The sequence below is a fragment of the Pelobates fuscus genome, chromosome 10 (assembly GCF_036172605.1).
Source record: "Pelobates fuscus isolate aPelFus1 chromosome 10, aPelFus1.pri, whole genome shotgun sequence".
Taxonomy (NCBI): domain Eukaryota; kingdom Metazoa; phylum Chordata; class Amphibia; order Anura; family Pelobatidae; genus Pelobates; species Pelobates fuscus.
In genome coordinates, this window is record NC_086326.1 from 23,827,477 (window position 1) to 23,899,565 (window position 72,089).

The 72,089-nt window shown below is 38.5% G+C and overlaps 2 protein-coding genes across 2 annotated transcripts; both read left to right on the top strand.

Annotated features, from left to right (window-relative positions):
• Positions 1-7,697: 7,697 nt before the first annotated feature.
• On the top strand, positions 7,698-8,657 carry LOC134574667 (olfactory receptor 5AR1-like). The gene has a single exon (XM_063433794.1). The coding sequence runs from the start codon at positions 7,698-7,700 to the stop codon at positions 8,655-8,657; it is 960 nt and encodes a 319-aa protein (XP_063289864.1).
• Positions 8,658-20,141: 11,484 nt separating this feature from the next.
• LOC134574668 (olfactory receptor 5AR1-like) lies at positions 20,142-27,495 on the top strand. The gene is made up of 2 exons (XM_063433795.1): positions 20,142-20,146; positions 26,521-27,495. The coding sequence occupies exon 2, from the start codon at positions 26,536-26,538 to the stop codon at positions 27,493-27,495; it is 960 nt and encodes a 319-aa protein (XP_063289865.1). The 5' UTR covers positions 20,142-20,146; positions 26,521-26,535.
• Positions 27,496-72,089: the final 44,594 nt, after the last annotated feature.

Below are 72,089 nucleotides of genomic sequence, written 5' to 3' on the forward strand. Positions count from 1 at the left end.
GTTAAATATAGGGCTTGCAAACTAAATTTTCTGGACTTCAGAATTCTTTCCTAAGCTGTCCCTCACAGCTGCAGCATCCTGTCCCTACACTAATAAGAGCTCATGTGATGTGCGGCGCTACATGACTCCTGCTTATATATATAGGCTGGATCACATGCTGCACTGGCCAATCACAATCATGCCATTAGTAGGCATGGCTGTGATGGCTTCTAAGAGCAAACGAGTCAAACGCTTATTGATTGGCTGCCCTGCAGCCTTTCAAAACGCGCCATTAAATTGCTGAACACCGAACTCCAACCCGAACATACAATGAAATGTCTGTGTTCGGGTCCGGGGTCCAAAAACCGTAATGTTCGGTACGAACCTGAACTTTGCGGTTCAGGTTCACTCAACTCTAGTTATAGGTCATCTTGGAATTCAGAAAGTTTTATGACGCACATCAAAAATAGGACTACATAATTTTACTTAGTAAAATCTCAAACTTGACCATTCCCGATCGCGTCAAAAGTTCACCTTCATAATGTCACACAATTTATGTTGAGCATTAAATTTGGTACTACTTAAAACATTTTGTCACATTTTTAATTTTAAAATATTGCACATTTTTTGTTGAATGTATATAGTCTACATATTTTTATTTATTTATTTATCATTGGCATTTATAAAGCACCAACATATTCTGCAGTGTGTGTAATTGAAAAAAAAAAAGAGACAAAACAATATAAACAGATTAATACAATAGGTTAGTGTCCTGCCCGTATGCTTACATTTTAAAGATATGTAACACACATCTTCTAATTTTTACACATCTTCTAATTTCAACATTGCCAGTCCTCTAAAATAATACAAGGTTCTGCATCTGATCACACTATCATTTGCTACAACTTTGAGCAGAGGCCTTCTGCTAACTCACTAATTAAATTTCAGTGAAGCTACATGTCATTGATGTTACAAAGTCCAACATTATTCTGGTGAATTTTTGACACATTTCTAACACATCTTGCAATACACTTGCAATTTTTAGCACCACACTTTGATGAGGTTGCACTTATAAAATCAAGATGATGATTCCCGATATATAATCTGCTGTATTTCAATAGTAATTCAAAAATAACCCTTAAATGTAAGAGCCCATGCAATAAAACTTTTTTAATAGTAAATTCTTCACATTTGTGATTCTACATTAAGTGAACAGAGTCACGCAGTGACACATTCACACAGTGGAGCAGGTTGCCTCATGGAAGAGAATAAATAATAATTGGACCCTAAACGCTTTATAGTCCCTATAGTGGACACAGAATGGCTCATACTTGAGAATAAATATGCTCAGAATAATTTGCAGAACCTTCGTGCCGAGAGTTTTGTGACATTCCTTATTAAGCATTACGGAGGCACTTATTTACTCTTTGTAAGTACTGACAGCATTTTATATATTGTAACTATTTTATTTCACCATAATTGATGATACGTTTATTTTGTGCCCTATAATAATATTTCATTCAAATATATGGTGCCTATGAAATGAACATATATTGAAATAAAATACACAGGAACAACGTACTATAGCCTGGCTTCCCAAGCACCCTTAATTATATTATATAATTTTCATTTACATAAAAGGGATCCTCTAACAAGTTGAATAATCAGCTTGTTCGTCTGCTGACAACCTAGTACCACAACTCACAGGTTTTTCTTCTATGACAATTTAGTTGTCAAATTCAGGTCTAATTAACAAGGCTACAAAATTTCTCCAACTAGACTAATTCTAGGCTGTTACACGCAGCTTTAAGGAGTCTCTTCAATATCATGATTTGGAAACCGACTAAATTAAAGCTAAAATAGCAGAGACAAATTAAAAATCCATATAGAAAAAAAACATGGGATTTTACAGCTTTTCATTATAATTTCTTAAGTCACCCCAAACTCACAGGGGGTTATTTACTAAACACTAAATTATAGTGACTTGGAAACCAAATTGCATATATTAAAATAGACAGATACCCAAACTGCAAATATAACTGTCATTTTATTTTCATCATCTCTGCAATTTGTTATATAGTGAATAAAAACAACTGTTTATTAAAATTATGTATTCTCACAGCACCAACCAATTAGACAACCCTGAGTACATTGAGTTAAGAATATACTAACAAAATACAGTTTTAAAGATAAAGTTAAAAAAAATAAAATACATTTTAAAAGCCCTGCTTTGTGAATAAACCACAAAATGTAATGAATAACCTCCTATTTTTTTGTTTATTTCTATATATATATTAAATAATGAATTGTGGAAAATTGAACCATATGTAGGCACCATATTTGGTTGGGAGCTAGGATTGTCACTTTAATTATAATTTCACCTCTAACACAACATTGTATTATTCACTGCAACACAATGAATGAACTGGGATGTGCAAAGCATAGAAAAAAAAACATTTTACATCAAAAGAGAATATCAGCAACTAATAAATAAGTTTGTGTTATATTTATCTAGAGAAGATATTGTGCATAGCACATAAGTTATGGAGAGAATTAACTCGAAAGTCAAATGATACAAGACTGTTGCCATTATACACCCCATTACAGAACAAAATGAAATAAATGTAGAATGGTTTAAAAAGGGCATGTTGTAACTTGATCAACATCATTTAAGTTTAAAAATAGAAGCTATAATATCATAGATAAAGGAAGAAAATATTATAAATTATATTTCATCTTTAGGTTTAATGACATTTTAAAAAAACAAAAAAATATAGGCTTCATAAAGCAATGAGACAAGAAACAGTAATATTCATAGTGCAACATTTTTGGAGGAAATAAAACATAGAATTAAAATACTTCAGGATCTTAAAGGAGATCTATTGGTACTAGACACCATAATACATTCAACATTAAATAATGGTAGGAAGGCTAAAAAAAAGATATTCAAATAGCAGCATATTGTAACTTGATTAATATCTGAACACAATAAAGAAGCAGGAATCTTGTAGATAGACGGAAGGAATGATACATAAACAATATACATGATCTAATTTCAGATTTATGTCTAATGATTTTTTTTGTTTTACGAAGTAGAATTTTGTTAGAGTAGTTAAACAGCTAATAATATGTAAGACATAAATGAACGAATGTAAAGTTATTGGAAGATATATCCATAGCTACCAGTCTCTAGATTAGACCTTTTAAAAAGAAATCAGCATGATTTTGTATAGAGTAGGTATGTGTGAATGCGGGGTGTATTTTTGTGTAATATTGGCATTTAAATGCAGTTGTATGTTTGTATGCAGCTTTGACATTTGAATGTATGGGTGTGTTTGTGTGATATTGCCTTTTTATTGCCAAGTTTTTTTTGTATGTAGTGCTGGTGGTTGGATGCAGTTGAGTGTGTTTGTTTGTGGTGTTACTGTTTTATTGCAGTGGTGTATTTGTAAACAGTATTGGCATTTAGAATGTGGGGGTTTGTTTGTGTATATTGGTGTTTTAATGCTCAAATGCATGCAAATATACGTATACTGTACATTGTCAGACACAAACACATATATATGCACACTCACTTACTGAGACATATACACTGCCCCACAAACACAGATACACACACAGATACACACATACAGATACACACTGACACAAATGCATACATTGATTTTTAGCCACCCACCTGTTTCCATACCTTTTGGGTGCGGGAGGGAAACCATGGGGTCCAATGGGATCTGACTGCTGTCTGAGGCTGTTTGGAGTCTGGGGCTGGTCCTGGTTTCCTCAGTCTACTTTCCTCCATCCTCTCTCTGCCTGCACAGTGCTCACTATACCCTGGGAGAAAAGACCTGTACTCACTTCCTTACACCACTGTTGTCATGACCGTGACCAAGTCAAACTGTAAAACGATTGCAGTGCCTAACTGATCAGAGATGTCTATCAGGTGACCCCAAGTGTGAGGGTCACCCAACGATAACCTTAGATTGAGGGCCACAGTGTGTCCACACTAGCTGCACCAGTCGTTGTTCCCCCGCTGGTGGTCGTTACAAAACAAGAATCTTAATTGCCACTTTGGTATATATACTATATGGACAAGTATTGGGACAATGGACCATTACACCAACAGGGACTTTTATGATATTGCATTCTAAATATATAGAAATAAATATGTAGTTAATCATACCTTTGCAGCTATAACATCTTCCTCTCTTTTGGGAAGACTTTACAAAATATTTTAGAGCATTTCTGTGTGTATTTTTACCCATACAAAACATAGAGCATTTGTGAGGTCAGGCACTGATGTTAGACGAGAAGGCCTGGCTCACAATCTCTGTTCCAGTTCATTGCAAATGTGCTCAATGGTGTTGAGGTCAGGGTTCCGTGTGAGTCAGTCACAGAAAAATACACATAAAATCAGCCAACCATGTCTGGTGCACAGTCGTGCTGTAATAGAAAAAGGCCTTCCCCAAACTATTCCCACAAAGTTGGAAGTATAGCATTGTCTAAAATGTCTTGGTATGCTGAAGCATTAAGATTTCCATTCACTGGAAATAAAGGGCTGAGCCCAACCCCTGAAATACAGCTCCATACCATTATCCCTCCACAACTAAACTTTACAGTTGGCATAATACAGTCATGCAGGTCTTTCTGGCATCCCCCAAACCCAGACTCACCCATCAGAATGCCAAACAGAGAAGCGGGAGTCATCATTCCACAGAACATGTTTCCACTGATTCTGAGTCAAGTGGCAGCATTCTTGACACAGCTTGATCTGACGTGTGGCATTGATGTGAGGCTTGCAAGCAGCTGCTTGGTCATGTAAAACAATTTCATGAAGTCCCCACTGTACAGTTTTTATACTGATAATAAAGCCAGTGGAAGTTTGGAACTCTTCAGCTATGGAATCAACTGAGCATTGGCGACTTTTGCTTATTATGTGGCTAAGCATCAGTGACCCAGCTCTGTGACTTTACGAGGTCTTCCGCTTTATGGCTGAATTTCTGCTGTTGCTAAAAATTTCCAGTTGCCAATACTACTACTTACATTGGATCATGTAATATCTAGCAATGATGACATTTTATGAACTGACTTTTTGCAAAGGTGGCATTCTATCATATCACCGCTTGAATTTACTAAGTTCTTTTTTCACTTGTTTTTTTCACAAATGTTTGTGAATACAAAAAACTTTGTCCATGTTGTGTGTATGTCAAATTTGATACGCTAGGCTGATTAGAAAGTCGGAGAAGCTATGCTAGTGACCAATGTTAGGGTTCCTTTTTACTGAAGGTTTTAATTAGAAAGTAATTTTAATTATAGTTATTGCAAAGAAAATTAGTTTTGGTGTTATGTTTTTCAGTTGGTTACATGTGTATATGTGAAATACATGGAAGGGTTGGGCTGGAAGAAAAATTTAGCCTGGGCATTTAAAGGCAGAGCATCCCAATAGGAGAAGCAATGCCAGAGAGGAGATGTATCATGTCAATACTAAGGACAAACGCAACCCCCCAAATTAGTATGTTTGTTTGATTCCCCTCCCTGGCATTCCACACACCTTGCTGAAGTGCTCAGAGATGGGGAAATGTCCTGTGTTTCTTTTGCACAGCACAAGAGCATTTAATGACACATGTGTGTTGCCTTTGTTGGTGACCTGGTTCTGGTGTCCCCATGGGATACCAGAGGACAAAAGTGAAAAAGGGCTGGTAAAGAGTATAGTGCATATGTGGGAAGGCTGCCTGTGGTGTTTTATGTGTTTGGAAGCTGTATATAGGATTGTGTATGTGTAGAGGGGGATGTATAGTGTAGAGAGAGAGAGAGAGAACGCGAGATAGAGTGTGTGTTTGTGTGTAGGAATTTGTGTGGTGTATTGTGTGGCTAGGGGCTGTATAGTGCATGTATTTATTGTTCATGTAAAAGAGCTGTAGAGATTGTGTGAGTGACTAGAGGGTGTATGCTGTAGCAGAGTTTCCTGTACCCCGGCTGGGTACCTCAGCCATGGATTGCTTCCTAGCTGGAACTGGGGAAAACTGCCACTCCACCTGGAGCCTCTCCGTCCTGGAACAGAACAGGGAACTAGCTCTATTCCCTCCCAGGGACTGGACGACACACAGTCCTGGGAGTTATAGTCCTTACTTTCACTGCTGAATCATCCACAAGCTGGAACACGACACTGAGCAATGAACAGCCATATACCTCCCCAGTAACTGGATGACACAGAGTTCTGGGAGTATAACAGATTTTAATGAGCCAAACTCTGTCTTCCCTCCAAAAAGCGATCTGGCAGGTCGGCAAGTGGTTCAAAACACTGGACCAAGTTGATCGGGAACCGCAAGGTCACATCCTAAAAATAGTTAAATAGTTCCATAGCGGTCACCGGTAAGTACCACTGAAAACCATTTGTGGGTTTGTTCATGCAAACAGCCGCCAGGAAGCGAGCGTTCAATACAATTCATTAGGAGGGAAAGTGCCAAACCAGGGGCACCTAGGGAAAGCTGCTAAGGGCAGCAGGGCAGGGTAACTTCCGAATGGGGTCTCAGACCCAGACCATTGTCAGTGGGCAGGAGGCCAGCTTTCACACTCCTTTTGGAGTTTGTGGCAAATGTTTTTGGAGAAGAGCGTTTGTAACATATGTGTGTAACAATTGGGGCTGTAGTGTGCTTGTCTAGAAGTTGTGGTGAGTGTGTGTGTGTGCATCTAGGTGCTCTAATGTGTGAGTTTGTGTGTTTGTGTGTGTATATGTGTTGCATTGTGTGTGTTTTTCTAAAATCTGTAGTGTATGCATAAATATAGGGGCTGTAGTGTTTGTCTATAAATAGTATAATGGGTTATAGTGTATGTGTATAGTGGTTGTAGTCTGCGTACAGGGACTGTACTGTGTGTAGTGAGTATACGTATAGGAGTGTAGTGTGTGTGCATAGAATGTAATGCACATATAGGTGTTGAATGTTGTATGTACAGGGGTGCATTGTGTGTATAGAGGGTATAATGTGTATATAGAGTGTATTTTTGTGTGTGTACAGGGAATGCTTAGTGTGTACATAGCAGCCTCAGTGTGTGTAGGGAATATAGTGTGTTTATAGGGGTTGCATTGTGTTTATAATAGTATAGTTGTTATTTATTTATTTTTTGTTATTTTTATTTAGCTTCTTTGCAGGGGGCATGGTGGTACCTAGTGGTGCAGTGGACTAGATTTTAGGTTTTCACCTGTGCCAGGTGCAGACCATGAATATCTCTCTTTCAAACGTCTGCACGAACAGTTATTGTCTGATTAGCCAGAGGACACAGACACACATTGCCTGCATCTTGCAAAAGTGTGGATCAGAGGCTTCCAGGTTCACTTTCCCCTGTCATTAGAGTTTGCTGGGCCAGTGACGGAGATCTTTGATCATCCCATGAATCGGCAGAGAGCCCTCTATGATCTGTTGCTGATCCTTTGATCTTCTCTGTTGGCCTTGGCCCATAACAACTGCAGCCCACCCGGTATTTGCTCAGTGTCCCGAGGGAGGTCATCTTGAATTTGTATTTATTGATTTTATCCTATGGTTTGCTATCTATTCTTTGTTTCTGGCTTTTTAATAAATTTGTTAAATGTTTCACTCCAATGCCTTCAAATGTTTGAAACAATAGAACCAAAAAATATAAATAAACAGTTTACAGGTAAATGTAATGGGTGAAAAGTGCCACAAGTGATCTATGTGTCTTGTTTGTAGACAAGAAGATTGAAAATGATGTCAGAAAATGAATCCAATCCAAATGAATTCACTGTACAAGGTTTTTCAGATTTACCATATCTTCAGTTGCCTCTTTTTATAACTTTTTTATCAGCTTATCTCATCATTGTCTTTAGTAATCTTCTCATTTTTACATCTATAGTTTTGTTCTCTCATTTACACACACCCATGTACATCTTCTTGTGTAACCTATCAGCCATTGATATCTCATACACATCAACCATTCTACCCAAACTGTTGGCCATGCTTCTCACTCAGTGTAAGTCCATATCCTTTCTAGACTGCTTTATTCAGATGTATTTTTTCTTGTCCTTTGCTTGTACAGAGGTCTTACTATTGGCCGCCATGGCTTATGATCGCTATGTAGCAATCTGTCACCCTCTTCATTACTCAATTCTTATGAGTCCAAAGCACTGTGCTCGACTTGTACTTGCAGTGTGGGTCATGGGTTTACTCGATCCTGTTGCACATACTATTTTAATTGCTAATTTTTCATATTGTCGTTCACACCATATTGACCACATTTTCTGTGATTTAACTTCATTGCTTAAACTTACCTGTAGTGATACATTTACTATCGAGATATGGAACTACATTGATGGGGCTCTCCTAAGTGTCAGTGCGTTTATACTTACATTGATATCTTATGTGTTTATTATCTCTACTATTCTAAATATACAATCAGCAAGTGGTCGACATAAAGCTTTTTCTACCTGCAGCTCTCACATAACTTGTGTTATTATATTTTATGGAACATTAATCTGTTTGTATATGAGACCAATATCTATGTATTCTCCAAGACAGGACAAGTTTTTTGCTCTTTTATATATCATACTTATTCCAGTGTTGAATCCTCTTCTTTACACCCTGAAGAATAAAGACTTTAAAAATGTTTTTAAAAAGATGAATAAAACATTGTTTGGTTCTGAGCTATATTTTAAAGATGTCCAATAACCCATAACTGCAAGCATTGTTAAGTTCAATGACATTTTTTTTTTTAAATCAGGCGTCGGAGAGTCAAAATGCAACGAGTCAAAAAGATTTAATTATGGTTTGCGATGTTGTGATGTTTAAAATGCTTTCTTTTTCCTATTATTGGATGAATAAAACAAGACCTAGAAGTCATGTCTAGAGCCTGCAGTCTTGAAAGAATACCTGTCATGTAAACAGCCTTGTGGAATTTCATAGCTTTCTTCCAGAATTGTTACTTATTGCCTATTAAAGCATACCATTTTGTTTATTCCTTTATGCTGTTGTCCAATGTATACTATGCTATGGTGGGTAAGGTAGTGTGAGCATATAACCATATAATTCCCATAATGATAAGTGTGGTGTGTGATAGATATGAGATGCCAAGCAGACCACATTATATAAAGATATTTTAACTGCATTTTGTATGGAATTATTTAAGATATCTGTATGAGAATTTGTGTTTGTCCTGCTTTTGAAATGCCTTTTTTATATTTTGGGCTTACACCTGCAAATAGGAATTCTCACTTTATTTTAATTTTATTTCATTGAGCAATAATTTCAAATTGTGTACACTAATAATGTAGATTTGTCTTTGGGACCAAGTTGGGAGTCACATTGGCCATTTTGTTGTGGATTTGCTTCCCCCATATCTAGGCCCCTGTTTGGGCCCTATTTATATTCCCCATCCACCCTAAAAAACTGTCAACACAACACTATATGTTAATAAAATTATCAACTCTGTATATTAATAAAATTATCCTTTCATCAAATTTTGAAAGCAAATGTATTATGTTTTAACCCCTTAAGGACTAAGTCAATTGTACAAGTTCTGATCAAAACAAAACGTAAACAAAACCTTGAATTTGCGCTATATGTATGATCAACTTTAAGTCACATTTTTTATATTAAATGCACCCATACTTATTATATATAATTTTGCTCAGGGGAAACAGGGCTTTCATTTCACCTCAAATATTTGTATAAAAAACATAATGAAATATGAATAAGATGTATAATAAATTTGAGAAATTAAGAAATGTTTTAATTTTGACTTATGCATGGCATTTTAACTGTAAATGTCATAATAATATTTGCTTTGTGATGTACAGGTTTTATGGTGTTTTGGAAAATTACAGGGTCAAATATAGCATGTTAAATTTTTCAGTTTATGCGCATTGGAATTTGCCATACACTAGTCAAATTTAGCGTTCATCTTTTGTTTGTGTGTGAAAAAGGCAAAAAAATTAATATGAACACTATTTTTGACCACTGCTTGTGACTAAGTGGCTACCAATAAAGACTAGACATACCCCATTTGCAAAATACAAAAGAAGGTGTAGCGCTACATACAAATATTAAATCGTCCAGAGTCTGAATGACTGTTACTCCAAAAAAGCCACAGTGTTGATGGTATAGAGACAATGATCTGAAAGAGAGATTACATTCTCATAGTGTAAAACTGTAATCCAGTATACTTAATATTGCTCTATATAAGGAACCACTCACATATTTCTGAGCTATCAACCAAGCTCAGGGATAAACGCTCTCAGGTCCGTAAAGGCGAACTTTCCCCTTCTTCAATGCAAATAATTTCCCTTGATGTGGCTAGAGCTCAAACAAAATAACATATGGTGCAATATAGTCTGGAACCAGTATTTCAATAAATGATAAAAGTATATTATACTCACAAGTATGGAGCCACTCTTAAGGCTCTTTTTCAATATGTTGAGTAGTTAATAACTACACTCCTCTATAGCAGGAACCAATAGCCCAATAATGAAAATCCAAATACTTTATTTAGGTAATCTGAATCTAAAATTCTAATGACCAATTAGAATATACTAAAATCAAATACACTCAAATATATAAAAAAGAAGAAATATATAAAAATATCAAATAAAGGGCATAAAGGTGATAGTTTAAAAGTCCCCAGCACGCGTTTCATCGAACGTCTGTCGGCTTCCTCAGCTGGGTAAAAGTCACAATACATTCCTCCTCCTGTCAGGAGTCCTGCTTTTATACCTTGTCCATGATTTTGAGCATGATGTTCAGCTGTTGTTTGGCGCGCTGATGCTTCTTCTTTCTCAGCGGGCACTGTGTGTATTCCAAGCCTCCCTTTCATTGCGGTTTAATTCTGCATATGACGTCATCCTGATTCCGTTCCATTAACGCTGTAGTCTCCTCTTAAACAAGAACCTCGATCTCACATATTGAGTGTTCATATAGGTGCAGAATACCGTCCAAAGGACAGACAAAAGGAAATACTAAATACAACTATTAAGATAAAAAACATTTATAATAAATACATTCAATCCATAATATTCTTATATTACAAATATTTAAGAAGGGCAATATAGTTTAAAATGCATGTCCCAAATATAACTAATTATAACTAATGTCCTTATATGTAATGTTGTCTCAACCTACGCTTTTCACTCCAAAATCTATTTCATAGCAAAGTCATTTTCATAAATATATATAACAGAGATTCTACAGAGCAATCCTCACTATTTCTCATCATTCTTGCAACTATGTATATATAGAGATACATTTGTGTATTATTGTAAATGTGTCAATTATGTGTCAAAATAATTCTTAAGCTAATATCTATGTATATTCTAAATGTTAGGGAATTTATCTCTTAAAAAAGTGCATTTAACCTTTATTCTATGTCATTTTTTTATTTTATTTATTTATTTTTATTTATTATTTATACATTATTCTATAATTTCTCCTTCCCCATTTAGTTGAGGAACCCCTACTTATGAGAAAAAAAACATAAAAATTACTCCATACAAATAATTAAAAAATGGCATAAGCTTATATCCAGTACAAAAATTAATCTAAAAAGTATTAAATTTCAAATTCGAAATTTAGTCCGTAGGGGCTAAGGGTATTTAGTTCAAAGATCCATTTCATCTCTTCTTTGCTAAGTTTCTGATTAAAATCCCTCCCCTCCACCCCCCCCCCCCCCCCCCAATCTTTTCCCACTCTAATTAGTCCTAAAAAATGACTACCTTGTCTGCTGGCTTTATGACTAACTCTTCATTATTCTTCAGTTCTCTAAGGGCTTTTTTTTCCTGTATACTTAAATTATCATGGAACTTCTCTTTAAGATCTAATTTTTTCCATTCATTTAGGACCATAGTCTCAAACGTAATCATTTTATTGGAAATCATCTGTTTAGGAAAAAAATTAGATTTCCTCTTTAGGTCCGTATGTCTAATTTCATCCAGCTCAGGGATAAACGTTCTCAGGTCCGTAAAGGCGACCTTTCCCCTTCTTCAATTCAAATAATTTCCCACGATGTGGCTAGAGCTCAAACAAAATAACATATGGTGCAATATAGTCTGGAACCAGTATTCCAATAAATGCTAAAAGTAAATTATACTCACAAGTATGGAGCCACTCTTGTTATTATTAGGAGGAGAGAGAACCTTAAAGAGTTAGATGTGGAAATTAATAAATGCCAAGATGAAATACTTAATGCTTTGAACCAGGAAGAATTTGATTGTATAACACAAGACATTAGGAATAATCTAGATAAAGTAGAGAGAGGGGTAGTAGAGATAAAGAGAAATACATATTTAAGAGATATAAAGGATTATAAAAATAAACAAGTAAGATCCTTCTCCAAATATCAAGGACAATCTAGAGATGGCAACTTCAGAGGTATAGAAAGACATAAAAATCCAAGGCAGCATATATCCCAACCCACCCTATACGAATCTAGATATAAGAGAAATCCTACACCCCAAAGACCATATAAAGAGGTTTTTGAGAAAAAACAGACCCATAGGAAGACATATAATGTACATGAAAGAAAAGAACAGGAAAACAGTTATAAGTATAGGCCCAACTTTTGATCCCGGAGAGAAAGCTTTAGGGATAAACGAAGTGATGGGAATGAGGAGAGAAAAGGGAATAGATCCTATGGAGAGAGCGATAGGAATCCTACCTATGAGCCTCCCTACCAAGTTAGATCAACATATAGGAAAGATAGAGAAAGATACCAGCCTCATATTCAAGAACCTATAAAAGTGCAGAATCGGTATCAAGCTTTAGAGGATAGAGAAGGGGAACAGGATTTTTGGAGAAGTCGCCTCATAGAAAGACACAAAGAAGATCAAAGGAGAGATTATCCCTTAAATCACAAGAGACGGAGGTATTCATTCCAAGAGGAAAAAGAGGAGGAAAAACAGTCAAAGAAAGACAGGAGAGAAAGTATAGAGAGCTTAATGGAGATATCAGTAAGATGGGAATCTATAACCTTAGTGAAACAGCAATAACTAAGGAACAGGTGAAGATCCTTAAGAAAGGGTTAAAATTTGCCCCTAGCAAACACATACATCCCTTTGACCTATATATAGATCTGAACAAATTTAAAAGGAATTTCTATCTCAATTTTTTTTTAATTAAAAATCCAATGGAAAGACAGTTACATATGGAGGATGAATTTAGACATACGGACCTAAAGAGGAAATCAAATTTTAAACAGATGATTTCCAATAAAATGATTACGTTTGAGACTATGGTCCTAAATGAATGTAAAAAATTAGATCTTAAAGAGAAGTTCCATGATAATTTAAGTATACAGGAAAAAAAAGCTCTTAGAGAACTGAAGAATAATGAAGAGTTAGTCATAAAGCCAGCAGAGAGGGGGGGGAGGGGGGCATAGTTATTATGACCAAGGAATCCTATAACAAGGAAGTGATAAGGATTCTGACAGACGGAGTGACTTATAAAAAATTGACAGCAAATCCAAGTCTGGAGATCCAAGAAAAATTTAGAGAATTCCTAAAAAAAAGGCCTGGACATAGGAGTGCTCAGCCAAAAGGAATTTGATTTTATAAATATTTTACATCCGAAGGTCCCAGTCTTTTACTTTTTACCTAAAGTGCATAAGAGCATCACCAATCCCCCGGGCAGGCCAATAGTGGCAGGGATAGATGCGATATCTAGCAGTATCCCACTATATAGACTTACAACTTCAACCTATGGTACAGAATACGAGATCATATATAAAAGACACTATAGCGGTATTGAGCATGCTTAATAATTGTGTATGGGAAGAAAACTTTTTGCTAGTTACATGTGATGTTGCATCATTATACAGCAACATACCTCATGAGTATGGGTGCAGAGCAGTAGCCCATTATTTAAGAAATAGTTCTGATCTTTTAGAAACCCAAATTGAGTATATCATGGATGGTATCAGGTTAATCCTAGATAACAACTATTTCTGGTTTGGGGGAGACATTTTTTTCAAGTCAATGGGACGACCATGGGGACTAGGTTCGCCCCCAGCTATGCCAATTTGTTTATGTCATATTGGGAACAACATTTTATATATGATGGGCATGGCTGGGGGGAGAGCTTGGTTAACTATGGCCTTTACATCGATGATATTTTCTTTATTTGGAAAGGAGGAGTTCAACTTTCGGAAGAATTTCTAGCCTTCCTGAATTTTAATACATGGGGGATTAGCCTTACCAGTACCTGGAGTGAGCAAGAAATATATTTCTTAGATCTGACCATTTTTATAGAAGAAGGAAAAATCAAGACAAATAATTTTTTTAAAGCTGTTGATGCTAACAGTTTTATTGAAAGGGTAAGTTGCCATTTTACTCCCTGGTTGGAGAATGCCCCTAGAGGGCAATTTTTACGTATTATGCGGAATTGTACGGATTTGGAGAGTTATAACCATCAATCAATGAAGATTAAACAGGATTTTTTGGATAAGAGATATGAGGATACTAAATTAGAAGAAGCAATGATACAGGTTAAAGAGACAGAACGGAATAACCTCTTGAGATATAAGGACCGTACACAACATAATATGGAAGGAGAGCCATTTATCTGCAATTATAGCACTGAAAATTTTAGAATTATGAAAATTGTAAAAAGGTTCTGGCCCATTCTTCGCCAGGATCCATTGTTAGAAAAAATATTACCGGTATAACCTCAATTTATTCATAGAGGAGTGAGGAATTTACGAAGTATCTTAACGTCGAGTTATATCAGGGAGAAGAAAAAGAAAGACACATTTTTTAAGCAAGAAAAAGTTTTTTTCGGTTGTGGTCAGTGCTTGGCGTGCAGAAGAACAGGCAAAAAAAAAGACAAGTTATGCACTTTATGAGTAAGGAAAAGAAAGAATATGCAATAAGAGAAGTTATCACATGTCATACGAACAATGTGATTTATGTAATGCAATGCCCCTGTGGTTTAAATTATGTGGGTAAAACTACTCAGCCACTCCACATTAGGATTGAGGAGCACAGCAGGAATATAATGAAGGGAGCTGAGAATCATAGTGTACCTCTCCATTACAAACTTCATCATAATCAATCTCCGTTAGGTAGTCATTTTTTAGGACTAATTAGAGTGGAAAGAGATTGGAGTGGGGGGGAGGGGGGATTTTAACCAGAAACTTAGCAAAGAAGAGATGAAATGGATCTTTGAACTAAATACCCTTATCCCCTAAGGACTAAATTCCGAATTCTGAGTAATTTTTATGGTTTGTTTCTCATAAGTAGGGGTTCATCAACTAAATGGGGAAGGAGAAATTATAGAATAACGTATAAATAATAAATAAAAAAAAAATAAAAAAAATAAAAAAATGAAATAGAATAAAGGTTAAATGCACTTTAAGAGATAAATTCCCTAACATTTAGAATATACATAGATATTAGCTTAATAATTATTTTGACACAGAATTGACACATTTGCAATAATACACAAATGTATCTCTATATGTACATTGTTGCAAGAATGATGAGAAATAGCGAGGATTGCTCTGTAGAATCTCTATTATATATATTTATGAAAATTACTTTGCTATGAAATAGATATTGGAGTGAAAAGCGTAGGTTGAGACAACATTTCAAATAAGGACATTAGTTACAATTAGTTATATTTGGGACATGCATTTTTTTAACTATATTGCCCTTCTTATGTATTTGTAATATAAGAATATTATGGATTGAATGTATTTATTATATATGTTTTTATCTTAATAGTTGTAGTTAGTATTTTCTTTTTTTCCGTCCTTTGGACGGTATTCTGCACCTTCATGAACACTCGATATGTGAGATCGAGGTTCTTGTTTAAGAGGAGACTACAGCGTTAATGGAACAGAATCAGGATGACGTCATATGCGGAAGTAAACCGCAATGAGAAGGAGGCTTGGAATACACACAGTGCCCGCCGAGAAAGAAGAAGCATCAGCGCGCCAAACAACAGCTGAACATCGTGCTCAAATCATGGACAGGGTATAATAGCAGGACTTCTGACAGGAGGAGGAATGTATTGTGACTTTTACCCAGCTGAGGAAGCCGACATAAGTTCGACAAAATGCGTCCTGGGGACTTTGATACTATCACCTTTATGCCCTTTATTTGATATTTTTACATATTTCTTCTTTTTTATATTTGAGTGTATTTGATTTTAGTATATTCTAATTGGCCATTAGAATTTTAGATTCAGATTACCTAAATAAAGTATTTGGATTTTCATTATTGGGCTATTGGTTCCTGCTATATAGGAGTGTAGTCCTTAACTACACAACGTGTTGAAAAAGAGCCTTAAAGTGGCTCTATACTTGTGAGTATAATATACTTTTATCATTTATTGAAATTCTGGTTCCAGACTATATTGCACCATATGTTATTTTGTTTGAGCTCTAGCCACATCGTGGCAAATTATTTGAATTGAAGAAGGGGAAAGGTCACCTTTACGGACCTGAGAGCGTTCATCCCTGAGCTTGGTTGATAGCTCAGAAATATGTGAGTGGTTCCTTATGTAGAGCAATATTAAGTATACTGGATGACAGTTTTACACTATGAGAATTTAATCTCTCTTTCAGATCATTGTCTCTATACCATCAACACTGTGGCTTTTTTGGAGTGACAGTCAATCAGACTCTGGACAATTTAATATTTGAATGTAGCGCTTCACCTTCTTTTGCATTTTGTTTTGTGATCAGTGTATGAGGAAAGATTACACTTGGTGTTACAGCAGCTATTATATGTTTAATTGTATAATACTTTGTTAATTTAGTGTTTTAAAAGAGCGCCAGTATATATTTCTATTAATACCCCATTTACAATACCTTGGGTTGTCTACTTTTGAAAATGGTGTGTCATCATGGGGGCAATTCTCATTCCTGGACTATCATAGGTTTCAAAGACACGCAATCTGGCAAATTTCAATGTGAATAAACTGAAATGCAAGCCAAAACACCAAAACTACAAAAAAAAAATGACACTTTCACAGACGATATCATCATTATGATACATTTTACTGTTTTGAAACACTATATTTGTATTCAATAAAGTCTCCCAAGTATAACATTACCCCCATGTACAGGCTGTATGGTCTTTTGGAAAGTTACGGAGTAAAGTTCTAATATCCAAATGTTTATTGCTATGTTGTCTCATGGTGTGTAGCCACATTATTTTTCCCTCTCCCATGTGTGATGTAGCCTATGAGGTTGCCATGCATAAAAGCACTGCAAGCATTATTTCACAGTGCTTGTCCTTAAACGCCAGTCTGAATGGGTTCGTTTAACAGTGTATAGGGCCTTGTTATGATATGGGGCTTGGCACTATACACTGTTAAATTAACCCATTCAGTTCATTTAACAGGGTTAAATATAGGGCTTGCAAACTAAATTCTCTGGACTTCAGAATTCTTTCCTAAGCTGTCCCTCACAGCTGCAGCATCCTGTCCCTACACTAATACAGGGAGTGCAGAATTATTAGGCAAGTTGTATTTTTGAGGATGAATTTTATTATTGAACAACAACGATGTTCTCAATGAACCCAAAAAACTCATTAATATCAAAGCTGAATATTTTTGGAAGTAGTTTTTAGTTTGTTTTTAGTTTTAGCTATTTTAGGGGGATATCTGTGTGTGCAGGTGACTATTACTGTGCATAATTATTAGGCAACTTAACAAAAAACAAATATATACCAATTTCAATTATTTATTTTTACCAGTGAAACCAATATAACATCTCAACATTCACAAATATACATTTCTGACATTCAAAAACAAAACAAAAACAAATCAGTGACCAATATAGCCACCTTTCTTTGCAAGGACACTCAAAAGCCTGCCATCCATGGATTCTGTCAGTGTTTTGATCTGTTCACCATCAACATTGCGTGCAGCAGCAACCACAGCCTCCCACACACTGTTCAGAGAGGTGTACTGTTTTCCCTCCTTGTAAATCTCACATTTGATGATGGACCACAGGTTCTCAATGGGGTTCAGATCAGGTGAACAAGGAGGCCATGTCATTAGATTTTCTTCTTTTATACCCTTTCTTGCCAGCCACGCTGTGGAGTACTTGGACCCGTGTGATGGAGCATTGTCCTGCATGAAAATCATGTTTTTCTTGAAGGATGCAGACTTCTTCCTGTACCACTGCTTGAAGAAGGTGTCTTCCAGAAACTGGCAGTAGGACTGTGAGTTGAGCTTGACTCCATCCTCAACCCGAAAAGGCCCCACAAGCTCATCTTTGATGATACCAGCCCAAACCAGTACTCCACCTCCACCTTGCTGGCGTCTGAGTTGGACTGGAGCTCTCTGCCCTTTACCAATCCAGCCATGGGCCCATCCATCTGGCCTATCAAGACTCACTCTCATTTCATCAGTCCATAAAACCTTAGAAAAATCAGTCTTGAGATATTTCTTGGCCCAGTCTTGACGTTTCAGCTTGTGTGTCTTGTTCAGTGGTGGTCGTCTTTCAGCCTTTCTTACCTTGGCCATGTCTCTGAGTATTGCACACCTTGTGCTTTTGGGCACTCCAGTGATGTTGCAGCTCTGAAATATGGCCAAACTGGTGGCAAGTGGCATCTTGGCAGCTGCACGCTTGACTTTTCTCAGTTCATGGGCAGTTATTTTGCGCCTTGGTTTTTCCACATGCTTCTTGCGACCCTGTTGACTATTTTGAATGAAACGCTTGATTGTTCAATGATCACGCTTCAGAAGCTTTGCAATTTTAAGAGTGCTGCATCCCTCTGCAAGATATCTCACTATTTTTGACTTTTCTGAGCCTGTCAAGTCCTTATTTTGACCCATTTTGCCAAAGGAAAGGAAGCTGCCTAATAATTATGCACACCTGATATAGGGTGTTGATGTCATTAGACCACACCCCTTCTCATTACAGAGATGCACATCACCTAATATGCTTAATTGGTAGTAGGCTTTCGAGCCTATACAGCTTGGAGTAAGACAACATGCATAAAGAGGATGATGTGGTCAAAATACTCATTTGCCTAATAATTCTGCACTCCCTGTAAGAGCTCATGTGACGTGCGGCGATACATGACTCCAGCTTATATATATAGGCTGGATCACATGCTGCACTGGCCAATCACAATCATGCCATTAGTAGGCATGGCTGTGATGGCTTCTAAGGGCAAACGAGTCAAACGCTTATTGATTGGCTTCCCTGCAGCCTTTCAAAACACGCCATTAAAATTGCTGAACACCGAACTCCAAACCGAACATACAGTGAAATGTCTGTGTTCGGGTCCGGGGTCCAAAACCCGTAATGTTCGGTATGAACCTGAACTTTGCGGTTCAGGTTCACTCAACTCTAGTCATAGGTCATCTAGGAATTCAGAAAGTTTTATGACGCACATCAATAATAGGACTACATAATTTTACTTAGTAAAATCTCAAACTTGACCATTCCCGATCGCGTCAAAAGTTCACCTTCATAATGTCACACAATTTATGTTGAGCATTAAATTTGGTACTACTTAAAACATTTTGTCACATTTTTAATTTTAAAATATTGCACATTTTTTGTTGAATGTATATTTTTATTTATTTATTTATCATTGGCATTTATAAAGCACCAACATATTCTGCAGTGTGTGTAATTGAAAAAAAAGAGACAATACAATATAAACAGATTAATAATATAGGTTACTGTCCTGCCCGTATGCTTACATTTTAAAGATATGTAACACACATCTTCTAATTTTAATTTCAACATTGCCAGTCTTCTAAAATAATACAATGTTCTGCATCTGATCACACTATCATTTGCTGCAACTTTGAGCAGAGGCCTTCTGCTAACTCACTAATTAAATTTCAGTGAAGCTACATGTCATTGATGTTACAAAGTCCAACATTATTCTGGTGAATTTTTGACACATTTCTAACACATCTTGCAACACACTTGCAATTTTCAGCACCACACTTCACATTCTTCACATTTGTGATTCTACATTAAGTGAACAGAGTCACACAGTGATACATGCACACAGTGGAGCAGGTTGCCTCATGGAAGAGAATAAATGTAATTGGACCCTAAACGCTTTATAGTCCCTATAGTGGACACAGAATGCCTCATACTGGAGAATAAATATGCTCAGAATAATTTGCAGAACCTTCGTGCCGAGAGTTTTGTGACATTCCTTATTAAGCATTACGGAGGCACTTATTTACTCTTTGTAAGTACTGACACCATTTTATATATTGTAAATATTTTATTTCACCATTATTGATGATACGTTTATTTTGTGCCCTATAATAATATTTCATTCAAATATATGGTGCCTATGAAATGAACATATATTGAAAAAAAATAAACAGGAACAACGTAATATAGCCTGGCTTCCCAAGCACCCTTAATTATATTATATAATTTTCATTTATATAAAAGGGATCCTCTAACAAGATGCATAATCAGCTTGTTCTTCTGTTGACAACCCAGTACCACAACTCACAAGTTTGTCTTCTGTGACAATGCAGTTGTCAAATGCAGGTCTAATTAACTAGGCTACAACATTTCTCCAACTAGTCTAGTTATAGTTTGTTACACACAGCTATAAGGAGTCTCTTCATTATCATGATTTGGAAACTGATTAAATTAAATCTAAAATAGCAGAGACAAATTAAAAATCCATATAGAAAAAACATGGGATTTTACAGCCTTTTATTATAATTTCTTAAGTCACCCCAAACCCACAGGGGGTTATTTACTAAACACTAAATTATAGTGACTTGGAAACCAAATTGCATATATTAAAATAGACAGATACCCAAACTGCAAATATATCTAATTTTATTTTCATCAACTCTGCAATTTGTTATACAGTGAATAAAAACAACAACTATTTATTAAAATTATGTATTCTCACAGCACCAACCAATTTGACAACCCTGAGTACATTGAGTCAAGAATATACTAACAAAATATAGTTTTTAAAATAAAGGTAAACAAAAAAAAAATACATTTTAAAAGCCCTGGGAATAAATCACAACATTTAATGAATAAATTCCTATTTTATGTCTTTTTATATATATTAAATAATGAATTGTGAAAAATTGAACTATATGCAGGCACCATTTTTGGTTACAGTGCTAGGACAGTCACTTTAATTATAATTTCACCTCTAACACATTTTATTATTCACTGCAACACAATGAATGAACTGGGACGTGCAAAGCATAGAAGAAAAAAAAAACCACATTTTACATCAAAAGACAATATCAGCAACTTATAAATAAATAAGTTTATGTTGTATTTATCTAGAGAAGATATTGTGCATAGCACATAAGTTATGGAGAGAATTAACTCAAAAGTCAAATGATACAAGACTGTAAAGGCGGTCTGTTGCCATTATACACCCCATTACAGAACAAAATGAAATAAATGTAGAATGGTTTAAAAAGGGCATGTTGTAACTTGATCAACATCATTTAAGTTTAAAAATAGAAGCTATAATATCATAGATAAAGGAAGGAAATATTATAAATTATATTTCATCTTTAGGTTTAATGACGTTTTAAAAAAAACAAATAAAACATAGGCTTCATAAAGCAATGAGACAAGAAACAGTAATATTCATAGTGCAACATTTTTGGAGGCAATTAAACATAGAATTAGAATACTTCAGGATCTTAAAGGAGATCTATTGGTACTAGACATCATAATACATGCAACATTAAATAATGGAAGGAAGGTTAAAAAAACATATTCAAATAGCAGCATATTGTAACTTGATTAATATCTGAACACAATAAAGAAGCAGGAATCTTGTAGATAGACGGAAGGAATGATACATAAACAATATACATGATCTAATTTCAGATTTATGTTTAATGATTTTTTTTGTTTTACAAAGTAGAACTTTGTTGGAGTAGTGAAGCAGCTAATTAAATTTAAGACATAAATGAATGAATCTAAAGTGATTGGAAGATATGTCCATAGCTACCAGTCTCTAGAATAAACCTTTTAAAAAGAAATCAGCATGATTTTGTATAGAGTAGGTATGTGTGAATGCGGGGTGTATTTTTGTGTAATATTGGCATTTAAATGCAGTTGTATGTTTGTATGCAGCTTTGACATTTGAATGTATGGGTGTGTTTGTGTGATATTGCCGAGTATGTTTTTGTATGTAGTGCTGGTGGTTGGATGCAGGGGTGTGTTTGTTTGTGGTGTTGCTGTTTTATTGCAGTGATGTATTTGTAAACCATATTGGCATTTAGAATGCAGGGGTTTGTTTGTATATATTAGTGTTTTAATGCTCAAATGCATGCAAATATACATATACTGTACATTGTCAGACACAAACACACATATATGCACACTCACTTACTGAGACATATACACTGCCCCACAAACACAGATACACACACATGCTGACAAACACATATACACACATGCACACAGATACACAAATACCGATACACACATACATTGCATACATTGAGTTTTAGCCACCCACCTGTTTCCATACCTTTTGGGTGTGGGAGGGAAACCATGGGGTCCAGTGGGATCTGACTGGTGTCTGAGGCTGATGGGAGTCTGGGGCTGGTCCTGGTTTCCTCAGTCTACGTTCCTCCATCCTCTCTCTGACCCCACAGTGCTCACTGTACCCTGGGAGAAAAGACCTGTACTCACTTCCTTACACCACTGTTGTCATGACCGTGACCAAGTCAAACTGTAAAACGACTGCGGTGCCTAACCTGATCAGAGATGTCTATCAGGTGACCCCAAGTGTGAGAGTTACCCAATGGTAACCTTAGATTGTGGGCCCCAGTGTGTCCACACTAGTTGCACCAGTCGTTGTTCCCCTGCTGGTGGCCGTTACAATACAAGAATCTTAATTGCCACTTTGGTATATATACTATATGGACAATTATTGGGACAATGGACCATTACACCAACAGGGATTTTTATGATATTGCATTCTAAATATATAGATATAAATATGTAGTTAATCCTACCTTTGCAGCTATAACAACTTCCTTTCTTTTGGGAAGGCTTTACACAATATTTTGGAGCATTTCTGTGTGTATTTTTACCCATACAAAACATAGAGAATTTGTGAGGTCAGGCACTGATGTTAGACGAGAAGGCCTGGCTCACAATCTCTGTTTCATTTCATTACAAATGTGTTCAATGGTGTTGAGGTAAGGGTTCCGTTTGGGTCAGGCACAGAAAAATACACACAAAATTATCCCACCATGTCTGGTGCATAGCTTTAGGATTTCCCTTCACTGGAAATAAAGGGCCTAGTCCAACCCCTGAAATACAGCTCCATACCATTATCCCCCCACCACTAAACTTTACAGTTGGCATAATACAATCAGCCAGGTTTCTGGCATCCCCCAAACCCATACTCACTCATCAGACTGCCAAACGGAGAAGCGTGATTCATCACTCCACAGAACATGTTTCCACTGATCCTGAGTCCAGTGGCGGCATGCTTTACACAACTTAATCTGACGTTTGGCATTGTACTTATAATTGTTGTGAGGCTTGCATGCAGCAGCTTGGCCATGAAAAACAATTCCATGAAGTTCCCACCGTACAGTTTTGGAACTCTTCAGCTATGGAATCAACTAGCATTGGCGACTTTTACTCACTATGTGGCTCAGTGACCCCGCTCTGTGACTTCCGCTTTAAGTTTTCTGCTGTTCCTAAAAATTTCTAGTTGCCAATAATACTTATCACATCACCGCTTGAATTCAGAGTTCTTTTTTTCACTAGTTATTTTCACAAATGTTTGTGGATACAACAAACTTTGTCTAAGTTGTGTGTATGTAAAATGTGATACACTAGGCTGATTAAAAAAATGGAGAAGCTATACTAGTGACCAGTGTTAGGGTTCTTTTAATTAGAAAGTAATTTTAATTATAGTTATTGCAAAGAAAATTAGTTTTGGTGTTATCTTTTTCACTTGGTTACATGTGTATATGTGTAATACATGGAAGGGTTGGGCTGGAAGAAAAAATTAGCCCAGGTATTTAAATACAGAGCATCCCAATAGGAGAAGCAGAACCAGAGAGGAGATGTATTATGTCAACACTAAGGACAAACACTTCCCCCAAAATCAGATGGAGATGGGGAATTGTCCTGTGTTTCTTTTGCACAGCACAAGAGCATTTAATGACACATGTGTGCTGCCTTTGTTGGTGACCTGGTTCTGGCGTCCCCATGGGATACCAGAGGACAAAAGTGAAACAGGGCTGGTAAAGCATGTAGTGCATATGTGGGAAGGCTGCCTGTGGTGTTTTATGTGTTTGGAAGCTGTGTATGGGATTGTGTATGTGTAGAGGGGGATGTATAATGTAGTGTGTGTGTGTGTGTGTGTGTGTGAAGGAATTTGTGTGTGGTGTATTATGGGTGGCTAGGGGCTGTATAGTGCATGTATTTATTGTTGATGTAAAAGAGCTGTAGAGATTGTGTGAGTGACTATGGGCTGTAGAGCGTGTATGCTGTAGAAGAGTTCCCTGTATCCCAGCTGGGTACCTCCACCATGGATTGTTTCCTAGCTGGAACCGGGAATAACTTCCACTCCTCCTTGAGCCTCTCGTCTTGGAACAGGATAGGGAACTAGTTCTATTCCCTCCCAGGGACTGGACGACACACAGTCCTGGGAGCTATAGTCCTTACTTTCACTGCTGAATCCTGCAAGATGACACTGAGCAGTGAATAACCATATCCCTCCCAGTAACTGGACGACACAGAGTTCTGGGGGTACAACTGATTTTCATGAGCCAAACTCTGTCTTTTATGCACAGACCTCAGCAGGGGGTCTCCATACTATACAATACAAGCCCCGTCCAGGTGTCTCTGTGTCTGGGAGATAATTGAGTTAAAGACAGGTAAGTTAATTATCTCCCAGGAACAGAGAGCCAAACATAAAAACATAAAGCATTAAAGTACCCCAAAACATAATAAAAACATACAGTAAATCACCATGCCCTATATCTCCAAACAGCTCTGATCCAAGTCGTCCAAATAGCGCTCAGATTTATGCACCGGGCCACCGGGGCAAAGTTCTGACTGGCCGCACTCGTGGTCCTATGTCCAAAATAGGAAGCATTTATTCCTCTTAGTCTCAGGCACCTTCCTTCCAAAAAAACGATCTCCTGGCAGGTCAGCAAGTGGTTCAACCGGGAACTGCCAGGTCACATCCTAAAAATAGTTCCATAGCTGTCACAGCTTAGTACCACTGAGGAGCATTCATGGGTTTGTTCGTGGGAACGGCTGCCAGGGAGCGAGCGTTCGGTTCAATTAATTAGGAGGAAGGGTGCCGAACAAGGGGCACAAAGGGAAAGCCGTTAAGGGCAGCTGGGCAGGGTAACTTCCGAAAGGGGTCTCAGACCCGGACCATAGTCAGTGGGGCAGGATGCCAGCTTCCACACTCCTTCTGGAGTTTGTGGCAAACGTTTTTGGACAAGAGTGTTTGTCACATATGTGTGTAACAATTGAGGCTGTAGTGTGCTTGTCTAGGAGTTGTGGTGAGTATGTGTGTGTGTATCTAGCCACTCCAAAGTGTGAGTTTGTGTGTTTGTGTGTGTATTTGTGTATATGGGTTGCATTGTGGGTGTTTTTCTAAAATCTGTAGTGTATGCATAAATATAGGGGGATGTAGTATTTGTCTATAAATAGTATAATGGGTTATACTATATGTGCATAGTGGTGGTAGTCTGTGTACAGGGACTGTAATGTGTGTATAGAGAGTTTAGTGAGTATGTGTATAGGAATGTAGTGTGTGTGTGTGTGTGTGTGTGTGTGTATAGAATTTAGTGCACGTATAGGTGTTGAATGTTGTATGTACAGGGGTGAATTGTGTGTATAGGGGTATAATGTGTATATAGAGTGCATTTTTGTGTGTGTACAGGGAATGCTTAGTGTGTGCATAGCGGGTTCAGTGTGTGTAGGGAATATAGTGTGTTTAAAGGGATTGTATTGTGTTTATAATAGTATAGCTATTTATTTGTTTTCTTTATTTTTAAACTTATTTAGCTACTTTGCTTTTAGCTACAGTGGACTGGAATTGAGGTTTTCACCTGTGCCAGGTGCAGACCATGAGTATCTCTCTTTCAAATTTTAACACTAACACTTATTGTCTGATTAGCCAGAGGACACAGACACACATGGCCTGCATCTGGCAAAGATGTAGATCAGAGGCTGCCAGGCTCCCTTCTCCCTGGCATTAGAGTTTGCTGGGCCAGTGACAGAGATCTTTGATCATCCCATGAATGGGCAGAGAGCCCTCTTTGATCTGTTGCTGATCCTTTGATCTTCTCTGTTGGCCTTGGCCCATAACAACTGCAACCCACCCGGCATTTGCTCAGTGTCCTGAGGGGGGCCTGATATAGGGTAATCTTGAATTTTTATTTATTGATTCTATCCTATGGTTTGCTATCTATCCTTTGTTTCTGGCTTTTTAATACATTTTTAAATGTTTCACTCCAATGCCTCCAAATGTTTGAAACAATAGAACCACAACATATAACTAAACAGTGTATGGGTAAATTTCATGAGTGGAAAGTGCCACAAGTGATCTATGTGTCTTGTTTGTAGACAAGAAGATTAAAAATGATGTCAGAAAATGAATCCAATCCAAATGAATTCACTGTACAAGGTTTTTCAGACTTACCACATCTTCAGTTTCCTCTTTTTATAACATTTTTATCAGTTTATCTCATCATTATCTTCAGTAATCTTCTCATTTTTACATCTATAGTTTTGTTCTCTCATTTACACACACCCATGTACATCTTCTTGTGTAACCTATCAGTCATTGATATCTCATACTCATCAACCATTCTACCCAAACTGTTGGCCATGCTCCTCACGCAGTGTAAGTCCATATCCTTTCTAGAGTGCTTTATTCAGGTGTATTTTTTCATGTGCTTTGCTTGTACAGAGGTCTTACTACTGGCTGCAATGGCTTATGATCGCTATGTAGCAATCTGTCACCCTCTTCATTACTCAATTCTTATGAATCCAACGCACTGTGCTCGACTAGTACTTGCAGTGTGGGTCATGGGTTTACTCGATCCTGTTGCACATGCTATTTTAATTGCAAATTTTTCATATTGTCGTTCACACCATATTGACCACATTTTCTGTGATTTAACCCCATTGCTTAAACTTACCTGTAGTGATACATTTACTATCGAGATATGGAACTACATTGATGGGGCTCTGCTGACTGTAAGTGCATTTATACTTACTTTGATATCTTATGTGTTTATTATCTCTACTATTCTAAATATACAATCAGCAAGTGGTCGACATAAAGCTTTTTCTACCTGTGCCTCTCACATGACCTGTGTTATCATCTATTATGGAACAATGATCTGTTTGTATATGAGACCAACATCTATGTATTCTCCAGGAGAGGACAAGTTTTTTGCCCTTTTATATATCATACTTATTCCAATGTTAAATCCTCTTCTTTACACCCTGAAGAATAAAGACTTTAAACATGTTTTTAAAAAGATTAATAAAACATTGTTTGGTTCTGAGCTATATTTTAAAGATGTCCAATAACCCATAACTGCAAGCATTGTTAAGTTCAATAACAACATTTTAGAAATCAGGTGTCGGAGAGTCAAAATGCAACGAGTCAAAAAGATTTAATTATGGTTTGCGATGTTGTGATGCTTAAAATGCTTTCTTCTTCCCATTATTGGATGAATAAAACACGCACCTAGAAGTCTTCTATAGAGCCTGCAGTCTTGAAAGAATACCTGTCATGTAAACAGCCTTGTGGAATTTCATAGCTTTCTTCCAGAATTGTTACTTATTGCCTATTAAAGCATACCATTTTGTTTATTCCTTTATGCTGCTGTCCAATGTATACTATGCTATGGTGGGTGAGGTACTGTGAGCATATGACCATATAGTTCCCATAATGAAAAGTGTGGTGTGTGGTAGATATGAGATGCCAAGCAGACCACATTATATAAAGATATTTCAACTGCATTTTGTATGAAATTATTTGAGATATCTGTATGAGACTGTGCGTTTGTCCTGCCTTTGAAATGCCTTTTATATTTTTTGGGCTTACACCTGCAAATAGGAATTCCCACTTTATTTAAATTTTATTTAATTGAGCAATAATTTAAAATTGTGTACACTAATAATGTAGATTTGTCTTTGGGACCAGGTTGGGAGTCACATTTGCCATTTTGTTGTTGATTTGCTTCCCCTATCTAGGCCCCGTTTTGGGCTCTATTTATATTCCCCATCGACCCTAAAAAACGGCCATCTCAACACTATATATTAATAAAATTATCAACACTGTATATTAATAAAATTATCCTTTCATCAAATTTTGAAAGGAAATTGATTATGTTTTAACCCCTTAAGGACACAGCTTCAGAAGCTGGACATACCCTTAAGGACACAAGCTATTTTTGCATTTTCTGCTGTTTGTGTTCAACTGCAATTTGCATCGCTCTCATTTATTGAACCAACACATATTATATATCGTTTTTTAAAGGACAAGATGGGCTTTACTTTGATGTGACTTATACATAAAATCTAATTTATTATTAAAAAACATAAAAAAATGAAAAAAAATTAAAAAAATATATATATTTTTCACAGTTTTGGCAATAATAGTGTGTGTATAATATGTCCAGCTTAGGAAAAGTAATTAAAAATAAATTCATTTAGGTGTCTTGTTTTTCAAAGTGCATAATATGTAAAGGATTTCAGCTTATTTTAAAAGTTACAGGTCACAAAATACAAGGAGTAATATAAAATTTAAATGTGAAAATCTTTTAGAAGTTGGTATGTTTGACTTGTAAGTTTGACAGCTGTCACAGAAAACAAAATTGCTACACAAAAGTATATATTTATATAAAGAAGACATCACAGGCTATTTATTTAAGGGTATTTTGACACTTTTTACATAGCCATTTTCCCACCAATCTCTGCTACATATTGCAGTAAAATTGTGTTTTTTCTGTTTTTTGAAATACACACATATAACAAGGTTTTTTAAATGTGTATTTTGTAAAGCTGCTGTGTGCTATTCCTGGTCAAAATCCCATTTTGTGTTCAGCAACATCTGCTGAGTACAACAATACCCCCCTTGTATGCCTTTGCCACTATTTTGGGAAGCTATAATGAAATATAAGAGGCCAGACTATTTCAGTTTCTACAGTTAGAAAATTCAAAGATGGATTTAATGGACCTATGTCTTATTTTGGGGCATTATAGTAGTTTGGTTGTTCAAATGACGGCAAAAAGGCCTACCATTTGTGAAAGTAGACAGTCCAGGGTATCTCATATGGCATATATTGTGCCTTAACATGTCGCCATTTTGTCGCCATTATATGTCAAAGTTTGTGGTAAAAAAATATTTTTCGCATTTTTTCCTTAAGCATTACATTTGTGCTGGGCATTTTGTATATTTGATATGTTCCACTATGATAAAACACCCCTAATTATGCTCAGCTAAGGCTTCTGAGTAAAACAATACCCCCAATGTATGTCTTTGACACTATTTGGTGACGTTACAGTGCCATAAAGGAGACCTGACCATTTCAGTTTTTAGAGTAGAATTTTGAGAGACGGATTTGCAGGGCTTATGTTTCAATTTGGGCCATTATAGCAGTTTGACTGTTTCAAAAACCGCAAAAAGGCCTACCATTTGTGAAAGTAGACACTCCAGGGTATCTCATATGGCATATATTGTGCCTTAACATGTCGCCATTTTTTCGCCATTATATGTCAAAGTTTGTGGTAAAAAAATATTTTTCGCATTTTTTCCTTAAGCATTACATTTGTGCTGGGCATTTTGTATATTTGATATGTTCCACTATGATAAAACACCCCTAATTATGCTCAGCTAAGTCTTCTGAGTAAAACAATACCCCCAATGTATGTCTTTGACACTATTTGGTGACGTTACAGTGCCATAAAGGAGACCTGACCATTTCAGTTTTTAGAGTAGAATTTTGAGAGACGGATTTGCAGGGCTTATGTTTCAATTTGGGCCATTATAGCAGTTGGACTGTTTCAAAAACCGCAAAAAGGCCTACCATTTGTGAAAGCAGACACTCCAGGGTATCTCATATGGCATATATTGTGCCTTAACATGTCGCCATTTTTTCGCCATTATATGTCAAAGTTTGTGGTAAAAAAATATTTTTCGCATTTTTTCCTTAAGCATTACATTTGTGCTGGGCATTTTGTATATTTGAGATGTTCCAATATGATCAAACAACCTAAATTATGCTGAGCTATCTCCTATGAGTAAAACGATACCCCCAATGTAGGCCTTCAGTCGGAATACCTGACGCTACACTGCCATATAGGAGACCTGACCATTTCAGTTTTCACATAATTTTATAGGTTTATGACTCATTTTGGGTTCTAATAGCAGGTTGCTTATTCAAACATTCCCCACAAAGGCCTACCGTTTTTTTAAAGTAGACACCACAGGGTATTTCAAAAGGCCCATTTTGAACCTTAGGGTGGAATCATTTTTTCGCTAGTTAGTATCAAGTCTAGTAGTAGTAAGCATTTTCTCTGCCTTTTTGGCACACACTTTGAGATTTTACTGCATAGTTTACAATCCTTAGGTGTGCTACGGCAGTATAACGCTTCATATGTCACTCAGCTATGTCGTCTGAGTACAGCAATACCCTCGTGTGTACCTTTCCCAGGTATATGTGGATGTTGGAGGGGCAACTTTGAGACTCGGCAATTTGAGGTCTGTTTCAAACTTTGAATTTTTACGCTGGGTCCATGTCCCATTTTGGGCATTTAACAGGTTGAGAATTCAAACTTCCCCAACAAAGGCCTACCATTTTTTAAAGAAGACACCCCAGGGTATTTCAAAAGGCCCGTTTTGAACCTTAGGGTGGGATAATTTTTTCGCTAGTGAGTACCAAGTCTAGTAGTAGTAAGCATTTTCTCTGCCTTTTCGGCACACACTTTGAGATTTTAATGCATAGTTTACAATCCTTAGGTGTGCTACGGCAGTATAATGCTTCATATGTCACTCAGCTATGTCGTCTGAGTACAGCAATACCCCCGTGTGTACCTTTCTCAGGTATATGTGGATGTTGAAGGGGCACATTTGAGACTCAGTCATTTCAGGTTTGTTTCAAACTTTGAATTTGCATGCTGGGTCCATGTCCCATTTTGGGTCAAACTCTGAGGCACTGTCTGTCACATCTCAATCCGCTGTCAGAATTCTCTAACTGTACTTCCTAAGCATTTTTAACTTTTTACACAAGAACTTTAACAAAACAATGTTATAATAATGTTATTTTATTTTATTTATTTATTTATTTATTTATTTTGTATTTTTACCCCTAGCATACGCACTAAACTCCCCAATTTCCCAGGAACTATCATCCACCCCAATTAACTAAATTAAAAATAAAATAATATATATATAGTCAGTGGTTAAATAACAGAAGAACTACAACATACTATTGGCCCTGAGTATGAAATAATTTAAAACAGTTCCCAATACAAAGGCCAGGCTGAGAGGGACAATCAGGGCAGTAGAAACTGGTCTCCGTTCGAATGCCTCTCTGGTAACACAGCCTGCACCTTTTCTGGGGGGTCTTTTTTTTGGGGGTTGGTGGTATCCGAAAGCAGAAGTGACCTGTCTGAATATTTCTGCTGCTAGGCCCTGCTGATGGCTCCCCACTGTGGCACTCAGTGAGCAGCACCGAAATTAGCTGGAACTGAAATGTAAGAAAAGTACATTTCAGCTGAGGATTTGCCTTTTTGAAAAGGATGAATGCGTTATGAGTAGCCATTTGCATTAAATAAATGCCCACTTTCTTATACCAGGCCCTGGTCTTTCTCATTATCAGATATGGCTGCAGCAGTTGATCAGACAGGTCAACTCCCCCCATGTGTTTGTTGTATTGCTTAATGCAGACAGGCAGCCATCTTGTTTCCTGTCTGCCACGGACTGCGACCCTGCGTGTGTGTTCACTGTGCATGGTAGTCAGTATGAACACCTCCTTTTTGTCTCTGTATTTCAGAGCCAGCAGTTCGTCCTGGCATAGAGCAGCAGTTTCCCCCTTTTTAATTTTTTTCTCTGCCAGAGCCTTGGGGAAGCCAGTGCGTGTCTTGCGGATAGTGCCGCAGACCACAGTCTCAAAACAATATAGCATTTTTTGAAGGGGTATGCTATTGTAGTAATTATCAAGGTAGAGGTGGTACCCCTTGTTCAGTAGCGGGTTCATTAGATCCCAAACTATTTTTCCGCTAGTCCCAACTACATCAGGGCAACCTGGGGGATCCCGGTGGCTATCTTTACCTTCATATACTCTGAAGGTATAAACATACCCACTGCTACTTTCACATAACTTGTATAGCTTGATGCCATACCGGGATCTTTTGGCTGGTATGTATTGCTTAAACCCCAGTCTACCCTTGTATTTCATTAGGGACTCGTCAATACATATATTCTTTTGGGGAGTATAAATTAGGCCAAATTCTTTATTAAAATGGTTAATTAGGGGGCGGATTTTATAGAGTTTGTCATACTGCGGATGATCTTTGGGGTGGCACTTCAAATTGTCATTGAAGTGCAGAAAGCGCAGTACTGATTCATATCTGGGCCTACTCATGGTCTGAGAGAAAATGGGAGTATTGCATACTGGGTTTTTGGACCAGTACATTCGGATGCTGGGCTTTTTTATAATTCCCATCAGGATGGTTAGTGCCCAGAACTGTTTTAACTCTGGCACACTAGTGGGGTACCAGCTCCCTTTTTTGGCAAGGTGACTTGTTGCATTTTGTGCCAGATACTGCGCTGCATAAATATTTGTTTGTGTAACTATCTGCCCTAAAAAATCATCCCCAAGGAACAGCTCCATAAAATCCTGGGAGTTATAGCTGGTCACGTCTCCCTGAATACCAGGAGTCGCAGTGAACAGAGGGATGTCGGGGACAAAATTGTTAGGGGGCACCCAAATATCAGCGTCAGGAGCAGTGCCAGGGGTATCTTCACTCTCTTCATCTGTGTCTGGCACATAGTCACCCTCTACACTCTCTGAGGCAGTGTCGGTTGCCTCTGAGTCGGCTGCTAATATATTATATGCCTCCTCGGCACTAAACCTTCTAAGCATGGTCAAAGCTTAAAATTAACTTTAACTAAATAACGTATTTTTTAGTTTTTTTTAACTTTTTTTATACTTTTTTTGTTTTCTGAACTTTTTTTAATACTTTTTTAAACTTTTTTAAAACTCTTAAAAACTTCTAAAAACGTAAAAAAAAATTAACCCCTGTGGGTAAAAACAGAAATCAGATCACCGCTAAACACAGTGCTTACACCTAGCAAAGCAGAAATGCTTTGACTTAAAATAAACTACTTTTTTTTCCTCTTTTTTCCTTTCTTCACTTTTTTGTATGATTTTATAAACTTTTACAAACTTTTACAAACTTTTAATAACTTTTAATAACTTTCTAAAACTTTTCAGCTTCCTAGCTACACTAATGCTAGATTCCCCAATTCCCCCTAGCTCCAATCCACCCCAGCTAACTAATTAACTGAAAATAATAGTACAAAAAATAAATTAAATATATTTAACCCCTGAGGGTTTAAAATAAAATAAAGTTAACCCCTGAGGGTTACAAAAAAAAAAACTGATCTAAGTAAAGTACTGTGATCAGTATTGTGATCACTGCTGCCAGTGATCAAAGGGTTAAACCCTTGTTAATTTTTACAGGGAAAGGAAGTAAAGGGATTTTTTTAACTTTAAAATACTTTGTGTCTGTCAGGGACACAAAATTTCAACCGATCCGTCTCTCTCCACTTCTAAACACACACAGAGGTGGAGGGAGGAGGATCAGGAAATCCCAGCAGCACTGTGATCGCTGTGACTGGCTGTCACAGTGATCACATGTGCTGGGACAGCGCTATTGGCTGATGCTGGGCTTCCTCAAATGCCGAGGCACCCAGCAACAGCGTTAACCCCACGATCGCCGCGATCGCGGCGATCTGGCGTTAACTTTAGTAAATGACGGAAATTTTCCGTCAAGCGTCCTTAAGGGTAGGTCTGCCTTGACGGAAAATTTCCGTCCAGCGTCGTTAAGGGGTTAAGGACAATTGTACAAGTTCTGATCAAAACAAAACATAAACAAAACATTTAACCCCTCCAGGACGGAGTCAATAGTACACATTCTGATCAAAACAAAATGTAAACAAAAACTGGAATTTGCGCTCTTTGTCTGTTCAACCGTAATTCACCTCTTTCATATTAAATGCACCCACACTTATTATATATCATTTTGTTTAGGAGAAACAAGGCTTTAATTTCATGAACTATTCATATATGAAACATAATTTATTATGAATAAAATAAAAAAACTGTAAGAAATTAAAAACATTTTTAAAAAATGGTTGTTCCGCCTCACATTTTAGCTGTAAATGTCATAAGACTTTTTGAGAGAGATCACATGGCCCCCGGGGGCCTGATTTGCTGTGGGAGGGCTGTCAGGCATTACTCCTGAAGAGGATCGTGGCGGAGGTAAGTACATTTTACCTTCTGGGGGCTTAAGCCTTTACGGCGTTTTTATGCCACCGCAACGGCTTTAAAGCCTATTTAAATAGGGACAGCATAGAATGCCGTAACGGTGTTAAGGGGTTAATTTGCGCTACATATATGTTCAACTGTAAGTCACCTCTTTCATATTAAATGCACCTACACTTATTATATATAATTTTGTTCAGAAGAAACAGGGCTTTCTTTTAACATCAAATATTTATATAAGAAACAATTTACTATGAATAAAATGTTAAAAAAAAAAAGAGAAACTAAGAAATGTTTAAATTTTTTCTTCTGCGGAGCATTTTACCTGTGAATGTCATAATACGGTTTGCTTTGTGATGTACAGGTTTTATGGTGTTTTGGAAAATTACAGAGTCAAATATAGCATGTCACATTTTTCAGTTTATGCACATTGACATTTACCATACACTAGTCAAATGTAGTGTTCATCTTTGTTTGTGTGTGAAAAATGCAAACAAATGAATATGAACGCTAATTTTGACCAGTGTTTGTGACTAAGTGGCTACCAAAAAGACTGGACATACCCCATTTGCAATACCTTGGGTTGTCTACTTTTGAAAATGGTGTGTCATCACCAATTAAACCAAGGAAACTTATTAAAGAAAGGAACACAAAAAGCCTATCTAACATGTCAGCTCAATGACCTTAATAATGTGTAATTAGTGTAGACAACCCAGGGTAATCAATTTGGGTTATGTCCAGTCTTTTTTTAGTAGCCAGTTAGTCACAAACACTGGCCAAGTTGCAATTATATTTGTTTGTGTGTTAAAAATGCAAAACACAATTATGAACGCTAATTTTGACCAGTGTTTGTGACTAAGTGGCTACCAAAAAAGACTGGACATACCCCATTTGCAATACCTTGGGTGGTCTGCTTTTGAAAATGGTGTGTCATCATGGGGGCAATTATCATTCCTGGACTATCATAGGTCTCAAAGACACGCAATCTGGTAAATTTCAATGTGAAAAAACTGAAATGCAAGCCAAACCACCAAAACTGCAAAAAATTACACTTTCACAGGCGATATCATCATTGTGACATATTTTACTGTTGTGAAACACTGATATTTGTATTCACCAAAGTCTCCCAAGTATAACATTACCCCCATGTACAGGCTGTATGGTCTCTTGGAAAGTTACAGAGTAAAGGTCTAATATCCAAATGTGTATTGCTATGTTGTCTCATGGTGTGTAGCCACATTATTTTTCCCTCTCTCATGTGTGATGTAGCCCATGAGGTTGCCATGCATAAAAGCACCACAAGCATTATTTCACAGTGTTTGTCCTTAAACGCCAGACTGAATGGGTTTGTTTAAAAGTGTATAGGGCCTTGTTAAATATGGGGCTTGTTACTGTTAAATGAACCCACTCAGTTCGTTTAACAGGGTTAAATATAGGGCTTGCAAACTAAATTATCTGGACTTTCTGTCTGGGTTGTAAGGCAGGTTCCTCAAATAGTAAGCAATAGAATTACTCTTTTTGTTTAACAATGCTCATATTGGCCAACCTTATAATAAAGCCAGTTGTGTGCATGTAGTTTTAATTCTTGCATAGTAGCGGGAGGTCCATCAAGTTCAGCCTTCCTCACATTTGTTTTTTGCTGTTGATCCAAAAGAAGGCAAAAAACCCAGTTTGAAGCACAATTTTGCAACAAGCTAGGAAAAATGAATTCTTGACCCCAGAATGGCAGTCAGATTTATCCTTGGATCAAGCAGTTATTACCCTACATTGAAAGATTATATCCTTGAATATTCTGTTTTTGCAAGTATGCATCTAGTAGCTTTTTGAACATCTGTATGGACTCTGATAAAACCACTTCTTCAGGCTGAGAATTCCACATCCTTATTGTTCTTACAGTAAAAAAAACTTTCCTTTGCCTTAGACAAAATCTTCTTTCTTCCAGTCTAAACGCATGACCTGCTGACATTTAACATCTGCATACCCCATACCAAAATTTCACCACCATCAACTCTCCAACCTCGCAGAAGCCTCAACTCCCTTCTCCACCAAACTCCAAACACTCCTTTTACCCATCTCAAATCTCAACTGCCCTAACTCTGCAACCACACTCTACAACTCCATTCTCTCCTCTCAACTTGACATCATGGCACCTCCTACAGTTAAACGCAGCAAGCACCCCCAATTACAACCCTGGCACACTAAGCTGACCCGTTACCTCCCAAAATGTTCCAGAACTGCTGAACGCTGCTGGAGAAAGTCTCACTTTGCATCTGACTTTGTCCACTATAAATTCATGCTGCGCTCCAACAGCATGGCTCTTTCCTCTGCAAAAGTAAACTACTTCAACACCCTCATAAGCACACTATCCCATCAACCCAAAACCTGTTTCACACTTTTTTTTTTTTTTTTATAAATTTTTATTAGAAAGATTTTTTTTCAACATATACAACAATATACTGGTCCCACAAGTCATACAATTTCTTTAGCAGACAAATGGAAAAACGACATAGCTTGTTCATGTTAAAGATTCAGTTGCATTATAGTTCATCAAATTTGTCTTGTAAACAATTATGGATCAGTATATACTAAAACATACAAACATAGTCCAAAGAGGGAGAAAAAAAAAAAACCCAACCCAAATCTAGAGCACAAGGTCAATCGATTTCAACACTCAGTTAAGTGTATTGTATCATCTCAGGGTTATCTATATCAATTATTACCTCTTTGCGTATAATAGCTAATCAATATTGAGTAATAACTTAGGTTAAGAGAGACTATTAGGAGAAGTTTGTCCAAATAATGACTTGTATTTATCTAACCATTCACCATACCACTGTTTTTTCTTCGAAATCACATCATTGATCATCTCGTGTTCCATTGATATTTGGAACAGAACCTGATTAATCAATAGACGTTTATCAAACGGCTTAGATGATTTCCAGTGTCTTGCTATATTAATTTTAACAGCAACTAAACAATGAATAGCGAAACAGATATCTTTTTTTTGATTCAAATGACAAATTAAGATGTAATAGAGCAGAGGCCGCATTCTCCATAATTCTATTAGTAGTCACAGCTGTAAAAATATTAAAGGCCCAAGACCATAGATATTTAACAGCTGGGCAAGCCCACCAGATGCGTATATAAGTACCTGAGTGGGTACCACATCTCCAACAAGTTGGATCAGAAGTATTAAACATTCTAGCCAGTCTAGCAGGAGTATAGTACCATCTATAAAGGACTTTAAAGTGGCATTCTGACAAGTTCAAACAGTGAATATATTTATTCACCAAGCTCAACGAGGAGTTCCAGTCGTCCAGAGAAATTTGAAGCTCCAATTCTAGTTCCCACGTTTTAATCAGACTGTGGGGAGACTCTTTGAGAGCTTCCAACATTGATGCAGCAACAGACATAATCTTTTTAATAGATTGGGCATTAAATATGACTTCTAATTTTTTAACAAAAATGGAAGATGATTTAATCACATTTTTTTGGATAACATTTTTTATACGGAGATAGGTAAAAATTTCCCTACGTGGGATATTCAAAGTGTCAACAATATTCTGAAAGGGTAGAATATTGTCTCCCTGCATAATTTCTGCAATCCTTAATTTATCAGCGTTGACCCAATTCTTTAACGAAAAGTCTTGTATAAGTAGTTGCAATATCTCCAAAGTGCATGACTTAGGTATCATATTATTTAGGCCTAATTTTTTCTTAATTAGTGTCCACTCTTCTAAGATTTGGGATAATATCGCTGAGTTGTTTATAGGCGAGTTTATTGAATTGTTACTTGTAACTGTCCACATCAAATATTGTAATTTGTCTACATGAGCCACTTCAGACTCCATAATGTACCATGGTTCCGAGACCTGTTTAGGGTCCTGAAGAAGATATATATGCCTAATAATGCTAGCGTGATAACTATAGACAATACTAAGGAAATGTAAACCTCCATTTGTCAATTTTTTGGTTAAGATCTTTTGGGCAATTCTAGGTTTTTTGCTATTCCAGATGAAATTATTGAAGTATGTTTGGATCATCGCCAGCCAAGGTCTGGGGACCTTAAGCGGAATAATGGAGAACAAATATAGCCATCTAGGCAAAATATACGAATTAATGATGTTAATTTTGCCTTGCCAGGAAGTTTCTAGGTTTCTCCATTTTCTAAGTTTAAGGTTCATATTTCTCATAAGAGTCGAAATATTCCGCTCCATTATTTCTGACACTTTAGCTGTTATAACTAATCCCAGATAGTTTATTTGTGAATCAGTCCATATAAATTTATACATTAAGGCTAAACTATTTACTATCTCATTATTCAAGTTCAAAAACATTACCGTAGATTTATTTATATTTAACTTGAAATTTGAGATAGTAGAGTATCTGTCGATCTCAAACATTAAAGATTTTAGAGAAGACTCTGGAGCTGATAGCGTAAGTAGCGCATCGTCCGCATAAAGAGATATTTTGACATTCAACGAATTCATTTGTACACCTTTTATCAATACATTATTCCTAATGTTAATAGGCAAAGGCTCAATAGACAAGATATACAACAGAGGAGAAAGGGGACATCCCTGTCGCGTACCATTTTTAAGTGCAAACCACCCTGCTGTAATGTTAGGACCCACAGTTCTGGCAGAGGGAGAAGAATAGAGAGCCATAATGGCGTCATGTATCCAGCCGGTGAGCCCAAAAGCGTTAAGGGCTTCACTAAGATAACCCCACCCGACCCTGTCAAATGCTTTCTCGGCATCTAATGACAGGGCCAGGAGGGGAAGCTTATTTCTATTGGCCCAATCTATAATGTAAATTATTCTCCTAGTATTGTTGGACGCTAACCTGCCTGGAACAAATCCAATTTGATCAGGGTGAATCAGTGACGAAATGATTTTCTTAATTCTGTCGGCAATTATTGCCGCATATAACTTCATGTCCGTGTTGATTAACGCTATGGGTCTATAATTACCGGGGTCAGAACTTAATTTATTTTGTTTCAGTATTGGAATAATATTTGCCTGTAACAATTCAGATGGGAAAGATTTATTTAAGGCTATTTGATTGAACATTTCTGTTAAGGGATTAATTAATAAAAGCTGCATCTGTCTGTAATATAAATTCGAGAAACCATCAGGTCCCGGAGTTTTATTAGTAGGAAGTCAATTTATTTGAAGTTTGACTTCATCCACCGAAATGGTCCTATTTAGAGTTATTAGATCTTGAGATGTGACTTTGGGAATCTGGGTGCAAGCTAAATAATTTTGAATATCATTTAAATTAGGAGACAATTTAAGATTGTATAGATCTTCATAAAATTGATTGAATCTCTCCCCAATTGCAGAAGGTGTCGAATAGATCTTTTGGCCATCAATCAATTGTTCCACTCTATTTTTTGCATAGTGGTTTTGCAGTCTTTTTGACAGATTTTTATTTGCCCTGTTTCCAGTATAGTAATTATTTAGTTTTAGTTTATGAATATTTAATTTGATTTTTTGTTCAACTTTCAGATTAATTTGTTTTTTTAAAGTATTTAACTTACTTTTTAATACTGCAGATGGCTTCTGTTTATTTAATTTAGATATATTATAAAACTCAATATATAAATCAGTCAGGGTCTTGCCATTGAGAACCCTCATTGTATGGGCTAATTTAATTAAATAACCACGCATAACAGCTTTATGTGTACACCAATTGTTTGCCGGTGAAGTATCGGAGGAACTATTTTCTAACCAGAAATTTTTTAATAATTGAGTTAATTCCTCTTTATTCTTTAAATCATTAATAAGAGCATCATTTAATCTCCATGTGGTACGGACCATAGGAGATTTGCTTCCAAGGTCCATTAGTATGAGGCTATGATCTGACCATAAACTCTCTCTGATTTCAATTGAGTTACACAAAGATATCGAATTTGCGTCAAGGAGACAAAAATCAATGCGTGCATACGTACCATGCACACAAGATTGATGAGAATAGTCTTTATCAGTAGGATGTAATAGTCTCCATATATCATGGATATTATACTGTTTAGAGATGTTATAAAGTCTTTTAGCCTGCTTAATAGTTCTTTTATCACAATTTTTTTTAGAAATATGCGTCTTATCCATTTTAGGATCACATACACAATTAAAATCCCCCGCTATAATTAGATGTCCCTTGGATACTTTATCGACTCGGTCCATTATGGTCGCAAATTTAGTCATAGGATCAACGTTCGGGAGATAGACATTAACAAAAGTGTAGGTCAACTTATCAATAATGCAGACAATAATTATGAATCTAGCTTCTGGATCTAATTCGATATATTTAATTTCCAAGTCTATATTACAGTTAAACACAACTGCAACTCCTCTTTTTTTGTTATCTCTTAGTGAGGCGTGAACAATATTAGGGTATTTATGCCCTCCCCATCTTTGTTTAATATCTTTAAGCCAATGAGTTTCTTGTAAGAATGCCACCTGCACATTATGCTCATTAAGAGTGTTATACAGTCGGGGGGGCGGGGCCGGACCGCCGAGCTGGACGGTCGCACTTGACACCAGCTCCTGCAAACTAGGCCCAGATTGGCACCAAAACTGCAATCTTGGGCAGAAAACCGACCAGCTCCGGTGGCCCCCAGTGGGCAGAGAGCCCTGGATCTAGGGAGAGGCTGGCCAAACGGGCTTCAGTCCCCAGGAGGAGGGTTCCTCATTGGCACCTTAAGGCCTACTCAGGCGGTGAGGGGGGTGGACGGCCGGTGCCCCACTGACTGCCGATCAGCGCTCAGCCATGAGTTGGACCTGCGGGGAACCGGCCCCAAACCCCCCCCCTTTGGACCGGGGGGGTGATCCCGGTCCGCACCCTCGGGATCCAAGCACCTCGAAGCACAGTAACTGGGCCGCAAAGACCCGCAACCCCAGCACTACAATCAAAATGGCGGAGGCCATGTGCGATGGCATAAAGCCTGCATACACCACCAAACACCAATCTGTTACTCACCTACGCTATGGCTGGAATCTGGGAGACCTTCTTCCTCCCCCGGGCACTGTACGGGACGGCACAATGATCCGCCGGCTGCCCGCAACCGCTCAGCCTACTGCTTGCACCCACGTCGACCGCCGGTAAAGCAAGACCTCAGCTCTCACCCCAGCCCGGCGCAAACCGAATGGCGAGAAGCGGAGGGGTCGGTACCTGCCGCATACCTTTACTCTGGACCATCCCCTGAAGCCTACCAGCGGCATCGGACCGGAGTCGCAAACCTTAGCTGGACTCATCGTTTCCAGTGACGTCCTCAAGGCACTCCAAACCATCACAGAGGCACACACTACAAATGCCATGCAGCTTCTGGGACATCACTTACAGCAAATGATCGATGTATCTCTACGATCCCGGCAGCCATCTTTGATCTCTGTTCGCCTATCCACCTCTCCAACATGGACTTACATGGACATAAGTACCTGTTAAGCAGTTTGCCCGACTCCAGTGGTCTCTGCTATATAATATCTCTGTCTAGCATGTAACCTATACCAACTTAACGTATATTACCATTAATGTCAGTTTCACTGTATCATTAACTTCAGACAGGCTAGCTTGCACACTCTGATGTACCTTAGGACCAACAGTTACTGCTATATAATTATATAATAAGCTTGTTTAACTACTGACATATCTAATCTCACTTCTCATGCAACCCATATTGAAAATGACCAGTCTGCTATATAAATAGTCGTACTCTACTATTAGACTAACTAAGCATGCTTTACCCTAACACTGTATGTTTTTTCATGCACTTAGCCTGATTATTCTATAAAACAAAAAATGTGCTCTTTCTCACTTGCCACGATGCCCTGAAATGTTTATGTAAGCGAGTTCTACGCTGTTGTGGCGTTACATATATGTATGTGAACCTAAGCACTACTAAAATAAAGAATTAAAAAAAAAAAAAAGAGTGTTATACAGTCTTCTCCTTTTTTTATTAGTATTCATACCCTGCACATTCAAAGATAGAAACCTAAGCATCTGAAGTTATCGGGGGTTCATCATATAATATACTATTCGAAGCCCCGGTATCTGGAGGCAAAAAAGCTTTAGTGTCATTAAATGTGATAACTTTATCAAAGGTATCGTATGCTCTAAAAAAAGAAAACAAAAAAAGAACACCCATAGAAAAACACAAAGACAAACATAGTGCGCCTAATCTCGCCGAATGAATTCGTAGTAGATTCAGCGTCAACAGACAACATAGAACAAACTTAAAAAGAACATAGTTCTTTTTTCTCTTTTTTAAACCGTAGATTTCTGATTACAATAGAGATCAACGGAAACAGTGTAGTAGCACTACACCAAGAGGGGCAACCCATCGAGAGGCAAGGGGAAGAAAAAAAAAAAAACAGCCTCATAGGATCATGCTGTTTCTAGTAGATAGAAATAGAAGAATAACCTCATCTCGTATCCAATAGACAAGATTCCGTTTGTTTCAATTAATTTCAAGCGACATAAGCGAGATACGTATCAGCTTATATTTTGTGCCACTATACATCCGAGTGGCATAGTATAAGGGTACTCAGTTCTGAATTGTCCGTTTACGCCAGCCACTCGGGAGTAATTAGGCAAGACCTTGCAAAATTTTGAAAATGAAATAAATAAATAAATAAAACATAAATAAATAACTAGATAAATAAATAAATAAGTAATAATAGTAAAAAAAAATAAAAAAAAATCATAATAATATAAAAAAAAAAAAAAACCAACAACATTGCATCAAACACATTATCTAGATTGTTTGTCCCCACATTTAAACCATAGCCATTGCTCAGATTGTTCTATAATAGTGCTATTGGATATATTATGTTATAATCATCACCGCGGAACAGTATCCATTGATATAGATCTATAAGATCCTAACATATCAGTGTGTCATTATATTATATTTTATCAAAATATCTGTGCATAAACCACATATCCTCATCAAAGCACAATATATACATTGTGTACCACCGTCGTTGAATCCACCATAATAATTAAATTGTTCTATGGTGACACCATTGCACATACTATATCATATTTAACACCGTGCAAAAATATCAAACAATATACATCTAAAAAATTATATCAAACCCATGTGTCATTATGTTACATCCTATCAGGGTATCTCCACACAAACCTGTCCCGAATTCTTTATAGTAATGTTTTTTTGCTCTATTTATTTATTTATTTTTATTTTTACTTATTTCTACCCATTATTATTTCTACCCACTACTTCTTCATCTTTTGCATTCATTCTTGAATATTTTTTGTCCCCTTTATTTTTATATATGTATAGTTTTCTCTCCCTTTTCTTTTTTTCTTTTTTTTTTTTTTTTATTCCCACCTTATTATTTTTTAGCTATTTAGCATTAAGCCCTTTTTTCTTTCCCCCTTATATTTATTTATTTTTCACTTTTCCCCCTATCATATTTTATCTCTTTTTCTCTCTTTTTTCCCTTTCATTACAATATATAATCAACCTTTTAGACCGTTTTACTTTAAATAGGGAGGTGCCTCTACAGACACTACATTCCCCATAGTGCTTTGTGTCATAACACGGGACCGCGCGCGTTCGCGATCACGTGTCCCACACCCATACTAGCTACTATTGGACGGAGGTGTGCCCTCACAAGCTAGCCTCCGTCCAGACGTATCCATGCCATATCACCATGCCATATCACGTGACCGCGAGCGATCGCGGTCACGTGTTCTTTACCCTTCCGGTCTCCCCAGACCACTAACATTCGCACTACATTTCCCAAGAAGCATTGGGACGCACCATGTGATCGCGGCAGCTCGCGATCACATGACCATTTATTTTACTCTTTTTTAACATTATAACCACTCGTTTTAAATTGTTTTGCATAGCATTCAGCTAATAATTATATTATAAAGTAATGCTCTTGTTATTTTTAAGTTATGTTTATGCTTATTAATATTTCTGTATTACTCTCATTGTATTGATGACGTCATTTTGGCGCCAAAATTCGAACAATCATGTATCCTTCAAGTCTATATAAGCTTGATTTTACCAGGTTATTGTATTGCCAGTTGATAAAGCCCTGTGTGGCGAAACGCGTTTTGGCTAATTTTATATATATTTTATATTTGTACTAATAAAGGAATATTGGCTTTTTTTTCACTATTCATTTGCCATATACCTTTTATTTTATTATATTTTATATTATATTACTCTTCTCTTTTTTAACCTGGTTACACGTCGTTTTGGAGCCGACTATTGTCCAAAGAATCCTAGGTGGGGATTATACCACCCACGCCATCATAGTGAGCAGTATATCCTGCTCACTCAAATGTGAGTACGTTCTCTATTTTTAAGTCTTACTTTTATACTTTATATACAGTGAGCACTATATTTTTCCCTTATTTCGAGGAATTATCCACATCTATGTCCCGCCAGTGGGGGATAAACGCCACTGAATGCTGATTATACTAGAGCAAGTTCATGCTCTTGCATAGGTGAGTGAAATACCTCCCCTACACCCATTTTATTTTATTCCATTTTATGTACGCTTATACAGTCTGCACTATTGGAGTCTCCCTGTCTTTCTATTTGCATGCTCATCATTGAGTCAAGATTACCTATACCATAGAAGATCCAGCGTTTTATTTGACTACAGTATCAAGTTTTCATCAGTCTATTGGAATCCACTACATATTGGGACTATTACGCTCATATTTATATTTATTTTATTGTGTATTTATATGTGAGTACATTTTATCCTTTATCTCTCATTGTATCCTTCAATTGTACTATTTCTGTATAGCGCGACCTATTACTTTGTTTTTTTCATATTCTTTATTGAGGACATTAGAGGGAACCTCATACCCATAGGTTGCAGCTTTTTTCCGGTCTCTTCTCCTACAGACCACCCAGCGCTGATCCTATACCCCTTTTCTCTGCTATTGGATATATTATGTTATAATCATCACCGCGGAACAGTATCCATTGATATAGATCTATAAGATCCTAACATATCAGTGTGTCATTATATTATATTTTATCAAAATATCTGTGCATAAACCACATATCCTCATCAAAGCACAATATATACATTGTGTACCACCGTCGTTGAATCCACCATAATAATTAAATTGTTCTATGGTGACACCATTGCACATACTATATCATATTTAACACCGTGCAAAAATATCAAACAATATACATCTAAAAAATTATATCAAACCCATGTGTCATTATGTTACATCCTATCAGGGTATCTCCACACAAACCTGTCCCGAATTCTTTATAGTAATGTTTTTTTGCTCTATTTATTTATTTATTTTTATTTTTACTTATTTCTACCCATTATTATTTCTACCCACTACTTCTTCATCTTTTGCATTCATTCTTGAATATTTTTTGTCCCCTTTATTTTTATATATGTATAGTTTTCTCTCCCTTTTCTTTTTTTCTTTTTTTTTTTTTTTATTCCCACCTTATTATTTTTTAGCTATTTAGCATTAAGCCCTTTTTTCTTTCCCCCTTATATTTATTTATTTTTCACTTTTCCCCCTATCATATTTTATCTCTTTTTCTCTCTTTTTTCCCTTTCATTACAATATATAATCAACCTTTTAGACCGTTTTACTTTAAATAGGGAGGTGCCTCTACAGACACTACATTCCCCATAGTGCTTTGTGTCATAACACGTGACCGCGCGCGTTCGCGATCACGTGTCCCACACCCATACTAGCTACTATTGGACGGAGGTGTGCCCTCACAAGCTAGCCTCCGTCCAGACGTATCCATGCCATATCACCATGCCATATCACGTGACCGCGAGCGATCGCGGTCACGTGTTCTTTACCCTTCCGGTCTCCCCAGACCACTAACATTCGCACTACATTTCCCAAGAAGCATTGGGACGCACCATGTGATCGCGGCAGCTCGCGATCACATGACCATTTATTTTACTCTTTTTTAACATTATAACCACTCGTTTTAAATTGTTTTGCATAGCATTCAGCTAATAATTATATTATAAAGTAATGCTCTTGTTATTTTTAAGTTATGTTTATGCTTATTAATATTTCTGTATTACTCTCATTGTATTGATGACGTCATTTTGGCGCCAAAATTCGAACAATCATGTATCCTTCAAGTCTATATAAGCTTGATTTTACCAGGTTATTGTATTGCCAGTTGATAAAGCCCTGTGTGGCGAAACGCGTTTTGGCTAATTTTATATATATTTTATATTTGTACTAATAAAGGAATATTGGCTTTTTTTTCACTATTCATTTGCCATATACCTTTTATTTTATTATATTTTATATTATATTACTCTTCTCTTTTTTAACCTGGTTACACGTCGTTTTGGAGCCGACTATTGTCCAAAGAATCCTAGGTGGGGATTATACCACCCACGCCATCATAGTGAGCAGTATATCCTGCTCACTCAAATGTGAGTACGTTCTCTATTTTTAAGTCTTACTTTTATACTTTATATACAGTGAGCACTATATTTTTCCCTTATTTCGAGGAATTATCCACATCTATGTCCCGCCAGTGGGGGATAAACGCCACTGAATGCTGATTATACTAGAGCAAGTTCATGCTCTTGCATAGGTGAGTGAAATACCTCCCCTACACCCATTTTATTTTATTCCATTTTATGTACGCTTATACAGTCTGCACTATTGGAGTCTCCCTGTCTTTCTATTTGCATGCTCATCATTGAGTCAAGATTACCTATACCATAGAAGATCCAGCGTTTTATTTGACTACAGTATCAAGTTTTCATCAGTCTATTGGAATCCACTACATATTGGGACTATTACGCTCATATTTATATTTATTTTATTGTGTATTTATATGTGAGTACATTTTATCCTTTATCTCTCATTGTATCCTTCAATTGTACTATTTCTGTATAGCGCGACCTATTACTTTGTTTTTTTCATATTCTTTATTGAGGACATTAGAGGGAACCTCATACCCATAGGTTGCAGCTTTTTTTTCCGGTCTCTTCTCCTACAGACCACCCAGCGCTGATCCTATACCCCTTTTCTCTGCTATTGGATATATTATGTTATAATCATCACCGCGGAACAGTATCCATTGATATAGATCTATAAGATCCTAACATATCAGTGTGTCATTATATTATATTTTATCAAAATATCTGTGCATAAACCACATATCCTCATCAAAGCACAATATATACATTGTGTACCACCGTCGTTGAATCCACCATAATAATTAAATTGTTCTATGGTGACACCATTGCACATACTATATCATATTTAACACCGTGCAAAAATATCAAACAATATACATCTAAAAAATTATATCAAACCCATGTGTCATTATGTTACATCCTATCAGGGTATCTCCACACAAACCTGTCCCGAATTCTTTATAGTAATGTTAAGTTGACTTAATAGTCAATATGTAGTGTCTCTCACTTAGCATCTATTAACCCTGCATCAAACCTATTATATACATTATTTGTCACCTCATTTAAGTCATCCAAATTAGCTAAATTGTTCTGTATAAGTGCTATTACATATATTATCCAATAATCAACCCCATAGAAAAATATTGATTAAAATACCTATAGAAATGAATCATTCTATTATATTTTGTCGACATATCTGTGCATAGACCCCAAAAAATATTTTTCCATATCATCTATAATAGTGTTAATTAAGCTAATAGACATTATACAATGTCTGATAATTAGTGTAAATTAAAAAAAAAAAAATCTGAAACCTTGCAGCAAACACACTATATACATTATATCTATTATTTGCACCCTCATTTAGACCACACTGGTTGGTTAAATTATTCTGTAGTAGTGCTATTACATATATTATATCATTATCATAACCGCATATCAAGAGACTGAGCATAAACCGCCCCAAAAATCTTTCCCATACCATTTATAGTAATATTAATTAACCTAACAAACCCTATACCATGTGTGTTGGTTATTGTCTAAAAGAAAAGAAAAAAAAAAAAAACACAACTAAATCACATTATTAATCGTCTGCCCTATCTATTGATCATTGTGATTCACCCCCCCCCCCCCCTCCCTCAGACCCTTCACAGCCCTTTGGATCTGCTATAGTAGTTTCTTGCCCCTCAGCCATTCAAGTAAATCAGAATTTGAATCAAAAGTCTCTCTTTTTTCTTCATGTGTCAGAGACAGCTTTAGGGGATATAGCCACCTATATCTTATGTTATGAGCTCTGAGAATTTGAGTTGCAGAACTGAATAGTTTCCTGTTTTGACGAGTTTCATACGATAGATCCCGGAAGACCTGAGTGTTTTGGAAGCGACCAGAGTTAATTTGCCCAGTTCTGACAGAATTTAAAATTGATTCTTTAAATTCATAAGAAAAAAAAACACGCAATAATGTCCCTTGGTAGATCTTTCTGAATAGATTGGGGTTTAAATATCCTGTGACACCTTTCTATTATTTGGTTGTGTGGATCGAACTTAATTCCCAATATTGCAACAAAGTCCAACAGAATTTGTTTAGTATCTTCTTGTCTGTCATTCTCCGGTATATTCCTAAAACGTAAATTCTTACGCCGACTGCGATCTTCTAAATCAGTTAATTTATGTTCAAGAGCCAAGATCTTACTTTGGGCCTTCTTGTTATCATCTGTAAGGGATTTAACTTGAAAATCAATTGCTTTAAATTGGTCCTCCATCCTCTGAATATTAACCGAAAGGAGATTTATCTCTTGTTTAAATTCTGTTTTAATTTCTGCTGCAGTCACAGCCAATTCATTCTTTAGTTCTTCCAAATGCGATCTTAAAGTAGTGCGTAGTATAGTAGGCGTAATTTGATCTTTTTCAATAGTAGTTAACCCCTCAGCTTCAAATGCCTCAAGAGTAGAGTCATTAACATTATCTTTCAGTTTCGGATTTTTATGATGTTGGGGGGAAAAATAGGTATTCAATGACTTGTCTTGTGAGACCTCTTTCTTATCCTTTCTTGATGAGGATTTAGTATCATTGGATTTCTTTGAAGCCATATTCAATTGTATTATATTGCCAATGCCTCATATATTGTGAGGTAAATAGGCAAAAATAAAAAATTAATATAAAGGATATATAAGATTACAAGGTATAAGATTGTAAGGTGTTAATATACCCCACGGGCTATAGCAGTGTTGAAAGCCCCAGCTGCGTTATTTAGAATATTATAACAAGTTATGGCAAAGGAAAAAAGGCAGCCACGTGGAAAATCAAAGGTACCTTCACTTGAATTTGTGATTGTAAGAAAGAAATCTCCCACAAGGCAGAACTAAAGCAAAAACGAACTGCCGTATTGCGTGCTGAGTTGAGGGGAAGGGGAGCTGTGTATATGCCGCCTAGGATGATCCATCAAGGCTGGCGCGGGAATGCAGATGGGAATGCAGACGCCTCATACGAGAGCGGCCGCTTCAGAGCCCGCCATCACCCTCGCCGGCAGGTGCCCCTCCTCTTCCGTCACGACGACACCGCACGTGGACACGTGATCGCGTCCGCACGTCAGCACGTCATAACGCCTGCCCTTTCCTGTTTCACACTTTTGATGCTCTTCTTCACCCTGTGACTCCCCCTCCTTCCACCACCTTGTCCGCTACAAACTTCGCATCTCATTTCACTGAGAAGATCTCTACAATCAGGAGCGAGATCTCTAATCTCTCTCCTACCCCTATCAATACAACACCAAACCCCACTCCCCCTGCCATTCTATGCTCATTTGCACCTGCTACAGCACAAGAGGTTTCTGCTCTGCTCCTGTCCTCCCGCCCCACCACCTGCTCCCTCGATCCTATTCCCTCGCATCTCATCGGCACTTTGTCTCCCTCTCTTGCTCTACCTCTCGCTAACATCCTCAATCTCTCCCTTTCCTCTGGCACATTTCCCTCACCCTTCAAATATGCAACTGTAACCCCGATTCTGAAAATGCCCAACCTTGATCCCAACTCCCCATCCAACTACCGCCCTATCTCGCTACTGCCATTTGCCTCCAAGATCCTCGAGAGAGTTGTGTACGCCAGATTGACAGACTTTATCGAATCCAACTCTCTGCTTGACCCCCTTCAGTCTGTATTCCGCGCTGTTCACTCTGTCGAAACTGCTGTGACCAAAGTATCCAACAACTTAATTGCTGCTAAATCTCGCGGGCAATACTCTATCCTAATCCTCCTTGATCTTTCTGCTGCCTCAACCCCTCTCTGTCGGCGTCCCCCAAGGTTCTGTCCTCGGCCCCCTACTGTTCTCTATCTATACTGCCTCCCTTGGTAAACTCATCAGCTCCTTTGGCTTCCAATATCATTGATATGCACAAATCTACCTGTCCTCCCTTGATCTCTCTCCACTCACCTTGACTCGTGTTTCTGACTGCCTCTCTGCTATTTCCAACTGGATGGCTGCTCATTTCCTTAAACTCAACCTGTCCAAAACAGAACTTCTAGTTTTTCCTCCCTCAAGTGCTGCTACTCCTGTGTCTGTCTCCATCCAAGTCAACGGCGCTACTATCACTTCTACCTCGCAAGCTCGCTGCCTAGGGGTTCTTCTTGATTCTGACCTCTCTTTCACTCCCCATGTCCAATCGATAGCCAAATCATGTCGCTTCCAACTCAAGAACATAGCGCGCATCCGCCCATATCTAACGCCGGACGCGGCTAAGGTACTGGTTCACGCTGTTGTTCTCTCTCGCCTTGACTATTGCAATCCCCTTCTCACCGTTCTTACATGTTCCCAGCTTGCACCGCTGCAATCTATAATGAATGTGGCTGCGAGGCTTATTTGCCTGTCCGGTCGCAACTCCCATGCCTCCACGCTTTGTCAGTCCCTGCATTGGCTTCCAGTTAGATACAGGGTCCATTTCAAAATTATGGCGCTTGCTTACAAATCCCTACATAATGCTGCTCCAACATACTTATCCTCCCTCATACACAAGTATGTCCCATCGAGACCCCTGCGCTCAGCCCAAGACCTACGCATATCCTCTGCCCGGATCCCCACCTCTGATGCTCGCCTTCAAGACTTCTCCAGGGCTGCACCTCTTCTGTGGAACTCCCTTCCCTCCTCAATCTGACTTTCACCCAGCCTCCACTCCTTCAAAAAATCTTTGAAAACTCACTTCTTCATTAAAGTGTATCAATTACACTGTCGGCAGGTTTCTCATCCCCCACCCCATGACTCCTTTCCTGCAACTGTCAAAGATGACATACCAAGCACTCAATAAACCCTTCTCTAACAAACTATTTAATTCCCCTACTTTAACCCTTTGTGTCACTATACCCCACTCCCTCTAGCATGTAAGCTCATCGAGCAGGGCCCTCAACCCCCTCTGTTCCTGTGCGTCCAGTGGACTGATCTCAATTATGTGTCTGTTAGTCCATCCATTGTACAGCGCTATGGAATTTGTTGGCGCTATATAAATAATAAAATAATAATAATAATAATGACCTCTTGTCCTATGTAAAGTGCGGTTTGTGAATAGATTTCCACACAATGGTTTGTATTGGCCACGAATATATTTGTATAATGTAATCATATCCCCTCTCAGGTGACGTTTTTCTAAACTTAATAGGTTTAAATTTGTTAACCTTTCTTCATGGCTGATATGTTCCATTCCTTTTATTAATTTTGTAGCCCGCTTCTGCACTTTTTCTAGTGCCATAATATCCTTCTTTAGAACAGGTGCCCAAAATTGCACAGCATATTCAATATGTGGCCTTACCAGTGATTTATAAAGAGGCAAAATTATATTCTCGTCCCGAGAATGAAAAACCTTTTTCATGCATGACAATACCTTGCTGGCCTTGGCACAACAATGGGTAGCTCTTCCCTATCCCTAAATAGACAGGAACCTAATTAAAACAGAAGGTATAAGAAACCCCTTTAGTGATCAAGGGTTCTAACTTGCTGTGACCCGATGGTGGTAGCAAAATCATGCCGTCACCATAATTCCTGCAGTGACCAAGGGGTAGCAGGCTGGGAATGCACATACAGAGCACATGGATTTACTTGCTGTGACCTGCGGGGTAACAAGATTATGCCATCATCCTATTTCCTGCAGTGACCAAGGGGTAGCAGGCTGGGCATGCACATACAGAGCATATGGATTTACTTGATGTGACCCTAGGGGTAGCAAGATTATGCCATCATCCTATTTCTTGCAGTGGCCCGATGGGGTAGCAGGCCGGACATGCACATACGGGGGAGTATATGTATTGCAAGGATTAATATGACATTGACTAACATTCCATCGCTGAAAGAGTGATTGTGAGACTGACTAGCATTCCATCACTGAAAGGGTTAAAGTACAATCCTATTTTGTACTTTCCCATGGATTTACTTGCTGTAACCATAGGGGTAGCAAGATTATACAATCACCCTATTTCCTGCAGTGACCAATGGGCTGTTATATGGATATAACCCATTTTACTCTTCATCAACTTCATCTGAATGGTAATAGATTCCTGCTAATTTTAATTTCAATAATTTTTATTCCTAGGCCTCTGTTATGCCTTTTGATACAGCCACTGGATTCACTTAATACTAGGCCTCTGTTACGCCTTTTAATATAGCCGCTGGATTCACTTATTACTAGGCCTCTGTTATGCCTTTTAATACAGCCACTGGATTTACTTAATACTAGGCCTCTGTGTCTATTAATACAGTCGCTGGATTCACTTATAACTAGGCCTCTGTGTCATTTAATACAGCTGCTGGATTCTCTTTACTAGGCCTTTGTCATGCCTCTCAGTTTAGCAGCTGGATTTTCTTATTCCTAGGCCTGTGTAATGCCTCTTAATGCCTTTTATTACTCGCTTCTGTGTCTTTTAATTTAGCCGCTGGATTCACTTATTCATAGGCCTCTGTTCTGCCTTTTAATGCCCTTTATTACTAGGCTTCTGTGTCTTTTAATTTAGCCTCTGATAAGTGAGCCTTGTAAAAGTAAAGTCTCCGTGCAGACTGTCTGAAAGTGGCTACAGGCCAATCTACCCCTGTGCCGTATATTATGCAGAAGGGCAAAATTATGGGCAGAAGGATATAAGATCTTCAAGCACTATTTGGCATACAACTCTTTACTGTCTTTCACAATATAGATTGGCATATTGATTGGAATAAAGACTCCATAATTAAACGTTCTTCTCTTGTCCTAGATGGATGTCTTAAGATCTATTTCTATAGATTCACTATCTGGCTTTCTACTAGTAGTCTATTTATCTTTACTAAGGCACCAGGAGATGTCTTTATGCCTCTATATAAGCCATCAGCAGAGGGATAGTCTTGGCTATTTTTAGGCTACTAAACTCTAAGGCAGGCTTCCCCAAACTCTGGCCCTCCAGATGTTGCTGAACTACAACTTCAATGATTCTATGAATTAAATGGGAAGTAGACCTATATTGGTCAAATGAAAAAGGGCGCCCCCTAGTGCATAACTATACATATATACAACAAATTATAAAACGTAACCTTTAATGGTGGCTGTAATAAAAAACTCTAGTGGAGAATTTTTGAAAGAAAATAATAATAAACTTAAAATAGGAGGATAAAGTGTCTAGAAGGGGGTGATTATCCTAAGGATATCACCTAGAGGATATAGAGCTAGATAAAGCTAGAAATCCCCCCAACCTGTATAGTCCGTCTCACAAGAGCAATCCCTCATGGAATTGCCAAAATATAATTGAGCCGCTTCTGCAGTCACTATGTACAATCCCTATATAGAGTGCTTGCTTATAGCGAAAAATATGTGCACACATAGGAAAAGACTGTAACAGAAAGTAGTGATGGAAGGGGTTTTTGTCAACTACGTGATCAAAAGCTAGTCTGAGTAAAGCAAATAGATGGATACATTGTGGCAGTTTGCATAACATCTATTGCAATACTGTCACTGGGGGACGGAAACAAAAATGGGAGGAGAAAACCTGAGATCTAGTAGACAGCTCTAAACAGAGACTGACCAGCAATGTAAATTGCGAGATCTGACGAAAAGTTAATAAAATCCCCGTCACCCACAGTTCCCCCGTCCCCTTGTCTAAATCGTACGAAGGTCCAATGACATAGAACTGACTAGCTGATCTTTACAGAGAGACTACTGGTCGGTGTCCAAACTTGAACTATCCTTCCTACTGCTACCTAGCACGTGTTTCGGCGCTGCTAAACGCGCCTTCGTCTGAGGCTAAACAGTGGGTCAAAGCAAACGGGAGCTCCTTAAGTAGCCCACTACATTTGGTTCATGCTGGGGGTGTGTGCACCGCGTTCGCGCCAGAATTGGCCGATCGCGGGTAAGCCCCGCCCCTGATGACGATTCCTCCTTTGATTGGTGAATGTCTGGTGAATGAACAGTGTGTCTGTTAACCATGTATGTGCCGGTCTCACATGGCCATTGAGTTAAACACAGCATATCCTGACAGACACTTCCAAGGTGTGAACAAACACCATCGACAGGTTAGAATGAGTATATAAACAGATATCTACCTTATAGGGCTTATGAATCCATTACAGTGGAGCATAGTCACGATAGTCACTGGTTCCAATATTGGGTCCTAATTAATAAATGGACTTAAATTGAGCCAAACTCTGAGTAGTAGTGATCCTATCCGTAATAGTACCAAGACAACTACATGTTAGAGTTTTGGGTCAATGTCTAGTTCATTATTGAACATGAATACCCACTCTCGGATTTATATTGGTTACCCTGCCCAGTAATAGAGTCCAAAGGGGAAGGGGGGGGCATATTAAATAATATTCGACGGGGCTTGGTGGCTGCACAATAACTGTACAATAATTGTAGTGCCCACGAACATGGCACCACGGTATCAATATCGGGCTAGTCCTAAGGTTAAAGGACTATTATTGTACGCCAGTAGGTGGATATTAATCCTTAAATTGTAGCCCAGCCTGTGTATGTGGGGTTTGGAGGTTCACCGATGCTTTGGCTTAGAATAAGTGAATAAAGAAAGACATATACAGTCTAAGTAAATGATATGTACATATATAATACAATTACAAAAGTATGATTTCCTGGTGTTATTATTTATCAATAAAGGGGGTAAATGTGAACCCCTCATTTAGCCTATTGGGGGCCAACGTTTTGAACCTGTAGATCCAGTAGCACTCTCTTTTTAGGAGAGTGTGGTCCAAGTCACCTCCCCTGCGACCTATGGTCATTTTTTCGATTCCTGCGAACCTAACCCCTCCTGGATCCCCACAGTGTTGATTTCTTATATGTCTCGCTACAGGGGTGTCCTTCTGGTTCCTTACTGAGTGTACGTGCTCCATGATACGTCTTTTAAAGGGGCGAATCGTTTTGCCCACGTATCTGAGGCCACATGTACACACCAAGAGGTAGACTAGGCCCTTGGTACTGCAGTTAAAAAACTGCTTAACATTACAGACCACCTGGTCACATGAGTCTGTGAGGTGCTTGGAATCCTTATGTATGTATCTGCACGCCACGCACTTACCGCATTTGTATGTGCCTTGTACAGACAGCCAATTAAGGCCAGGTTTTGTGGAGGAGAAGTGACTAGGCACTAATGATTCTTTTAAGTTTTTACCTCTACGTGCTGTGAGGGATACATACGGGGTCACAGTCCCTTTAAGGTGGGGGTCTTGAGATATGAGTGGCCAAAATCTACTCATTATCTTTTTCGCTTGGTCCCAACCTGAATCGAAATTCACAATACATCGGGTAGGTGCTTGTTCAGTGGGGGTCGGTTTGTCCTTGAGGAGTTCCATTCTATCGCTGTATAACGCTCTTTGGTATGCTTGTTTTAAACAGCGATTAGGGTATCCTCTCTCTTTAAACCTTGTCTTAAGTGACTTAGCCTGGATGATGAAGTCCTCTTCACTTGAGCAGTTCCTCCTCAAACGGAGGTACTGTCCAATAGGGATGCCCCTCTTTAATGTAGTCGGGTGATGACTTTCCCACCTCAACATTGTATTAGTTGAGGTGGGTTTCCTGAATAAAGTTGTCTCAATGGTCTGTTTAGAAGAGGTACTAAACATACAGTCAAGGAAATTGATGGATGATCCCCCTATTTCCATCGTGAACTTTAAATTAAGGTCGTTGGAGTTCAGACTTTCCACAAAGGACGTGAAGCATTCCCTTGTGCCCGTCCATACCACCAAGACGTCATCTATAAACCTCTTCCACATAAAGATGTACTTGGTGTATTCGATGTTGCTGCCAGTAAAGACCACATTCTCCTCCCACCAACCCAGGTGCAGGTTAGCGTATGATGGGGCACAAGATGTACCCATAGCTGTGCCCTGCACCTGGTGGTAGTATTGGCCATCAAACAAAAAGAAGTTGTGGGTCAGGACAAATTGTAGCAAGTCCAGTACAAAGGAGGTGTGACGTTGGTGTACGGACCCTCGTGTTTCCAGATAATGTTTAGTGTGTCTCAACCCAAGAGAGTGTGGAATGGACGAGTATAGTGCCTCCATCATCTTTTATTATATATATATATATATATATATATATATTTTATTTAGTGTAGCATTTATTACTTCTCTATAGATATATATTCATCTCATTAACTCTCTTTCCTTCTTTTTTTTATTCTATATAGATGCTTTTGCTTAACATCAGATTTCCCTGCTCTATTCTTTTTTTTGTTTTATATATCTTTATTTATTCCTTACATATTTTCTGTATACTTCCATATATTTACATCTATTGTTCCCCTTATTTTTGTATTTTCATTATCTTTCTTCTTTTAGTTCTATTTCATATTTATTTATTTATTTATTTTTTAGTCATTCAGCATTAAGCCACATTCCCCTTATATATCCTTTTTTCCAGTGTTTTACTTTAAATAGGGGCGTGCCTTTACAGACACTACATCCCCCATGATGCCTTGTACTATGACACGTGACCGCGTGTGATCGCGATCACGTGTCCTACATGTCCATCGGCTATCATTGGACGGTGGTGTGCCCTCATAGGCCAGCCTCCGCCCAGATACTGCATCCTTCCCAAGCCCTATGTCACATCACGTGATCGCGAGCAATCGCGGTCACGTGTCCCCTACCTCTCTTCCCCCTTCCGGTCTCCCTGAACGCCAATACATACACTACATTTCCCAACAAGCATTGGGACGCACCATGTGATCGCGGTAGCTCGCGATCACATGACCATTTATTTTATTTGTATTCAACTTTATAAACACTAGTTTTTAAGTAACTTTTACAGCTTTCAACTAATTGTTTTATCATTAAACCATGCTCTTGTTATTTTTATGTTATTCTTATGTTTTTTAATATTTCTGTATTACTCTCATTGTATTGATGACGTCATTTTGGCGCCAAAATTTGAACAATCATGTATCCCCTAAGTTTATATAAGCTTCAATGTACAAGTTAATGTATATTATTGCCAGTTGATAAAGCCCTGTGTGGCGAAACGCATTTTGGCTATTTTAATATATCAATTATTATATATTTATTTTCTATTTGTATTAATAAAGGAATATTGGCTTTCTCACCATACTTTTGCCATATACCTTTTATTCTATTTTCATTTTATAATTTTAAATTATATATTTTATATATTTTTTATTATTTCTCAACCTGGTTACACGTCATTTTGGAGCTGACAATTGTCCAAAGAATCCTAGGTGGGGATTATACCACCCACGCCATCATAGTGAGCACTATATCCTGCTCATTCAAATGTGAGTACGCTCTCTACTTTTAAGTCTTACTTTTATTCTATATACAGTGAGCACTATATTTTATCTCTCCTTTATTTTGAGGAATTACCTACATCTATGTCCCGCCAGTGGGGGGTAAACGCCACTGAATGCTGATTACACTTGAGCAAGTACATGCTCTTGCATAGGTGAGTGAAATACCTCTCTTATATTTACTCTATTTTATCTACGTTAATACAGTCTGCACTATTGGAGTCTTTCTGTCTTTTCATTTACATGTTCATCATTGAGTCAAGACTTCCTACACCATAGAAGATCCAGCTTCTCACTGACTACAGTATCAAGTTTCCATCAGCTTATTGGAATCCACTATATATTGGGACTATTACGCTCATATTTATATTTATTTTATTTTATTCTTTGTGTACATATATGTGAGTAAATTTTATATTTATCTCCCATCTCATTTTATCCTTTTATTGTATTACTGTAGTATAGCGCGACCTATATTTCTGTTTTTGCTATATTCTTTCTTGAGGACATTAGAGGGAACCTCATACCCATAGGTTGCAGCTTTTTTCTTGTTTCTCTTCCTTTAGACCACCCAGCGCTGATCCTATACCCCCTTTTTTTGCCTCCACATCAAGGCTACACAAGGCTACACTCCCATTTTTGTTTCCGTCCCCCAGTGACAGTATTGCAATAGATGTTATGCAAACTGCCACAATGTATCCATCTATTTGCTTTACTCAGACTAGCTTTTGATCACGTAGTTGACAAAAACCCCTTCCATCACTACTTTCTGTTACAGTCTTTTCCTATGTGTGCACATATTTTTCGCTATAAGCAAGCACTCTATATAGGGATTGTACATAGTGACTGCAGAAGCGGCTCATTTATATTTTGGCAATTCCATGAGGGATTGCTCTTGTGAGACGGACTATACAGGTTGGGGGGATTTCTAGCTTTATCTAACTCTATATCCTCTAGGTGATACCCTTAGGATAATCACCCCCTTCTAGACACTTTATCCTCCTATTTTAAGTTTATTATTATTTTCTTTCAAAAACTCTCCACTAGAGTTTTTTATTACAGCCACCATTAAAGGTTAAGTTTTATAATTTGTTGTATATATGTATAGTTATGCACTAGGGGGCGCCCTTTTTCATTTGACCAATATAGGTCTACTTCTCAACTAACACATGTATGTGAGGGTTACCCCCTGTCTTGGTCGCCCCTAGACACACACCCAGTTGCTTCCCCTTTTGGGGTACCCAACTATTCTATGAATTAAATGGGCTGAGACTCATGGGAGTTGTAGTTCAGTAACATCTGGAGGGCCATAGTCTGAAGAAGCCTGCTCTAGGGGTTACAGTACCCGAAGGTCTGTTAGCTCTCCAATAGAGCTGTTTCTCCCTCTTGAGCGTTAGTGGCCAAGTTTCCCTGGAACTTATAGGTTAAATGCCTGCTTGGTCCTCAACCAATACTTTTTTCAGACATTTTATTTGATACATTGAGTAGGTCAACTTGGTAACGTGGCAATAGTGGGCAATCAGTTTTTAATTTGTATATGTCTTTCCCTCCCATGGTTATTGCTTGGGAATTCCCCATTGTTGTTGTGCTGCCATGGATATGGCCAGGAAAAAGAAAAATGTATTCCTACTTACCATAATTTTCATACACCATGACAACACAAGATCCTGCCCTGGAATATTGCTGGAAACCAGACTGAGGGTGGGAGGGGTAGGAGGGGTTACTTATACCTTCTGTTTTAATTAGGTTCCTGTCTAATTAGGAATAGGGAGGAGCTACCCATTGTTGTGCTGCCATGACCTATGACCAGGAAAAGAAAACTACGGTAAGTAGGAATACATTTTCCTTTATTTATTTATTTATTTTCACCATGGGCCCGGCCCTCACTCTCCCATCTTGTTCCTTGATTTGGGGCAAATTCCAACCAAAATGTAACTTTCCAAAGAACTGCACTCCAGAGGGATTCGTTTCAGAGTTTCAGAATTATTTTTATTTTGTCCAATCGCATACATCAACATTTTAGTCCTCATATCAGGACTTTTATCAAGACATTGAGTTAAAGTAGTGACCCATGTTATAAAGGGTGAAAACAGGAAGTGATTCAAGTGCAAGATCCATAAATTTAAATATACAATTGTGTTAAAAAAATATTAATTAAATTAGCACTTGTGTAGGGGCTGATCATTAATGTCTAAAAATTTAAAATCAAACATTTAATAAATGCAAAAAAAGTTTTTTTGTATCTAACGAATAGCCGTAAATCTAAAAATGAAAAACATTGTTAGAAGCTCAAAAACAGTGATATTATATATGCCATGTTTAAAGTGAAGTGCCACAAACTACATAAACGAAGTATATACAGGCTGCAAAGTTGTAAATTATAAGCTATTAAGGGGCCAACAAAAGGCAGGAGTATATTATAAATGATGAATATACAAAGAAAGTATATACATTAATTCATTAGGATAACACATGAAAAGCTCCTATCCAATTTAGTTAATGTATATACTTTCTTTGTATGGGTCTGCAGGGCTCAGTGTGCATGTCTTTGCATGGGTCAGTGTGCGTGTGTCTTCCTCAGGTTCAAATGTACATGTAAAAACAAGTATGGTATATATACCCTTCCTATTACCCTAAATTGGGATCCCACCAAAATTAAATTGATAAGAGAAAGCCTCTTTTTCCTTATGTGGAAAAAGTAAGTAAACCATTCATAATATGGAGGTCAGGTTACTTTGCATTTCCAAGATGTGTGTAGTTCTCAAGATGGAGTAGTTCTCATTAACCACTGGTAGGTTTTTTTAATGTTTTTTTTTTTTTTTGGGGTGTAACAGACCGTTTCACTTACAAGAGGATAAAACCCAGTTTAGGCGATATCCCTCTTTTCCATAGACCAGCAGCTACAGCAATCACCAATCTCCCGAACAGCAAACTGTACGAATTCTGGAAACTCCCGAACTGGAGACACACGAACCCTGGAATCAGCCGAACAGGAAAAGCATACAATCCGCTTACACTCCTGGCAGTCAGCATACAATCCAATTCCCCCAAAAACGAGACGACACATCGGTTTGAGGGTCAAGCAGAATCTCAGGTCTGGAACACCCAGCCTGCTTTTTATTACAGTTGTGCACATCCAGGACACACTCAGGGGGAGGCATAAAACAACCAATCAAGTAACAGTACAACCCACACATCCCCTCCCCTCAGATAAGCAATTAACATAATTATTACATACAGTAAAAATACAGTTTCCACACATACTCTGTAACTTTAAAACCATACATCACATTCACATAAAAATACATATCCACAATCAATCCATTCAGGGGAACAACATATTAAAAAATGGCATGAATCAGACCAGGGGTTCAAAAGTTAGTAAAAGTATATTTTGTTCCCCCTGGCTGGCAGTATTTTAATCTGGCTCAAACAGTAAAAGTAAAACATCCCCACAATGCATCCTGGCTTCCTCCCTTCTGCCCTGGAGATAATTGGAGAAGTAATCCAATTATCTCCCAGGTCAAAGACAAAACTCCATTACACATGTGGGGACCTAAATACAGGATTATGTTTTAAAATATATAAAGTTACTTTTTATACATTAAACACAGACATGTAACATATCCCCAGATAGCTCAGGTCTGCGTGCACATTATTAGGTGAATGGCACGCAGACCACACAAATACAGTTTAATTGCCATGGAGCCAAAGTCTTTCCCATAGTCTTTAATTATATGAATAGGCTCCATGGCATAGCTATCTGGGAGTATCAATGAAAAAATGGATAGTGTAGCGCTTCTATAAATATAAAATGAAAGTAGTTACCTAAAAGGTAGATAGTAGTCTACACCCAAAATGCAGATTTTTACATGTAATGGGTCAGATAAGATCGGGTTCTGTAACACATTAAAGAAATATCCACATAGTGTAAAATCTTACAAATATAAAATAGGTATAAAAGTAGACATAGAAACACTCACAAACGTAGAGCTATAAACCTAGCTCTGGTGTGGATGGCTTCGGGTCCGTTTAGGCGACCCACCCCTATATTTGAAAGTTGTGTGTGGTCCTAGAAAAATGGAAACAAAAAGGAAACCACAATAGGGTAGCACTGTATGTATCTAGAATATGCTGGAGCGGTGTGTAAGGATTATACTTACAAACCTAGAGCCCCTATGGCTCTGCAGTCTTGTAGTGTGTAGTAAGGGACTACACTCCCTAGGATGTAAAGAGTCACCGGTCACCAGGATGGAAAAGAAATTGCTTTTATTTCATACACTTTAAATAAGTAAAAACAATAAAAACGGAACAGTGTCCACAATAAAATCCCAGGACGCGTTTCACTACGACGTGTAGTTTCCTCAGCTGGGTTGAAGAGCGAATGCTTCCTGCTGGTTTGCCGGTCTGTGTTTAAATACCTTCTTTGATGAGCGGATGAAAGTTAGGTGTGCCTCATACCTCTACGTGATTACCACAATCAGGTAAGCCGTATGCAGTGCAAGCCTCTAACTTCTGACGTTGTGTGCGGGTCAAGCCTCTTTCCTATAGATGTATGGTCACGAGAGTCCTTAGTGAAAAAATTCGTAAAGAAGGGAATGGGAACCAATCTTAATAAAATTAGTTCCTGCTCGTCCGGAGATTCATCATGTCCCATAATTGATATTATAGTAGACCAAATTAAAACGAAGAGGAAAAAAAAGGGAGAAGGATGTGTATTATTATTTAAACGCACTGCTCGTATGAATAGTGCAAAAATGCAGACAGACGTGCAAAAAAATGTTATCACATTATGGTATTCACATTATGATCTTTCTGTCAGTAATGTATAATATGCAAGAGAAAATGGGTAAAAAAATACGTAATTTTGAAAACGTGACAATAGAAGAATAATTAGATGCCTAAAAGATGGAAATGTGACTAAATGGTCAGTATTAATATTCTAAAATAACGGATACTATCGAGAATAATGTAAGCATAGCTTCCCCATAAATGGTAAATGGTGACACAATAATATATAATCCCTAGTGCCTCAATCCATATGTGGATGGTGGCCGATATATATCAAAGTATTACTAGGGAAAAAAATATAATAAAATAAAAGTAAAAATATAAATGTTAATATATATATAAATACAGTTTAATTGCCATGGAGCCAAAGTCTTTCCCATAGTCTTTCATTATATGAATAGGCTCCATGGCATAGCTATCTGGGGGTATCACTGCTCACACAGGGCAAATACCGAATGGCCCCACTGTGTTTAAAGGGCCAGAATGAGTGACATGCACTCTGTTAGGGCCGAATACATTTTGTAAAAGGGCCCAATCTCCCAGGGCCATAGTCCAAAGGCAAGAGGCGGGCAAGCAGCCCCCTCCAAGGACACGTGGCGAGGTCGGTGTTGCCACACTTCTCCCCTTTACCCCCCAGACTAACAGGGTATCTGATCTCCTGCCGGTCAGGGCCCTGGTTAGTCCAGCAACCCACCCACGAAGCACAAACAGCAGTACTTCCCACCCACAATAAATGTTTACTCCACCTGGATAAAGTAGCAGCTTGTCCAGGTTCAGGTTCCTCACCACGGCTGTGCGGGGAGCTGGTAGACTGCCTTGGTGGGTTGCTGAGTGGGCAGAGACCAGCGGTACTCTGCCCTGGTGCCAGCAGTACCACTGAAGTAGCCTGATTGGAGCCTGGTTGTGGGAGGGGGGGACCGACCGTCTCCCCTCTGGGTACACAGCTCTGGGGCTGGGGAACAGGACCGACCGTCCCTACCCCTTGGGCTGTAAGTGCAGAGACTACGGTCCCATCTGCACAGTTGCGGGGCTCAACATCTCCCCTTGGTGGGTTAAGCTGCCGCTGGAGAGAGGGTGTAACAAGCTCCTCTCTCTGGACTGTCAACTGCTGCTGGGGAGAGGGGTTAACAGGCTCCTCTCCCTGACACTTTCTCTGCTGGTGGAGAGGGGGGCCAGCTGTCTCCCCTTTCATTATTTTGTCCTGCTGCTGGGGTGTGAGACTGACGGTCTCTGCTCCCTGCAGGACACATTGCCGCTGGGGAGGAAGGATGACACCTTCAGCTCCCTGGGGTACACACTGTCGCTGGGGAGGAAGGATTGCACCCTCAGCTCCCTGGGGTACATACTGCTGCCGGGGAGGAAGGATTGCACCCTCAGCTCCCTGGGATACACACTGCCGCTGGGGAGGAAGGATTGCACCTTCAGCTCCCTGGGGTACACACTGCCGCTGGGGAGGAAGGACGACACCTTCAGCTCCCTGGGATACACACTGCCGCTGGGGAGGAAGGATGGCACCTGCAGGACACATTGCCGCTGGGGAGGAAGGATGACACCTTCAGCTCCCTGGGGTACACACTGTCGCTGGGGAGGAAGGGCGGCACCTTCTGCTCCCTGGGGTACATACTGCTGCCGGGGAGGAAGGATTGCACCCTCAGCTCACTGGGGTACACACTGCCGCTGGGGAGGAAGGACGACACCATCAGCTCCCTGGGGTACACACTGCCGCTGGGGAGGAAGGACGGCACCTTCAGCTCCCTGGGATACACACTGCCGCTGGGGAGGAAGGATTGCACCTTCAGCTCCCTGGGGTACACACTGCCGCTGGGGAGGAAGGACAACACCTTCAGCTCCCTGTGATACCACCTGCCGCTGGGGAGGAAGGACGGCACCTTTAGCTCCCTGTGATACAATCTGCCGCTGGGGAGGAAGGACAGCACCTTCAGCTCCCTGGGGTACACACTGCCGCTGGGGAGGAAGGACGGCACCTTTAGCTCCCTCAGTTACACACTGCCGCCTCAGGGGGAGACAGCTAACCTCCTCGGATGCAGCCTCTACTCTGCTGCTGTAACACTCTTTCAGCTGAGCATACTCTCCGTCCATCCTTGATTTTCGCTTAGCCATGACCTGGTTCCAGATCCCCTGGAATATCTCCATGCATACATAACCCCCATACTGGGCCACTCGCTGCCTCACCTCGGCCAGCCCATAATCGTCAGCGTCAGAGCGTTCCATACTTGTCTGCTCCAAGTCGCTGGATACCTCTGCTGCCAGGGGCGCTGCACGAGTGCTAACGTTGCCCTCAATTTGTAACTCCAAGGAATTGGTGTTGTCTGTAGCTGTCCTTCTGGCTGTAGGAACGATCCCGCCGCTTGCCACCAATTGTAACGGACCGTTTCACTTACAAGAGGATAAAACCCAGTTTAGGCGATATCCCTCTTTTCCATAGACCAGCAGCTACAGCAATCACCAATCTCCCGAACTGCAAACTGTACGAATTCTGGAAACTCCCGAACTGGAAACACACGAACCCTGGAATCAGCCGAACAGGAAAAGCATACAATCCGCTTACACTCCTGGCAGTCAGCATACAATCCAATTCCCCCAAAAACGAGACGACACATCGGTTTGAGAGTCAAGCAGAATCTCAGGTCTGGAACACCCAGCCTGCTTTTTATTACAGTTGTGCACATACAGGACACACCCAGGGGGAGGCATAAAACAACCAATCAAGTAACAGTACAACCCACACATCCCCTCCCCTCAGATAAGCAATTAACATAATTATTACATACAGTAAAAATACAGTTTCCACACATACTCTGTAACTTTAAAACCATACATCACATTCACATAAAAATACATATCCACAATCAATCCATTCAGGGGAACAACATAATAAAAAAATGGCATGAATCAGACCAGGGGTTCAAAAGTTAGTAAAAGTATCTTTTGTTCCCCCTGGCTGGCAGTATTTTACTCTGGTTCAAACAGTAAAAGTAAAACATCCCCACAATGCATCCTGGCTTCCTCCCTTCTGCCCTGGAGATAATTGGAGAAGTAATCCAATTATCTCCCAGGTCAAAGACAAAACTCCATTACACAAGTTACTTTTTATACATTAAAAACAGACATGTAACATATCCCCAGATAGCTCAGGTCTGCGTGCACATTATTAGGAGAATGGCACGCAGACCACACAAATACAGTTTAATTGCCATGGAGCCAAAGTCTTTCCCATAGTCTTTCATTATATGAATAGGCTCCATGGCATAGCTATCTGGGGTATCACTGCTCACACAGGGCAAGTACCGAATGGCCCCACTGTGTTTAAAGGGCCAGAATGAGTGACATGCACTCTGTTAGGGCCGAATATGTTTTGTAAAAGGGCCCAATCTCCCAGGGCCATAGTCCAAAGGCAAGAGGCGGGCAAGCAGCCCCCTCCAAGGACACGTGGCGAGGTTGGTTTCGCCACAGAGGGCTATTCGCCCAATCCAGGATATGTAACCTCTCATGACCTCTCCCAAACATGGAGATGTATCTTCCACTCCCCCTCAAGCCCATCCAAACTTCTGCCGCCTCCACCAATATGGAGTCCCATCTGCTTCCATGTCCGTTGTGGCAAACTTTAAAATGTACATTACCACCTGAAGAAGGCTGTTCAACAGTTGAACCATGTTGTTCTGCTAAATTTTGCTTTATTCTAATTTGTTTTAAAGTATATATTAATAAATGTTATTTTAACTTTATAATTTTGGTTCCTGATATTTTATGCTGCTACCATCCAGCTACCTTTGGGACCTCAATTTACCTGAAGCAAGAAGTGACTGCAAATCTCTTTCTAAGACCTATACTTACCTGAAGCAAGGTTTCTGCTTGATGCCTCCACAGTTTAGAGCCAACTTATAGGCTCTAAAGATTTGAGTGTTCCAACACCCCCTCCCCTGATCTATTTTTGTTCATATATGTTGCACTATGATATTTCTTTTTTATGTCATATAGGTTTTTAAACTACAGGAGACAATCATAATCATTGTGTGCACTTTTTCACCTCTTTTATGTTGTCTGTATGGGTCAGTTCATGTCTACATGTGTATCTGCATGGGTCAGGGTGTCTGTATGTGTGTGTCTACATGGATCAGCATGTGTATATGGGTCAGTGTGTCTCAGTCTGCATGGGTCAGTGTGTGCATCAGTTTGCATGGGTCAGTGTGTGTGTCTACTTGAGGCAGTGTGTGTGTTAGAGATGGACTTAGACAAAGTGGAGAGTGCATAGTAAATGCTCAAAATTGGGTGCTGCTGCCTCTGCTCTTTAGACACTCCTCTTTTAATTCCTCTGTATTATAGTCAATTTTCTCTGACTACCATATCGAGGAATTAGAAGAGGAACGCCTAAAGAGCAAAGACATGAACAGTGTGGACTAGTGGGAAAAAAGAGCAATGTAATTCACATCACTTGTTGTGAACCCTGGCACAGTTCCACCTGTAACCGTTTGGTCTCTTACCTGGGTCCCTGTTGGGCTCTTGTCAGAGGCTCCTCTCCTCCTCTGTGACATGCTTATGGCTTCTGCAAAGTAGTAGAATTTGGAAACCAATCCATTCACCATATTTTTTGTTGAAAGCATCAGCTGACCGCTCTCAGCCAATGACCATCATACGGTGGAAAAACCTTTACACAGAATTATCATTAACCAGGCCGGAATTCTTGTTCTTCCTAGTTAATGTCGACCCTCTGACACTGACGGAGGTTACCAGAAGATGAACAAGGGGTACAACTTGGTGTGTGCAACATAGCATAGCAAAATGCTGCACATACAAACTTGGCTTATAACCACTATAAATTACTGGAGTGGTAAAGGTGCTTGGAGTAAACCTTAAAAAAAAAAAAAAATACAAATCTAATAATGAGGGTACAGTTTTACATAGGAGAAAATGTATTGTTTTTGTGAGTGTTTTATACATATATTAAATACTTTTTGGAGATATCTGATTATTCATTATTTGGTGTTTCTGACCAGGTTAACATCTACATACCCAATAACAATCATAACTTAATCTATATTGCATTGTTATTGGTGTTATTTGAGCAGCAATGACAAGCTGTGAGTGCTGGGTTATATTGGCAGGTTTTGGAGGTGTGGACTTTGGGTGCTGGGGGAGTTATGTTTTTGTTTTTCAAACCACTAGGAAACTATTCAACCAAAATCTAGGGATTGCACCAAATGACTCATTGTGCCATAAACACTACAATAAGCTGTTATAGTTTGTAGAGTAACCATCATACATTAAAACCCTTTAGTTGCAAACATTGCACATTTATTAAATATAAACATGCACATAGTTTCTTTGAGAAGTTACACATAGAATTCTACATTAAGTGCTCCCTATTCCCAGCAGAAAATGAACACACAGTGACACGTGCACACAGTGGACCAGGTTGCCTCATGGAAGAGAATAAATATAATTATACCCTAAATGCCTTAAGCTCCCTATAGAAAGTGTAAGCTCTTGGCCACGTGCACACGGAATGGCTCATTCTGGAGGATAAAAACTCTCAGAATCATCTGCAAAACATGTGCCGAGAGTTTTAACGACATACCTGATTACGCGTTACGGAAACACTTGTTCACTCTTTGTAAGTACTGACTATATTGTATATATTTTATTTCACCACATTTGATGAGTAGTTTATTTTCAAACATATTGTAATATTTATTTTAAATATATGGTGGCTATGGTTAAATAATATAAATAGGAACAGTGCACTACAGTAATCTTCCAAAGCACCCTTTATTAGACCATATAACCTTTACTGAGATCAAAGGGATCTTCTAACAAGTTGCATAATCTGCCTGTTCTTCTGTTGACAACCCAGTACCACAATTCACAGGTTTATATATTGTAACTATTTTATTTCACCACAATTGATGATACGTTTATTTTGTACCATATAATAATATTTCATTTAAATATATTGTGGCTATGAAATGAACATATATTGAAATAAAATACACAGGAACAACGTACTATAGCCTGGCTTCCCAAGCACCCTTTATTAGATCATATAATCTTTATTGAGATCAAAGGGATCTTCTAACAAGTTACATAATCTGCCTGTTTTTCTGTTGACAACCCAGTACCACAATTCACAGGTTGTCTTCTGTGACAATGCCGTTGTCAAATTTAGGTAAAATTAACTAAGCTGCAAAATGTCTCCAACTAGACTAATTATCAGCTTTTACACACAGCTATAAGGAGTCTCTTCAGTACCATGATTTGGAAACTGATTAAATTAAAGCTGAATAAAAGAGACAAATGAAAAAGCCATATAGAAGTAACCAGGGATTTTACAGCCAGTCAGTTCTTAAGTCGCTCAAACCCACAGGGAGTTATTTACTAAACACTAAATTATAGTGACATGAAAACCAAATTGCATTTTAAATAGAAAATAGCCAAATAATGGATATAACTGTGATTTAATATTCCAGTTTGGCTATTTTAGACTAAACCTTGTAATTTTTCTTTATGTCTCTACAATTCAGTATTTAGTGAAAAAAAAAACCAACTGTTTAGAGAGCTCTGAGTACTTGGAGCTAAGAATACTAAGAAAACATAGTTTTAAAGAGTGTCTGGGTCTGTCTGTATGTGTGTGGTAGATCAGTCTGTGTAGGTGTAGGGGTGGGTCTGTGTGTGCATGGGTCAGTCTGTGTGTGTGTATGGGTCAGTCTGTGTGGCGGGGGTCAGTGTGTGTGTGTGTGTGTGTGTGTGTATGGGTCAGTCTGTGTGTGTGTGTATGGGTCAGTCTGTGTGGTGGGGGTCAGTGTGTGTGTGTGTGTATGGGTCAGTCTGTGTGTGTGTATGGGTCAGTCTGTGTGGTGGGGGTCAGTGTGTGTGTGTATGGGTCAGTCTGTGTGTGTGTGTGTGTGTGTGTATTAATGGGTCAGTGTGTGTGTGTGTGTGTGTGTGTGTGTGTGTGTGTGGGTATGGGTCATTATGTGAATAATATTGTTTTTAATAGTGTGTAATTATAGACTAAACTATGTACTGTTCCCTTTTTCCCACTTCTCTCTTCTGTATCCCAATATTATATATATATATGCATAAAATATTAACAATAAAAAATTATACATTAAAAAAAAAAATCCTTACAGTTCATCCTGGCACTACTAGATTGCCAATAGATGGTCCAATATTTAGGCTTCTTAGCTATCTATTGGACAAATCCTTGTTTGACCGTAATACAAATCTGGTCATTAAAGCCACCATCTTTTTGGCTTTTTACTGTTTCCTCAGACCTAGAGAATTCACTGTCATACATCAAGGAGATACTACCCGATGTCTAAAACTAACTCACTTAAAGAAAGTAGATGACCACTATATACTCTCCTTACCTTCTACTAAAACTAATCACACTGCCTATACTACTATCATTCCCCTCTTCCCTACCGAGAATCAGTGGTGCCCAGTAAAGATTCTGGATTTGCTCCTGTTATCTCACCACATGCACTCACCATACACTCCATTACTACTACTCCAAGGGCATCCGCTCACCACAGCTAAATTAATTTCATCAGAACCCTACTATCAACCCTACTATCAAGGTTGGGCTACAACCCAGCTTCCTTCTCTGGTCACTCATTTTGTATTGGCGCAGCATCATCGGCTTCAAGCACTAACACCCCGGTACACATCATTAAGAGACTGGGACGCTGGAAATCCTCTTTATACACCACCTACATTCCTCGACCAGAAAGGGAGCTCAGACAAGCCTTCAGAAATCTCGCTGTTTAAACTTGCAATAAAGTGTGTTTACTTCGAATTCCTTTTTGCCCTCTTTTTTACAGGCCTACTCGTACGTTGGTTTCGGCACACCTCAACCAACTTTGCTTCTCCTCTACATTCCATTTACGTATTAGAAATATATTTGTGCAAATAGGCGGCCCGTGAGGCAAAATACCACCCTTGTCACAGTGCCACCTGGAGCCATGGTCTCCGTATATAACATATAGGAGTTCCCCGTATATGTTTTTGTCGGGCATTTGTTTATGACATCTCTTGAAATCTGCAATCTCCTGATTGAAATCCGTAATGCACCGTGCATTGAGTTTCTTATGGGCTGTGCAAAGAAGAAAAAAAGTGCAAGTGAAAAACCACCTTTTGGGCCTCCTAGCTCACACGTTTGGAGACATCAGGGGCTAAATTGGTGGAGAGAAAGACAGTACAGATTTTGTCTCCTCCACTTCTAGAGGTGTAAGTAGGATCAACTGGGGTGAAATAGAGCAGAGTATATATTCATCCTCAAAGGGTAGTGTTCAGACCAGGTATTGGCAGAATATCCAGTTCTCAGAGTAGTGGAAGTGAGTGGTAGTGCATGAAGAAATAATCCAATTTAGAGTACACATCATGAGTTTAAGAATAAAATGTGAAGTCTTTAATCATGGGGTGCAAGACAGCAGTCTGTCAGTTGTCAAGTTTAAAGGAGTCTCATGACCCATGCATGATGGCTATGGTATGGATGCATAACTCATCGTCGAGTTCATTTTGGGATAAAGTGAGAGGTTGAACTGGGACAAAAATTCAGCCCATGCATTTAAAGGCAGAGCAGCTCAATAGAAGATGCAGGGCCAGAGAGGAAGTGTATTATGTCATTCTTAATGACAAATACGCCCCCAAAATGAGTATGTGTAACATATTCATCCTCACTTATGTGCCAGTATACCTGACTCCTACAATATGTTGGTGGCTGCTGGCCGCTGCGGATCCACGTAATTTCATAAACCCACATCCACCCCTGGTAATGACGATGTCAACGTGCGTGTGACGTCATGCAAAAGACGCACATGCACGTTCTAGGGTCAAAGGCCGGTCACGGCCAATTGGATCCGCAGGAGGCTTACTTAAACACATTTTTACTTCTTTTCATTGCCCTGTCGTGGTTTTCCTTGCTTGGTGATCCAAGAGTTTGTTCCTGATCATTTATTTCTTGTTATTGACTTTGGCTTCGTTTTGACTTCCCTGAATTCTGGTATCCTTGACTTTTGGCAAGTATTGTGACTATTCTCTTGTACATTAAGTCCGGCCATTCTAAAGCCCGGTAAGACGTTTCCTTTAGTCCTAGGTGTGATATAATTCTACGTGCTAGATCTACTAGTA

What these genes read in the sequence shown, in the direction of transcription:
- LOC134574667 (XM_063433794.1), top strand. Translation starts at nt 7,698, where the DNA reads ATGATGTCAGAAAATGAATCCAATCCAAATGAATTCACTGTACAAGGT.
- LOC134574668 (XM_063433795.1), top strand. Translation starts at nt 26,536, where the DNA reads ATGATGTCAGAAAATGAATCCAATCCAAATGAATTCACTGTACAAGGT.